At 41.8% G+C, this 72,089-nt stretch overlaps 2 protein-coding genes and 1 pseudogene across 2 annotated transcripts in view; 2 read left to right on the forward strand and 1 right to left on the reverse strand.

Moving 5' to 3' along the window:
- Positions 1–5,150: 5,150 nt before the first annotated feature.
- LOC118847479 lies at positions 5,151–5,566 on the reverse strand (annotated as a pseudogene).
- Positions 5,567–20,833: 15,267 nt separating this feature from the next.
- MYL4 (myosin light chain 4) lies at positions 20,834–38,537 on the forward strand. Its single transcript, XM_036755965.1, has 8 exons — positions 20,834–20,867; positions 20,999–21,191; positions 26,333–26,360; positions 35,098–35,247; positions 36,394–36,567; positions 37,321–37,398; positions 37,803–37,846; positions 38,371–38,537. Exons 2-7 carry the CDS (start codon positions 21,051–21,053, stop codon positions 37,829–37,831), a joined length of 600 nt encoding a protein of 199 aa, XP_036611860.1. The 5' UTR covers positions 20,834–20,867; positions 20,999–21,050; the 3' UTR covers positions 37,832–37,846; positions 38,371–38,537.
- Positions 38,538–58,786: 20,249 nt separating this feature from the next.
- The window catches only part of ITGB3 (integrin subunit beta 3), an 86,584-nt gene continuing 73,281 nt past the window's right edge, over positions 58,787–72,089 (forward strand). The window contains exons 1-2 of the mRNA XM_036755638.1: positions 58,787–58,818; positions 64,724–65,076. Of these exons, the coding sequence (XP_036611533.1) occupies positions 58,787–58,818; positions 64,724–65,076 (385 nt within the window). The remainder of the gene's footprint in view (positions 58,819–64,723; positions 65,077–72,089) is intronic.

A 72,089-nucleotide genomic window follows, 5' to 3' on the forward strand; every position in this document is an offset into this window, starting at 1 on the left:
ACAGAATCTGACAGTATGTGAAGTGTTCCATACCGATAGTTTATCTCTAATCCCTTAATTTTAGAGATGAGGAAACAGGCCCAGAAAAGTAAAATGATTTATCAAAAGTCACAGGTGGTGCAGTCAGGATCTGAACCGATTCCAGAGCAAGGGCACTTTCCATTGAACTGTGGTCTGGGATTAGTTTTTGCCGTGATGGGATCAAAATGGAAATACTGGTTTTGGGGAGACACCATAGATGTGAAGTTAGACGCCAGGGGAATGGATTAGATCATCACTGAAAGTGAGAGGAGACAGGAGCCAAGGAGAGAACATTGGTCAAGTATTATCAGATACTCCAGAGAGAAGTCAGGTAGCTTGAGAACTGAGAAAAACCCAATGGATTTGGTGAGAAGAAATTGGAGGCTTTGGCGAGAGTAGTCTTGGGGGAAAATAAAGATGACTCCACACACTGCAGGGAGCAAAAGAAGTTGATTGTAAAACAAAAATAATTTTTATAATAGAAAAGCATATATTAAGCCCTTGAGTGAGAGAAAAGGAGTTAATTCAGTTTTTCATGACCCGTTTCTATAGCTGGGGGTTAATGGATATGGTGAAGCTATGAGACCAGCCTCACATATGCAGTTGATGAAGTGAATGATTTGGGGTTTCTTATACAACCTACTTTGTAAGATTTGGATTAGGCCCAAAAGAAGCCGTATGTTGTAGTAGAAAGAGCCAGGTGGTCTGGGTTTGAAGCCTTGCTCTGGCATTTACTAGCAATGTGACTCTAGGCTAGTCACTTCCATTTCTGAGCCAGAGTTTCCTTGTCTATAAAGTGGGTATAGTACTTGTGTAGAGGAGCCTTCATTGGTTATTCCACCCCCTTAAAAGTAATCACCTAATAAAAGTAATAAAGGACCTAATAAGAGTGAACAATGACGCCCCATTGTAGCAGGATATTACACTTGAATTATCTCTGTCACATAGGTTTTGGTGAAGCAAGCACTTTTTAACCCTTAAAGTGACATGTAAAAGTGAAATATTAATGTATATAAAGAGCTTTGGAGACAACTTTATAAATATATACATGTATATATTTATGCACACATGTACAGTAGATGTATACACACAGGTGTGTAGATATACCACGTGCATTCACATGCATGTTTGCATATACGTACACGAACACGGCATGCCTGCCTATGTTTACTGTATTGTACACTATACACGTGCATATGCACACATGTATATACATACTATATTACGCATACATGTATATGCACATGTATCTGTTATGTATATATATCTGTATACTATATGTAGGGATACACACACATATATATGCAGATATGCCTTGCATACTATATGCATGCATATAAGTACCCCGTATGTGTGCATTTATGTAATATATGTATGCATATGTACACATGCATACTCTATGCACTTATATATGTATATGTACACTATCTGTATAAGTATGTACATACACACTATGGATATATGTTTACATGTATGCAAAACAAGTGCATATGTATATGCATGCAGCGTACGTATGTATACTATATGCATGTGCAACATGTATACACGTGTACATATGTGTACACTATGTGTATGCACAATGTAATGCACACTATAGGCATATATGTACATGTACATATATATTATGTGTAGAGGTACGCTAGTTGGGTGCATATGCATATGTATACTAAATGAGTGCATATATGTACATGCCCACATGCCCACGATATGTATGTGTGTGTGTACATTTTTGTATATATGTATTTCTCTAGGCAACTCACTAATGCTGTAAGTTGCAGAGAAGATGCCAACCTACCTTTTGCTCCTCTGGAAATTCCCTATATCATTGAAGTCCATAGCTTTAACACAACCCTGTTCTAGAGCTTTTAATCCTATGTTGTTATTGTTCAGTCATTTTGGGTGACCCCATTTGGGATTTTCTTGGCAGAGATACTGGAGTGGTTTGCCATTTCCTTCTCCAGCTCATTTTACAGATAAGGAAACTGAGGCAAACAAGGCTAAGACTTGTCCAGGGTCAGAAAGCTGTCTGAGGCTGGATTTCATATTGTAGAATCTATGGTATAGGTAGTATTAATCGCTGAGGTGGATGGTTCCTTAAAGATCAAAAAGTCCAGCCACCTCTTTTTCTAGATGAGACAATGGAGGCCTAGGGGGAGGGAAGAACCTTGCCGAGGTCAGGTAGCTAGTGAGAGCTCAAGCATAACCTAGAAACTTACTCCTGGGCTCTATCCACTGCACCACTTTGCTTTTTTCTTTTTTATTGAGGGCTTAGAGCTCTGCATGCTGTAGCTGTTATTATGTTGATGTCACCTTTCTTTCTTTGGAAAGCCCTAGCCCCTGGGAGGCAGCTGTGACCCTCTTCTGTGACAAGAAAGGGACACCTGCTCTTCCAGCTGTCTCTCTCATTGGCATCTTAGAGTGGAATCCCTGGGGGAATGCAGCTGGAGAATGGGAGAAGGAGGAGTCTCAACTAGTTACTTATTGCTTTTCCTCAGTGGATGTCCTAGCCAGACACTAGCTGTCATCACCTCTCCCCTCTCAGTAAAGGCAGTGGAACCCACCTGTCACTGGTTCCTCTATGGATATCCTGGTGCAGTTAAGATACAGGCCACCAGGTGGTGCTCTCTAGGCAATCTCTCCTATGCCCTAGCTCTCAGTGTTCTCATGTTGACCACTGCTTCTCCAAAAGCCCCCAACCATCCTGGAATTTATGTCTATTATAGCATTATATTAACCTCTTGGGATCCCTACATACCAAGACTTTGGGGACTTTTCCTCATACTTTGTAATATTTTGTTAGTTTTTAAAATGCTCCCTGCCCCCACTGTGGAATTATACTGTGAAACTTTTTAAAAAGTTACAACACTCTTTATAAATGGTAAACGGATTTCTTAGAGTCATGATTTATAGATTTATAGCTGTAATTGAGCTTTAAGGTTCATTTAGTGCAACCCACTTATTTTATAGTTGAGGAAACTGAGGCGTTTGCATTTGTTGGTTCTTGGAATGTTTAAGTACTGAAACTTACTATATTACTAAATCTTGTATTAATATTGGTATTGCAACTGATAAGAAAAGTATGGGCATTGTATCATTGAAATTCTGATGCCTAGTTGAGAAATGTACACATGCATATGTATGTATATGACTTAGAAACCCCAAGTAATTAACCCAGTAAGCTTAATTCCTTTATGGGGGGAACCTCATCCATCTTCTGGGCATCTTTGACTTTGTTTACTGAACCTACCTGTTCGGTTATTGGGTGAGTTTGGAATTCCAGTAGGATTATACTTTCAGTAGCAGAGATCTATTGGGGTTCGGGGGGGGGAAGCGTCAGATGCACTTTTGGAATAGGAATCCAGAAAAAATTTGCCTGGACCTTTAAAGGGAATGCCTGTGGGAGTGGGATGCTGAGAGGCAAATTTTAGTGAGTTTTATATAGAAAGGGACTCTTCAAAAACTTTGTCTAGACACCAGTTGCATGGTCTTATGTGCTATAGGAATACTGGTAGTTTTCATCCAGGATAATTGGTTTCTCACTACAGAGTAAAGGGATTACTTGCAGTGGATTCCAATCTCTGCATGGAGAACCTCATATTCTCTGGGATTCAGTGGAGACTCAGCTTCCCTTAGATAAAAAACTTTATTTTATTTTTCTTTGTAGTTACTCAGTGATTAAATCTATTCTGTAAATGTGGGCTCAGAACAGGTTTGGGGCCCTAGTGGAAAAGGGAAAGTGTTAAGTATCCCAGGCTTCTGGGACCCAAGGCACCAAGACAAGTCAGTTTGGATTCTCCTCTGAGAGTGAAGAGGAAACTTTCAGAAGTCCCCAGGTTCTAAATCCCTTTGGGGACAGTTACATATACAAATAATCTGGGAAGCTCTATAGGGAACAGGTTTCCTTCTAAGCAGGAAACTCGTTATCTTTGTTTTTTTTTTCTTCCTTTTCCTTATTGACTGTGGGCTGGGCACCAAGTCAGGCTCTTCTTGAATGCTAAGTAAATAGTAATCTTTGGTAAACTTTTCGAGATGTTTTTTGTTGAGTCTGCATAACTTTGTATTTCAGGACAATTACAGTTTTCTCTTGTACATGTTGGACTTTATAAGATTGTGTCATATTCACTGTTTTGAGACTTTTTTCCTGAGTCTAAAATATAAAAAATATAAAAATATATTCCTGGGAAAAGCAAATGAAAAGGCACTGCTGGTGCCTCCATGAGATCCCGGAGATCTGGTGTGCATTAGGGACATGGACAATGTATCCAAAACACCCTTGATGATTTGCTGAGGATGAAAGATTTTTCAAATAGGGGAAGGAGAGAGTGTGGCATTGGGGTGTGGCACTTTCACAGAGTATTTCTGATGCTACTTGCCATGTGGAAAAAGGTAGGGGGCCTACTTCTGGGACAGTCATGATGACAAATAATGAAAGTGCCTTGGAGAGACTTGAATATGTGTAGACATTCTGTGACTGGTTCTGATCTGGTTAGGAAGAGTCTTTTTCTTCTATGTGTTTTGTTTCTTACATTTACAAATATTTATATATCGCTCTCACTTCATGGGAAGTCTCTTGTAACAAAGTAAAAAAGTTAAGTAAAATTAATAATAGATTGCCCTAGTCTGAAAATTCATGAAAAATTTTACATCTGTAGTAGCCCTCTGATCTCCTTATTTTTTAATGAAGAGAAATTCATTTATTTTCTTTTCCTCCCACCCCCACTTCATTGAAAAAAAGAAAGGGGGAAAAAGCAAATGTCTTTTAACAAATATGCATAGTTAAGCAAAACAAATGCTTCCAATTGCTATATATGGAAAAAAATATATATGTGTGTATGTATGCACATATGTATGTGTATACACATGTATTATCTATATCTATATGTATATCTGTCTCATTCTATACTCTAAACCTCTGTAATAGATAGTATATTTTATCATTATTCCTCTGGAATCACAAATGGTCATTGTATTGATCATAGCTTATAGCTTTCAAAGTTACTGCCTTTACAGTGTTGAGTATTTATAATGAGGAGAATTCTTTTTGGTTGGCAGCGTATCCAGAACTTGGTGCCTTTTTTTTTGACAGGTGGGGCAGCCTGACTTTATTAGCCAAAGGCAGGCCTGGAACCTTAGGTGCTCTTGGATGGGAGGGTTCGCTTCTTCTTCACCACCACTGGCTTGTGGCTTCAAAGGATGATGCTGGCTCAGCTCAGAGTGACCATGTGGAGATCTTTCTGGTATTTATTCTTGCAGATGATGTGCCGGATGCTGTTGAGTGTGGCCCTGGGCATTTTTGTTAATGATGGTCCTCACATAGGGAGTGGCAGGCTTCTTCTGACCTGCCCTCTGCATCAGCACCACCATGACGCCCTTGCTGTTGGCAGCCAGCCCGATGCCCACCGTCTTGCAGTGGATAAGCCCATTGTAGCAGAACAAGTTTCAGGCCTTGATGTTGTTGGGCTTGGTACTATACGTTTGCTTGTGCCCTTGATGAGGAAGCTGGAGCAGTTCCAAAGGACCATCCACTGCAGGTGGGCCGACATGGCGGGGGCTACTCTCGCGGTGGCTCTCGGAGAGGGAAAGACAGTTGGTGCCTTTCAAAGGCCCTAGAGACCAGAACTTAGGCCACACATTAGCTACTCTCCTTTCATTTCAATTTTATGATAGAAATATAAAATAGCATATTAATAAAATTTCATTTTTAGTTTTGGATCACGAATAGAAAATATGTTATTAAAACATATTATAAAGATTATACTTCATGACCGGGTTGGAGTTATGCCAGGAATGCAGGGTAAGTTCAGTATAAGGAAAACTTATCCTACAGTATCCTGTTTCCTTACCTTTGTTCATACTGTTTCCCATACCTAAAATATTTGCTATTGTTCAGTTGTGTCCAACTCTTTGTGGACTTTTGGACTTTTCTTGGCATTTCCTTCTCCAGCTCATTTTACAGATGAGGAAACTGAAACAAACAGGGTTAAATGACTTGTCCAGGATCACACAGCTAGTAAGTATCAGAGGCCAGATTTGAACTCAGGTTTGACTCCAGGACCAGCACTCTGTCCATTGCGTCACCTAGGTGCCCCCTAAAATGTACTTCTCTCCATTTCTTTTTTTTTCATAATTGGAAAATTTTATTTACATGCACATATGCATATGCATACCCATACATACATAATACATTCATATATATATGTATATATATATATATATATACATATATATAGATAGATAGATAGATATAAACATCAACATCCTTAAACCAAGTAAAATAGCAATCCAGTAATTTGGATTATCCCTAGTATTGATTTCTTTTTTCATTTATGGAATGAAACAAACATTTCCATAACATAACATAATAAAAAAAGATGATTGCACATGAAACTGCAACTCTGTTATGTACAACTTGCTATTTTTAAAAAATATATAATAAAATTATCATGTAAATTTCTTTTTTTCCCCTTTTTTTCCTCCCCCTCCAAGATAGCTACCATTAGACACAAATAGGTATATATGCGTAAAATTATTCTATACATACTTCTATTTATCAGTTCTTTCTCTTGATGCAGATAACATCTCTCTTCATTTGTCTTTTATCTGTAATTTGTGTATTTATAATAGTCAAAATGACCTATTCACTCAAAGTTGTTCTGAAAACAATATTACTATTATCATATACGGTGTCCTCTTGGTTCTGCTCACTTCATTCTTAACAATTTCATGCAAGTCTTTCTATGCCTTTCTAAGATCTCCATTTCCACCTGCTAAAATTTTGTCTGTCCTTTCCGATCCAGTTCGAATGCTACCTTTTCTGATCTTCCAGTCAATGGTGTTTCCTGCACCCCTTTCCCCCTATCTCACATAGCATTTGGTTTATGGCCCTCATGCATTTGAATGTCATTTAAATTATTTGTTGGTTAGTGTGTCAGAATCTTCTTTTAGATTATCAGCTCCATGAAGGCAGAAATTGTCTTATAAACCTTTGTGTCTTCCACATATCCTAGCACAGCAAAGAAGGCAGAGGGAGGGAAGGAGGGAAGGAACAAATTATGCTGAACTCTATAAATAATCTCACTTGAGCACTCACTAAATACCAGTTAAGCTAAAATAAATATTTAATTGGTAGAATATGTGTGTGAGATATTTTTGAGCAGGGTTATTGTGGGCGGTAAGGAAATCTTTTCCTCTCATGTCTTGTTAATATCAAAATTTCTTGTAGCCTTTATGGTCTTTCCATGAACCCAGGAAAATCTGTTGTCTTCTACCAAGAGCATCCTCTGGCTTTACGTTTACAGTCAGCTTGCATTATAGAAATTTATAGCATGTTTGGTATGGATGATCCCTTAGGGATCATCAAATCTAACCTGCTCATTTTATACATGAGGAAACTGAGTCTCAGAGAGAGGGCAGTGACTTAGTGAAAGTTACAAAAAGCTAGCAAGTAGAAGAACAAAGATTTGAACCTGGGTCATCTGACTCAGGATGGATGATAGGATTCTACAATTGAATGGTACCTTTGTGGCCATGTAGTCCAAGCCTTTTAGTTTAGATGAGGAAACTGAAGTCTAGAGAGGTTGAGGGCTTGCCCGTGGTCACACAGCTAGTAAGGTTAGAGGCAGGATTTGAACTCAAGTGTTTCCTGACTCTAGGTCCAAGTCTGCTCTGCCAGGGTACAAAAGTAGATTGCCAAATCTAGACATTTCCCCCCTCTGCATGTCAATATTTCCCCCTCTTCCAACTTCGCTAGAAACAGAATCAGCTTGGGTCTTTCTAATTTACTACTGACTACAAGGATAGTGAGTATAGGGTAGGGAAATGATACAAAACCTCTAAAGAAAATTAAATAGTTTCCTTTCTGGTTACAATGGACTAGATTTCTGTTCTCCACCTCAAGGAGGACTCTGTTCAAACTTTCACTTACATAGAAAAAATCAGGACCCTGGAAATGGGAAAACTCTTTGCCTGGACACTGTCCCTTTCCTCCCTGTCTCAATTGCGGAGTTCTCTTGTCTTCCCAACCTGACTTTTCTGGCCAAGGAAGGCTTAAACAGCCAGGGATTTTATGTGACCAGGATTAGGAGGGAAAGAGATATTAATAATAATAGTTAACATTTACAAAGGGCTTACTATGTGCCAGGCACTGTATTAAGTGCTTTACAAATATTATCTCATTCAATTCTTGCAACAACCCTGGGGGTTGGGTAGGTGCTATTATTATCCCCATTTTACAGATCAGGAAACTGAGGCAAACAGAGGGTAAGTGACTTGCCTAGGTCACACAGCTAGAAAGAGGATTTGAACTCAGATCTTCCTGACTCCAGGTCTGTGCTCTATCCACTGCACCACCTGTCTGCCGCAGAGGGAAGTTTGCTAGTTAGAGGAGGGGAATATAAACTGGAACTCCTATACTTGACAGTCCTGGGATGGAGAGGGCACTGCCATTTGGGAAGGGGAGAAGAAAGGTTGTTTCAGATATCAGAGGTTCTATTCCTAGTGAGTTCTTGACAATAACAGGTTTGGTATTTGAGGCTCTGGTTCTTGGCATCATCTTGGAGGTGTCTAGCGTTTGAGGCTCTGGTGTTAGTAGCTAAGGGAAGATCTATGGAGTCAGCCTGACTGGACTTTGCAGATGTCATGCCTGTTTAAGGTTGGGCCTGACCCAGACTGGAACAAAACAAGATTCTCATAGATTATCTAATATTTAACAAAAATAAGTTTGCTTAAAAATGACCTAGAGATGATATTCAACAAGAACACAACACTGGTTCTGGTATACCTGGTAGGAAGAGGGTATTGTTTCACATAATAGAGGGAAGACTGTCAGGTTTAAGGGATATTGATTTCTGTGCTCTGGGCTTTTTTTTTGTTAATGTCTTATATGACTAGGAAGCTACTTCAATGGTTCAAGCTTTGGTCTTCTAGACCAGGGCTTCTTAAACTTTTTCCCCTTTTCACCTTTTGGCAGTGTTTGGTGTTGTGTGGCCTGAGGGCATGTGCATTGCAAAGTGCACCTGCTTTGTGTTCAGGACCAAGGCTGTGGTAAAGTTGTCCATAATGCAACGTGGAACATGGGCAAGTGCTGCTAGAAATACCTTGAATTCATTACGCATTTGATTTTGAATTAATTTTTGGTTGTTTGGTCATTTTCCATTCAGAAACCTTTTACTGTTGCCATATAGGGTCCCATATGGGGTCGAGACCCATAGTTTTAAGAATTGCTATGCTAGACCAATTAGTTCTCAATGGGTTCATTGTCTTTTCAGGGAAAAACTGGCCTTGCCTGTGTAGCAGATACTTTTCAGGCTTAGTAGATACTCCTACCACATTCCGCCCCTTGATGGCAATGTTCTATATAGGCCTTTTAGAGGATCTTCCTCCACTTGAATGGCTATAGGGCTGTAGGCTCCTTTCTGCCTGCTTTTATACTCCTTTGTATCCCAATTATGGAAAAAGTAAGTTCCTTCTCCTTCTTCCTCATTTCTTTCCTAATGCCTCCTCCCCATCTTGGGGATTCAAGATGAGTGGCACATACAGCCTTGGAGGAAGAATTTGGTGCAGGTAAAAGAGGAAAAAAAAACCAGGACAGCAGAAAAGATAGCAAGTAATGTAATGGCTCCTTGAAAGAATACTGTACTGAGGTGACTTAAAGACCCAAGCCTTCACTAACCCCTTTCAGAAGAACCACCAAAAATAAACCTTAAAAAACCCTCCTAAAATAAAAACCTCAATGTGAAAGCAGAATAAGCATCCTGAGAGAAAGAGACCAGCTGCCACTGAAGGATAGGGGCTTGGCTTGAGACCTCTGGCACCAAGAGAGGAGACCTTTGCCTCGATCTGCCCAATTGCCCCCTGTGAATGACCTCCTCATGTTTGTCTTCTGTCTGTCCACTCTTGGGTATCTTGTATCTGTCCCCAGACTCTGGCAATGTCATCCATCCTCTCCTGTTTGTGTCTGTGTCCATATTCAGCCTCCATGTGTCTGTCTGCCTGAGTTTTCTTCCTCTTGGTTCTGGCCAGCCACCGCGTGACTGGCCTGGCTTGAACTTGTTCATCCTCTTGCTCTCACTTGTCTTAAACTATCTGCCAGCCTCCTCTGGCCCCTTCCCTCCATGGGTGCACAGCTGCCTTCCTGCCTCCTTCTATCCCTCTGTTCCCCACATCTGGGGCAAATTCACATTGTTTTACATAAAGGTCTGCTGAAAGGTCCACTTACATAAATCAAGAACTGTCTTTTTTTCTTGTTCCTCACCCCACTTTAGATTGCAAGCTCCTCGAGGGCAGGGACAATCTTTTGCCTCTCTCCCTTAATACCTTAGCACAATACCTGGCACACAGCAAATGCTTAATAAGTGTTTATTCACTTACTAACTGAATGGGGTGACCCCACTCACCTTCTCAGTAACTTTCCAATGAAAGTGTTCCTACACTATATATGGTCTTTCCCATTAGAATGTAAGTCCCTTGAGGTCAAGGACTGTCTTTGTTCTTTGAATGTTGCCTAACACCTAGGAAGCACTTAACAAATGTGTGTATTCAACCTTCCTTTTCCTGGTTCAGATGAGGGAGGTTCATGAGATGGCCATTCCCCAAGCTCCTTTCTGCCTGTTTTAATACTCTTTCATATCCCAGTTGTGGAAAAAGTAAGTTCCCCCTCCTTCTTCCTCATTTCTTCCCTAATGCCACTTTTTCCTTTCTTAAAAACCAAGCAATAGAACAATGCCACACCCAGGCCTAGAGGTGTTTGTCTTTCTTTCCCCATTTGAGCTTAAGTACTTTATCATCATTTGTTATTGTTGTTGTTGAATTTACTGACTTTTACTGATCCCATTTGGGGTTTTCTTGGCAGAGATACTGGACTGGTTTGTCATTTCCTTCTCCAGCTCATTTTACAGATGAAGAAACTGAGGCAAACAGGGTGAAGTGACTTGCCCAGGGTCACACAGCTAGTAAATGTCTGAGTCCAGATTTGAACTCAGGAATGTAATGTCAAGTAAAGTGGGACTTTTTTTGTCTTTTGTTTTGGAGTGCTTCTTAGCACTAAGGCAGCCAAGTGCCTTTGAGTCTTGCCTTTGTTTCAATCGAAGGTCTTTGATTGAACTGGGAGTCTTTGAAGACCTGCTTAAGTCACGGGAACACATAGGTCACATGGATTTGAGTCCCATGGTTGTGACACCCTCTGACCCTGAAGAAGTGTATATATACTCTAAGGTTAGCATTTTGCTTTGGAGGTTTTCACTCATTGGAAGAGTGGTCACGTGGTTTGTCCAGATGAGACTCCAGGTAGCCGTTAAGAGCCACCCCCGGTTTTGAAAACCCAAATGTTGGTGCTTCTGTTTCTGGTAACTGTGTATTATGATTTGGTCAGACAGATAGAAGCCTGTCTGTTGGTTTCTGTTATTCCCTCTGCTTGTAATTCCTGTTTGTAATTTCTGTTTGTATTTTCTCTGAAAGTTCAGGATGCTGACTTTTTCCCCTGAACTAAGTGAATGATATATGTATGTTTAATTAAAATAAGAGTATTAGCCCCTTAAAGTTGCTTTCCTTAGAAAAGCGGATCAAAGAACCTGTGCTAGCAGCCCTCCTGTGTGCTGGTGCTGGTGGTCTTATGCCCCCACAACAACTGCTAGTCCCATTGTTGTTGCAAGGAAGCTGAGTCTTCTGACTCCAGTCTGGGCTCCACTGCATCACCTAGCTGCCATATCACCATTTAGCCTCTTCTAATTGTTTAACTGTATTTACCTTTCTAATTTCCCTTGACACCTTTGTTTGCATTTAAAAGTTTATTCCAGACTCAAGTTTTTTTTTTTTTTATCAAAAATGGTTGATTCCTCTATTCTAGTGAAGACCTAGTTTTCCCTTGTGGATAATATTCAGTTTTCTGGGATAAATTATTCTTGATTATAAGCCTTTTTCTTTTGGGTATATGATATTATAAGATTTTCCCTCCTTTATGGTAGTTGATGTCACATCTTGTGTAGTCCTGACTGTGTCTCTTTAGTACTTGAACTGTTTCTGGATATTTGCATTCTTTTTATTTTAATATTATTATTTTTAACTTGGAAGCTCTGGATTGTGGCTATGAAATACCTGGGTACTTTTAGTTTGGGGTTGGTTATTTTCTAGACTCCTGTATCTGGCCATCTGATCACTAAAGTCTCTTCTTCACAGTCACCCCTCACTTTAAACACAAGGAGAGCCACATTCCCTATCTAATTCTGGTTGTGCTCAATGTTCTGGGCCAGACATGACTTGGGTTTGTTGGGTGGTTCAGGCTTGGGATTAGAACAAAATGAGATGCAGGTAGAGCATTGTCATCAAATTTGTCCAATGATCTCTTGATAGGCACTGAAGTCAATCATACTTATTGATAATAACTTGTTTATTATATGCTTGGAGAATAGACCCAACCAGTGAGCCCCGAGAAGTAGCTTTGGCAAACCAGAACAGATGCAATGGAATTTTACAAAGGGCAGAAGGGGGAGGTAAAGATTTACACATGATAAAACAGCTAGGAGAAGGGGAAGATCACATCAGGGAAGATTATAAACAAGTCACTAAACACTAGGAATAAAGCTGGAATTTGCACACTAACCATTAACACTGGGACTCTATCTAGTTACTTGACATATTCATCTTAAGTAAATAGAGGTAGTAAAACTGAGCCAGAAATTCTCCCATCACTAATTACCCAGTTAATCACTGAAGGTAAAATATGATGTTAGCTAAATTCTGCAAGCTCTAGCTAGTTTTGTGACTTGCTGTTTTAAGGAAATGGCAGCCTAAAGTCAGTACAGAAAATTATTTTTTCATACCATCAACCAATTAACAAATATTTATTATGCTCCAACTATGTGCCAAGTGCTGCTAGATACCAAGAATAGAAAGGCAAAAAGAAGTAAGGAAAAGAAAAGAAAAGGAAAGGAAAAAAAGAAACAGGCTTTTCCCCTGAAGGAGGAATTATATTCTATGGGGGAAATGACATCTAATTTGTATGTATTTTGTGTTTACTTATCTGTATGTATGCTATCTCTTCCTACTAGAATGTAAGTTCTTTGAAGGCAGGGTCTTTTCCATTTTCATCTTTGCATTCTAGTCCTCAATGTTTAGTATTGCTTAATATATTCTTGTTGAATTGGATTGCGAGTTACAGATATCCTTAAAACATGCATTGTGGTTTGAGGTTAAGGATAGTCTGTGGTTATTGAAAAGACAAAAGACAAAATACCCTTATTTCTGGTGACATTAGCCTCATACCTTAACCCAGTGATCTGAAGAATTAATTGTAAAGGCAGAGCCAAGACTAGAATTCAGGTATTTGCAGTCTCAATCCAGGGATCTTCATATCTCGCATAGTCAGCATATCTATCTGAACTAAGTGCTCAGATACTTTTTTAGCTGGCCTCACTTAGGGAGAATCATGGACTGATTTGGGAGAGCCCTCACTACCTCAGCAAAAGCTCTAAGGTTTCAGCCTGGGCGGCTCCTGTCTAAGTGTATCTTGACAGGCAGGCAACCTGACCCCAGGGACCTGCCACATGCTTCCTAAGATGCAAGCTATTTCACACTTTGGGTTCCCAGCTGCTGTCCTTCCCCCTCCTCTGTCTGTCTCTGTCTTCTCTGGCTTCATTCCTGTCTCCCCTTCTGTCCCATCCCTATCCTTCCTCTAGCTCTGTTAACCAACCCTTCAGGTCCCTTGTACTTCAGCCCTCAGCTCCACTCCCAGCTCCATGCTTCCCTACAGTTATTTCCTCTCCCCTCTCCCCCTTCTCACCCCAGGCTTTTGTGGGAGAACCATGTTCTAGGGCTGTGTGGCATCTTGGGCACACCATACCCTTTGGATTCTTATCCATATGAACCCATATTTATAGAAATTGTTATTATATTTTACCTTAGAAATCAAATAGATGGCAAAAAGAAAACATCCTGCTTCTCTGCTTTGAGGGAGGAGGGAAATGAGGTGATGTTTTCCTTTACCAAAACCACAGAATGTTAGAGCTGGAAAGGACCTTACGGATCATCTGGCTTCATTTCATTTATTCATTCATCCATCTCTCTATCCACTCATTTATTTATTTGCTTATTGATTGATTTATTGGGAGATTTTTTTATTGCGAACTTGACAAGCAGAATCAATTCCACATGCAAAGAACAGAAAAATGATAATTTTATGTAAAATTATGAGTCTACAGGTTATTTTATTTTAAAAGCTCATATTATGTTTAACACAATAGTCCCAATACTGTCTGACTGTCTGATTGTCTGTTTCCCCTTATGAACTTCCTTCTGCTCTCTTCTATGTATTTTAAAAAATGTTTCCTAGACCACCTTCTTCTTCTTCTTCTTCTTCTTCTTCTTCTTCTTCTTCTTCTTCTTCTTCTTCTTCTTCTTCTTCTTCTTCTTCTTCTTCTTCTTCTTCTTTTTCTCTGCCTCCTCTTCCTCCTCCTCCTTCTCCTCCTTCTTTTTCTCCTCCTCCTCCTTCTCCTCCTCTTCTTCATCCTCTTCTCTTCTTCTTTTCTCTTTTCCTCCTCCTTTTTCCTACTTTCTCTTTCTTCAGCTTCTTTTCTTCTCTATCATTTCCCAAAACATCCTGCACTATTCTCTCTACTTGCCACTTAACTCTTCCTATGCCAAATAAGTATAGTCACACAAAACAAATTCACCTCTTGGTCTTGTCTAAAAATGAATATTTCATTCTACACCTATGGTTTATCATCTTTTAGCCAAGAGGTGGTTCTCCATTATTAGACTTCTAGAGTCATATTGGTAATTTATCAGTTGGTGTGTGTGTGTGTGTGTGTGTATGTTTCAAAGTTGTTTTCTTTTTTATTATTGTTGTTGAGGCAGCCAGGTTGCTTAGTGGACAGGACCTGAAGTCAGGAAGCCTGAATTCAAATCCTGTTTTAGATATTTGCTAGCAGTTTGACCCTGGGCAAGTCACTTAATCACTATCTGCCTCTCTTTCCTCAACTGTAAAATGCGGATAATAACTGCACCTACCTCACACCATTGTTGTGAGGATCAAATGAGCTATTTGTAAAGCTCTTAGTGCCTGGCACATAGTAGATGTTTAAATTCCCTCATCTCCCATCACTGTATATATTGCTCTCTGGGTTATGTTCATTTCACTCTGCATCAGTTCATACAAGGATTCGTAGGTTTCTCTGAGTCTATCCCTTTCATTATTTCTTATGGAAAGAATGTTCTATTACATTCATATACCATAATTTATTTGTTCAGCCATTCCTCAATTGATGGGTACCCACTTTGTTTCCAGTTCTTAGCTGTTACATAAAATCACAAAAAATTTTATAAGTGTGAGCTCTCTCCCACATGTAGTATGGTGTGGTGTGGTGTGATGTGGTATGATGTGTGTGTGTGTGTGTGTGTGTCTTACAGGAAGCCTGGAATAGATACATCTCTAGCTCATTTTCTCCTCGCCCTCCTCCAAGGGAGTCTTTAATTTCTGCCAAGAGGGGAAGCAGGAGGCTGGGGACTAGAAGATGGCCACCACCCTGTTCTCCTCAGAGAAGGGGGGTGGGTACTGGGCTAGAATCATATCTATCTGCTCCCTTAAATATTAATTTAAGGGATGTGATTTTTTAGGTTCCAGCTAAACTTCTGATCACTATTCCTTAATGGGGAGGGGGACCCTAAACTTTATATTTCCTTCCCACCAAATGCCAATTCCACAGTGAATGCACATAGCAGATAGCAGAGAAACCCATTTATCCAAGTTGGTAGCAAAGCAGAAATCAGAGAAAGTATACATATGATTATATATACACTAGACAATACAGAGTGAAAGAGCTCTCCCATTGGGGAATGAGCTAAGTCAGCTCAACCAAAAGCGAAAGTATCCCAGATCTGATCCATATGGAAGCTACTGAAATCTCTGTAAGTTAGTGATAGGGACATGGTGAAGATTGCATCTCCCCTCATCTTGGCTTCTCCTCAGAGTTTTTCTCACTTTAGCAACCTGAAGGAAAGAGTAGCATCATACATCCACTGTCTCATAGCTAGAAACCGGAACAGCTCAAAGAGATTGAAGAGACCTAATCTCTCTTTTCTTTCTCTCTCACCAACTCTACCTTGTCTCACTCAGTGATTAGGCTTGCTCTCCACCATTGAGAAGAGATTCTTACACCAATAGGCTTTGGGGCTTGGGTTACAGAAGTATTTTTGTATACATGAGTCCTTTCCCTCTTTCTTTGATTTCTTTGGGAGGTATATGCCTAGTACTGGTATCACTATGTCGTAGGGTATGCACAGTGCATAGTTCCAAATTGCTTTCCAAAATAGCTAGACCACGTCACGGTTGCATTAACAGTGCATCTGTCCTCCCACAGCCTAACACTGTCATTTTCCTTTTTTGACATCTTTACCGATCTGATGGATTTGAAGTGGAACCTCAGGGTTGAAACTGCCTAATCACATCCTTTTATTGTTTATCTATTTGTATCAATTCCTTCTATTTGTTAGATATTAGATCTTTATCGGAGAAATTTGATACCAAGATTTTTTTTAACTGGGTAACTATTTCTGTTCAATTTCTATTGATTTTATTTGTGCAAAACCTTTTCAGTTTGAAGTAATTTAAATTATCCTTTTGATCTTTTATGATTATCTATATCTTTTGTTTGGTCAAGAACACCATCCACAATTATAAAAGGAACCGTCTTCCCTGCTCCTCTAATTTGTTTATGATGTGATCTTTTATAACTATTTTACATATTCATTTGAAACTAATTCTAATATATGGTGTGAAACATTGTTCTAAACCTAATCTCTATGAATCTGCTTTTGGAATTTTCCCAGAAATTTTCGTATAATGATGAATCCTTACCCCACTAGTTGGTATCCTTGGGTTTATTGAACACTATGTCACTAAGTTCAATTGATTCTGAGTCTTTGTATCTATTCTGTTCCCTGGATCACCTTTTCTATTTTTTGACCTGCTACAGCTAGGCCCTCATTTTGTTCATTACTTCCCTTGAGATTCTTGACTTTTTTGTTCCTGTAGATAAAGTATTTTCTTTTGGTTCTATAAAATAATCCTTTGGTTGATTGGTATAGCCGTGAATCTATAAATTAATTTAGGTAGAACTGTCATTTTTATTACATTCACATGGTCCAACTATAAACAATCAATGTGTTTTTTCCAATTATTTTCTTCCATTATTTCTGTAAAGAGTATTTTGTGGTTGTAGTCGTATAATTTTTGTGTGTATCCTTTAGGTAGACTTCTAGATATTTTATTCATTTTGTAGTTGTTTTGAATGGAATTTCTTGTTTTTTTTATTGTGTTTCTGCTTAGTTTTTTTGGTAGCAGACATAAAGGCTGATGAGTTTTTGGGCTTACTTTATAAGCTGTTATTTATTGAAGTTATTGTTTCAATTAACTTTTTTATTGAGTCTCTAGAGTTCTCTGAATAGAAATGTCATCTACAAAAGCTATAATTTTGTTTCTTCTTTGTCTATGTTCTCTCAGTTTCCTTTACTTGTCTCATTGCTCTGCCTGCCATTTCCAGAATTATATCAAATAATATTTATGAAAATGGATATCCTTTCTTTGCTCCTGTCCTTTTTTCTTTTAAATTATTATTTTTTTTAGTTTACAAGATTCAGTTCCACAAGCTTTTGAGTTCCAAATTTTCTCCCCCTCCCTCTCCTTCCTCTTTTCCCCCTCCCCAAGATAGCATTCAGATATAGGCTCTCTATATACATTCACATTAAATATATTTTCATATTAGTCATGTTGCAAAGAAGAATTATAACCAATGGAATGAACCATGAGAAAGAAGAAACAAAACAAAAAGAGAGTTTACTCCTCTTCTTACTGGAAAGGTCTGTGGTGTTCCAACCCTTTCATTTTACAGATGAGTAAAACTGAGTCCTAGATCTACCCAAGGTCACAGTTAGTCATTGGGAGAACCAGGATTAGAATCTAGGTTTCCTGACTCCCAGGCCAGCATTCTTTCCAATATACCTCACTGGCTCTCAGATTTTGTATCAGTTTTCTTCCTTGGCCAGGCCCCAAACTCACTCCTGAGACCTAGGTGACTGAAATGGAATGGGGCATGGGGTTTGAGGAGATTCTAAATGTTATCTTCCTCTTTCCTTTCCCTCCTTCTATTCTAACCCCTCAACTATCTGGGGAATTACAGATGACATGAAGTGAACTAGGCTGGGAAGAAGATAGAGAAAGAAAAAGGAAATAAGTAGATTAAAAAGTGATAGGAGAAAGCAAGATAGGGAACAGATGAGAAAGATAAAGTAAAAGAAGTGAGAGAGGGAAAGTAAAGGAATGAGTATTTGTTGCAGAGAACTAGGTATGTCAAGTGCCTTTTTTCTTTAGTCACCCCTTTGAATCTGTTTCCTCACTGATTTCCTGTAGATGAAACTGATTATTGTCTCTCTGTCCTTGGGAATAATTCCTTTTTTTTTTAAATCAACCTATGCTCTGTACTTATTTTCCAATTTGTATTGCAATTATATGCATGGGTCTCCTCCTCTGTACTAAATTATAAGATATTTGAGGGCAGAGAAAATATCTGATTTTATATTTGTGTTTCCAGAACCTAGAACAGTTCTCAGCACATACAAACTTAGTTGATGTTTGTTGAAGGGAATTATTATGTATATAACATATACATGTACATATATTTATGTATGTTTATATATGTGCATACACACATATATGTATGTATATATACATATACATACACATACATATACATACAAACACACATATATATATATATACACATATGTATATATATAATATGAAAGTTTCCAAAATGCTTTGCTTGCAGCAGTGTTCCCAAGCAGCTGAAGAGTGAGTATGATTAGTTCCCATTTTACAGATGATGAAACTGAAACTTGTTCATGGTGACATAGCCAATATGTCTCCAAACCGGGAGTTAACCTCAGGTCTTTTGACTTTGGGTCTAGCCTTCTGCTCAATACATTGTGCTCTATAATGTGAAGTGGTTGGACTAAATCATTTCTGTTTGTTTTTATTTCTTTTTTTTTTCAGGGGGGAAGGCAAGGCAGTTGGGGCTAAGTGACTTGCCCAAGGTCACACAGCTAGTAAATGTCAAGTGTCTGAGGCTGAATTTGAACTCAGGTCCTCCTGACTCCAGGGCCGGTGCTCTACTCACTGCACCACCTAGCCGCCCCTGACTAAATCATTTCTAAGGTTCCTTCTAGCTCCAAGACTCTATAATACTCTATAATTCTGTTCTTTGAGGCAGCTAGTGTAGTGCAGTAGAGAGAGAGCACTGGACTTGGAGTCAGGAAGTTTTTTTTGTTCACTCACGTCTAACTCTTTGTGACCCCATTTGAGGTTTCTCAGCAAAGATACTGGAGTGGTTTGCCATTTCCTTCTCCAGCTTGTTTTACAAATGAGGAAACTGAGGCAAACAGTGTTAAGTGACTTGCCCAGGGTCACACACCAAGTAAGTGCCCAAGGTCAGATTTGAGCTCAGGAAGAGGAGTCTTCCTGACTCCAGGTGTGGCACTCTATCCACTGTGCCACCTAGCTGCCCTTTGGAGTCAGAAGGACCTGAGTTCAAATATTGTCTCAGACACTTATTAGCTGTGTGACCTTAGGTAAGTTGACTAATGTCTCTCTCAGTTTCTTCATCTACAGGTGGGGATAGGAATACTACTTACCACTCAGGGTTGGGAGGATCAAATGTGATGGTACATATAAAGTGCTTTGTAAACTATAATGTATTTATTCTTATTATTACTCTAGACTTAGTGCTTGTGGGCCAAGTTAAGTGCTTTTTGCTCTCCCCACCCATGGTTAGGATATACCAAGAGTACTCTTGAGATGTGAGAATAGTAGAATCAGTGCAAGCTCATTCTACTTTGCCAACTTGAAAAGGGGCACGGGCTTCAGGGAGGAATCTTTGCCAGCTATCATCTGGCTTCTGCCTCTTCAGGGACCAGGACCCAGTCCCCAACCCTTGCTCAGCCCTTCATGTTTAGCTTTGGTCACCCCTTTACAGCCCTAAAAATTCCATGGGTCTGTGATGATACTTGGAAGTATGGTGCCTTATTGACTATGTGTGTTTAGGCAATTTTCAGGTACAGTCTTAGTTAGGAATTTTTTATTGGGGGAAAAATTAGTTGTGGGTCAATAGGTCGATAGGCCACAGAGCAGTGGCCCTGGGTGGTGAGGGCCTGCAGAAGACCGCAATGTGAGGCACAGAGAGGAAGCGCTTCTCCCAGCCTGCTCCCTTCCCTGTACCAAAGTCCCTTTCCCCTAACACTAGTTATGGCTCTGGTCTCAGGGACCTGGGGACTTGCATAAAGAAGACATTTCACAAACATTTTTTTGAATGAATGGATGTGAGAGAAGTTCAATGACTTGAGTTTGTGGAAGCTCATGATTTGGGGAACTTGGAGGTCATGGAACTGGAGAGTAAAGGGACAGTCCCCAGAATGGATTCATTATCCTTCAATCCATCTTACTTTCACGAAAGCTGAGCCCCCTGGGTAGTGTTGAGAGTGGAGGGTACAGAACAGATCTCTGCCTAAAAGGAATGTGCATCAGGCAGCCCCCGCCCAGGAGGGGCTAAAAAAAGCCCCGCACTCCCCTGAGCTTTGTGTGTGGGGTTATCAGCTGCTAAGTGTTGGCTCATTACTGTGGTCAGACTCTGACATTTTTAAGGGGGCCCTGGTCCCCTATCCCCTCTGTGTTTCTTGTGTTTCTCCCAGGCAACAGGAAGAGGGCAGCCTTTTCTTGGCCTGGATGCCAGAGGTATGGTGGAAGGAGAAGGTGGGGGTTGGTGGCCCCAAATCTGGTGACAATGGACAATTGTCAGCTGGACCCTGTGGGTGTTTCTTCCTTTTATAGTCAGTGACAGTTGCTCTTGCTCTGGCCCAACCCCTGGCGGGGAGGGGGTTTCAGGTCAGTGATATAAGGGGCAGAGAAACTCAAGGCTCCTGTCTCTCTGTCTTCCAGGCTCTTCTTGCTTCCCCTTAGGGTTTCCAGTTCCACCAGAGATCCCAGCGTCATGCCTCCCAAGAAGCCTGAGCCCAAGAAGGAGGCAGCCAAGCCGGCCCCAGCCGCAGCCCCGGCCCCAGCCCCAGCCCCGGCCCCTGCTCCTGCTCCAGAAGCCCCCAAGGAACCTGCCTTTGACCCAAAGAGTGTGAAGGTGAGATGCATCTAGTTGGGAGGAGGGGGATCAAAGACCTTTTTCTACTCCGGGAGGTTAGAGTGGTTGTACATGTTGGGGAAGAACATTTCTGGGCTTAAATAACTCCTTACTGGGACAGAATACTACAGTGTACCTGCCCTGGGGAATAGGCACATTGTGTTTTTAGTCTTTTTTATGTCCTGGACCTCTCTGGCAGTCTGGCAAAGCCCAGGGACCCTTTCCTAGGAGAATATTTTTAAGTGCATAAAGTAAAATACATTAGATTATGAAGGAAATCAATGATATTAAAGTGCAGTTAGCCAAAAAATGTAAAACCCACGAGAAGTTGGCTAGACCCCAGATTAAGAACCATTGATATAGAGGAACTGGAAGCTAAGAAAGGGGAAGTCTCACTGTACAATGACCCCGGGCTTTAATCGGTTACTCAAGAAGCATTTATTGAGTGCCTGCTATGTTCAGAGCACCGTGGTAGGGACTTTGGGAGACACAAAGAAGTTTCTGTTTTTTTTTCATTTTTTTAAAGATAGTTCCTGCTTTTGCAAGCTACTGATTTAGTTGGGGAGAATAGACATACACAGACATAAAAAGATAACTTACCCTACAAACCAGTACATGATGAGTGCCAAGTTAATAGTTCATGGGATTTAGGGCTGGAAGGTCTTTATAGACCTGTTAATTTTATGGATGAAAAAAGTGAGCATCAGAGAGGGGAATTACTTACCTAAGATCCTATAGGATAGCAAGTCAAAGAGTCAGAATTTGAACCTAGGTCTTCAGACTCTTAGATGTGATGCTCTCTCAAGTATACCATGTTTCTTAGGTAATAAGAGCTAGAGGGGCTCAGAGGAGAGGAGAGATCCTTACAGGCTGGTCAGGGAACACTTAGTGGAGTAGGGAGGGTTGGGTCTTAAAGGGTGAGTAGCATGAAGATGATCTCTCCCCATTCTCTGTTAGCTTTTTACATTCCCAGTGCCTTCCAATGTCAATCCTAGGGCAGCTGTAGCTGACGCTAATATCAGTACTCTGGCTGTGTTCAGCATGTTGATGGTGTTGCCCCTATATCAAGTGAAGATTTTTTCTACCTTGTTTCTTCTCTTGTGCATTTGAGGAACCTCTACCCAGACCCCTTGAGAATGAGTGTGTGATAGGGTATGGCTGCTTTTGGGGTTGAACCTCGAAAAGGGGAATCTTTACCTTTTGTCTTGCTTGCCTTCAGCCCCCACAGGGGAAGATTCCTTTCCTCAATAGTTATGACCTCCACCAACCTAGCTGCTTAGCTGAGTTCTCCAAGCTCACAGGCCAGGCTGTGGAAGGAATTAGTTTGGGAGGGGAAGCTAGAGAAAGAAGTGGGGAGTGGGGGTAGAGGAGGCCAAGAGGCTCCTCAGGGGAATGGAACAATTTTAAGCCTCCACACCAAAATGAGGGAGGTCGAGCCGTCACTGGTAGGGAGAGCTATTTATAACTGGGCTGAGGCTGGAAGGGGTGGGGCAGGAGACAAGGGAACCCAGCTCTCAGGACAGAGCTGGGGATAGACAGGGATGGAGGGAAGGTGGGTAGGGCTAGGATTAGTCTGGGCTCAGTCCTAAAGGGGTCCAGAGCCTTTTGCATGCCATGTGTCTGTCTCCCTTTATGGGCAGAGCCTGGCAGGTACAAATCCACTCATCATGACAGCCCTTTGCTATTATCTTTATCATGTTGGGATTAAGCACCACTCCATTTGGACAGCCACTGCCAGGCTGGGCTCTCTAGCCATCCATCGGTGCCTCCTTTCACCCTGGCAACTGTTTCAGCATATGAGTCAGTGGAACCAGCAAACTGCCCACCACCTCTCTCTGGACCTTTCCTCTTCACCAGGTGCTCCTAACCTTTTATTTAGTTATTTTTTTGTATTATGTCAGACCTCGTGTCACTGAGGTTTGAAATCTCCCAACCAGCCTTGATTCTTCCCTCTCTCTTATACCTCCCCTCCCCACCTAATTCACTTCTCCTCTCCCCTTCTTTCTCCTCCCCTTTCTTCTTCCTTCCCTTTCCCTCTCCTCCCCCATCACATTCCACAAAATATTCTATTCTACAAAAACCTTTTGGCAGTCTGGTGAAGCCTATGGATGCCCTGCCAGAATAAAGTTTTTAAATGCGTAAAATATATAAGGGTTACAAAGGAAGCCAATTATATTAAAGTATAATGATCAAAAGATTTTAAAAACAAGTTCACGGACCCCAGGTTAAGAGATAGTTTTTCAATGCTTCACATACCCAATGCTCCCCACACTGTCCTGGCCCTCTGCACACTACTGTACCCTCTGCTGCTGCATTCCTTAAAAGTGTTGAGAAACTGGTTTGTTTTGGTGACTTTTTAAATGTGCCCACTGCAAACTTATTCACATCGTTTTTAGATATAGCAAACCTCTTCTTTTATATATTGTGAAACGGTAAAATGTCAGCCCAACAATCTGTCTGAATTCTGACAGATTTGAAGTTGGGGACTCTAAATGAGGCTGTCTGAGTTTGGGAGGGGGGAAGCAAAGGATCTATAATTATACCATCTTTCAGCACTTTTATCCTCCCCACCTCTAAGCCATCCTCTCTCTTCCTGTGGGGTTTAATGGAAAAAGATCTGGGCTTGGAGTCAGGTGACCAGGAAACCCAGCTCTGTCACTTACTATCTCTGTGACTTTGGACAAGTCACTTTACCTCTATATATTAAGTACCTTCATTTATAGAATGAGAGGGTTGGACTAAAAGATCTCTAAGGTCTCTTCCAGCTCAATATCTAATTCTGTGATCCTATGAACTTTTATGAGTATTATCTGAAAATAGGGATAATAATTAGTCAAGTCAATCAATAGAGGCTAGCATGGTGTAAATAGAGAACTGGCCTTAAAGCCAAGAAGATTTGGGTTCAAGTTGTACTTCTGACACACACTGGCTGTGTGTGACCTTAGACAAGTCATTAATCTCTTAGTGCTATCTATAGTCAACTCTCTGAGACTCATACATGGAGAGAAGATGGTGATTTTCATTGGTTGAGGGAATGTCCTCACATGGGAGTTTTCTTTATCAATAAAATCACAGGTCTAGGTTCAATCCAGTCCCTATCTCTATTCAGTCTTTAATTAATAAGTATTCATTAAGCATCTACTGTGTCAAGCCTTGTGCTAGGTACTGGGTATACAATAACAAAAATGAAACAGTCCCTGACCTCAAGGAGCTTAAATTACAGTAGGGAAGACAAATTGTACCTATATTTGTTGTTCAGTTGCGTCTGACTCTTTGTGACTCTGTTGACCATAGCATACCAATACTATACATGGGGTTTTCTTGGGAAAGATACTATAGTAATTTGCCATTTCCTTCTCTAGTGAATTAAAGCAAACAGAGGTTAAGTGACTTGCCCAGGGTCATAGAGCTAGTAAGTATCTAAGGCTGGATGTGAACTCGGGTCTTCCTGACTCCAGACCCAATGCTCTTTCCATTGAGCCATCTAGCTGCCTGTGTACCTATATAAGAATATGCAGAATAAACACAAAGTAATTTCTTCCTTCCTTCCTTCATTTCTTTCTTTCTTTCTTTCTTTCTTTCTTTCTTTCTTTCTTTCTTTCTTTCTTTCTTTCTTTCTTTCTTCCTTCTTCCCTCCTTAATTGCCTCCCCTCTCCCTTCCTTCCTTCCTTCCACTCTTTCTTTCTTCTTTCATTTCATTTCTTTCTTTCCTTTCATTTCATTTCTTTCTTCCTTCCCTCCCTCCCTCCTTCCTTCCTTCCTTCCTTCCTTTCTTTCTTTCTTTCTTTCTTCCTTCCTTCCTTCCTTCCTTCCTTCCTTCCTTCCTCCCTTCCTCCCTCCCTCCCTTTCTTTCTTTCTTTCTTCCTTTCTTTCTTCCTTTCTTCCTTCCTTCCTTCCTTCCTTCCTTCCTTCCTTCCTTCCTTCCTTCCTTCCTTTCTTTCTTTCTTTCTTCCTTCCTTCCTTCCTTCCTTCCTTCCTTCCTTCCTCCCTTCCTCCCTCCCTCCCTTTCTTTCTTTCTTTCTTTCTTTCTTTCTTTCTTCCTTTCTTCCTTTCTTCCTTTCTTCCTTTCTTCCTTTCTTCCTTTCTTCCTTTCTTCCTTTCTTCCTTCCTTCCTTCCTTCCTTCCTTCCTTCCTTCCTTCCTTCCTTTCTTTCTTCCTTCCTTCCTTCCTTCCTTCCTCCCTTCCTCCCTCCCTCCCTCCCTTTCTTTCTTTCTCTTTCTTTCACAGGGATGCAAGGAGATTGGGGGGAATGAGGAAAGACCTAATGTAGAAGGAGGGGCTTGAAGTGGGTCTTGAAGGAAACTAGAGATTCTAAGAGGTAGCGGTGATAAGACAGTATGTTCCAGACATGGCGGACAGCCTTTGCAAAGAAGGATGGGAGATGAAGTATGTTGTATGACAAACAGCAATGAGGCCAGTTTATCTGGACTATAGTGTATGTGAGTGGCAATAATGTATAATAAAGCCAAATACATAAGTTGGAGTCAGGTTATGAAGAGCTTTAAATGCCAAACAGAGGAGTTTATGTTTAATCCTAGAGCTGACCAAGAGCCATTAGAGTTTATTGAGTAGGAGAAGGACATGGTCACACTTCTGTTTTAGTAAAATCACATTGGCAGTAAATTATACATTGGAATAGGGAGAGCTTTGAGGCAGGGAAACCAGTTAGGTTATTGCAGAAGTCTAGGCAAGAGGTGATGAGAGCCTAAACTCAGGTGGTGGCTAAGTAGGTGGAGAGAAAGGGGATGAAAGTGAGAGCTATTCTCAAATTCAGAATGTCCAAAACAGAACTAATTTTCTTTACCCTCAAATCCACCCTTCTTATGAACTTACTAATTTGTGTAAGAATATTGCCATCCTTCCAGTCACTGAGGTTTGTAATCTCTCAGTCATTCTTGATTCCTCCTTCTTCCTTATTCTCTTCCCCTTCCCCTCCCATTCACCAGTCCCCTCCCTACCCCTCCCTTTTTCTTTTCTCTCCCATTCCATTCTATTATATGGAATATACTATAAGCTTACTCCTCTGATAGCCAGCATCTAGGGAGGTCCAGGCTCACACCCATCATACCCTTTATAATACAATAACTGGAGTTTTCTTCCTGTCAGTAGCCTTCACCACTCTGTTCTCTCCCTCCCCACAGATTGATTTCACCGCTGACCAGATAGAAGGTGAGTACTACCCCTCCTTTCATGCTGTTGCTATGGCCTCTGTCCTCTTTCTTGATGAGAACCAACACCTCCCTAGAGAAGACCTGTCCGAATTCTCCAAGAGTCTCCCAGAAGCTCTGACAGTTGCTCAGTCCTCTAGCCAAGTTATTTTGAAACCTTAAGAAGTGACCACGGCCAGTTGCTGTTATCCTCTTATATCCAAGCTAATGAACTGTATTTTGTCAGGGGTTCAGTGTCCTGGGAGAAAGTTTTACCCCATCTGGTTCTTGGAGTTGAGGAGCAGTGTTTGCCTTTACTCCCCACTCATCCAGCCCAAGGCAATTCTGATAGCATTACCACCTTCCCCAAGCTCCCACTACAAAGTCTTCCAGAATAGGCCTATACCAGGTTAGCAGGTTTAATGCTGAACTCTCCCTACCCCTCCCATTATCCCATGTAAATGACTCACTTGTCATTTATTCCCCTTCTTCCATTTATGGGCTTCAGTACATCCCAGCTACAGGGCTCCCCTTCATAGTGAAGTCCCTGGGAACCAGGAGACAATGCAATTTTAAAGCTACAGAGAATAACATCACCCATCACCTGGTGCCAACATACTGGTTCAAAAATATCATGGTTATCTCTGATTTCAAGGACCCCCTTCAGCTCCATAAATGCCTTAAAGGCAGAGGATCTTAGACACTTGTGGCTAGAAAGAACCTTGAGGGATCATCTGGTCCAGATAGTCAACAAATCAGTCAATGCACATCTATTAAGTGCTTCCTCTGTGACAGGCACTGGGCCAACTGCTGTGGATATAAAGAAGGACAAGAGACAATCTTTGCCCTCAAGGAGCTCACTTTCTAATGAGGGAGACAACATGCAAATGTGAACTATGTACAAACAAGACATAGGTACAGAATAAATTAGGAGGGAAGGCAGTAGCATTAAGGGGGATTGGAAAAGGCTTCTTGTAAATAGTAAGATTTCAGCTAGGCTTTGAAGGAAGCCAGGGAGGGAAGGTGAGGAAAATGAAGAGGGTACCTGGCTTTTCAGGTAGGTAAGAGAAGCATCAAGGTAAAAATGTAAAAACAAACAAATAGGGGCAGCTAGATAGTACAGCAGGTAGAGTACTGGCCCTGGAGTTAGGAGGATCTGAGTTTAAATCTGGCCTCCGACAGTTACTAGCTATGTGACCCCTGGGCAAGTCACTTAGTCCCGATTGCCTCAAAAAAGGAAGAAAAGCAAACAAACATTGGAGTCAAAGGACTGAGGTTTGATTCTTGACTTTTCAGCTTATCAACTCTATTACCTTGAGCAAACCAACTCTTCTCTGTAGGCCTTATTTTCCTCATCTGTAAAATGGAGTGATTGAACTAGACAACCTCTAACTATACAATAGAAGGCTCTCATGTCCATTTTTAAGGAGTGATTCTAGCTCTGATTTTGTGATATCCCAAAGTTTCTCCGTAAATTCTAAAAATTCTAAAAATGAAACTAATTAAAAAAAAATTCACCTGTATATGAGGGAAGGTTGCAGAATCAGACTGTGGTAGGATGCTACATCTTCAAAATGTTTGGGACTCTGAGCTAGCCACTGCAAAGGATTCAGACATAGAGGGGAACCTTAGAGATCAGACCCTAGGGCTGTGTTTCATTTTGCAGATGAGGGAACTGACTCCCAGAGAGGTTAAGTGATTTAACCAAGGCTACCTAGCTAGCAAGGGTAGCTGGATGGTGCAGTGGATAGAGCCCTGGGCTTGGAATCAGGAAGGCTTCTCTTCATGAGTAAATTCGGGCTTAGACACTAGCTGTGTGACCCTGGGCAAGTCATTTAACCCCGTTTGCCTCAGTTTCCTCATCTGTAAAATGAGCTGGAGAAGGAGAGGTCAAACCACTCCAGTATCTTTGCCAAGAAAACCTCAAATGGGGTCATAGAGAGTCGGACACGACTGAAATGACTCAAGAGCAGCTAACAAGTCCAGCTAACAAGTAGCAAACTGGAATTCAAATCCAGATCTTCTGTCTCTGGCTCTAGTGTTCTTTCTACTATAACACGCTACCCCTGTTTGATTATCTTATCTTCAGGGTTTATGACTCACTAGCCCATTACAGTGGATTATCACCGACCATGAAAATGTCTTTCTTGCATCCAACTGGAATCCCTTTGGACTTCATTTTGACCCATTGCCATTTATTTGATCTTCTTTGGACACAGAGAACTATCCTCATGTGGCTTTGTGGGGAGAACTATAGCCTGGGAGTCAGCAGATAGATCCTAATCCCAAGCTCTGCCACCAGTTTGGCTATATGACTGTGAGCCAGTCACTTAACCAGTCTGGGCCTCCATTTATTCACCTATAAATGAGAAGGAAGGGCTAGATGATCCCTGGGTTCCCTTTTAGCTCTGACATTCTATATTCAGTTCAGCATCCTCCTCTGAAAACCCTTCAAATGGAATAAGAGAGTAGTTAAATGACCTCTTAACCCCTTCTCTAAGCTTAATGATGCGATCCTTTTAATAGCCTTTCCTCATCTGAGACACCTTCCCTCTCTGGGCCTATCCCAGTTTTCTGAACCTTTTAAAGTGTGGTGACCACAGCTGGACCAAGCAGAGTGCTTGAATCAAAGTCTGACTAATGCAGAGTACCAAGGACAGATTAGTCCTTGGCTCACGGGTGTATGTCACGCTCCTTTAAATAAACCCCAGGATGAGGCTGAACTTTTCACAGCAGCCGCACCAGCCTGACTCACAATCAATTTGGGTACTTACCAGTCTGCCCATTAAGCCAGGAGGGAATATAGGGGAAAACGAGTTCATTAGTAGGACAGAGTCGATTTACCCCTCTCCTTTCTAAACCTCCTCAGCAGAATTTCATGAATAATTGTGTAGCGGGTCCAACAGAATTGGGGATGTCACATGTATGTAGGATCATGGGATTTTAGAATTAGAAGGATTTTTTAAGGGATCATTTAGGGCAGGGGTTCTTAACCTTAGGTCCATGAAAAAACACTTTGATAGCTATATATTTATATAATTGGTTTCCTTTGTGAACCTATATATCTTATTTTTGTTTAGTCATTTTTTTCAGTCATTTTTGAGTCTTTGTTTTCTTGGCAAAGATACTGAAGTAGTTTGCCATTTCCTTTTCCAGCTCACTTTACAGATGAGGAAGGTGAGGCAAATAGGGTTAAATGACTTGCCCAGGGTCACACAGCTAGTAAGTGTACTAGTAAGGCTGGATTTGAAGTCAGGTTTTCCTGATGCTCTATCCACTATGCCATCTAGCTGTCACCATGTATCTTATTTAATGCACATAAAAGCCCTTAAAATAAGGGGACCATAGGTTTCACCAGACTGCCAAAGGGATCTTTATGTCATAAAAAGGTTAAGAATCCCTTCTTTGGAGAAACAGCATAGTGGGCAAAGAACAGATTGTAGAGCCAGAAAGCCCTGAGTTCAAGCTTTGCCTCTGATACATATTAGCTGTGTAACCCTGGGCAAGTCACTTAACTTCTCGGTGTACTGGGCAGCTCTTTAAATAGAGTTTCCTCCTCCAGGTGTTCCCTATACCAATGAAATCACAAGTATTACCCTTAAGTCTCATCCCTCCTATTTTCCAAATGAATCACAGAATCTTAGAAATAGAATTCAACCACAAAATACTTTTATTAAGTTACAAAACCGCGTAAGCGGGTCAGGTACTGTTAGGTGCCAGACTACAAAGATAAAAATGACAGAGATTCTGCTCACTGAGACCTTATCGTCTACTTGACAAAAACAACATGTAAACATGAGTAAATGTGAAATCCATGCAAAATAAATCATTTCATGCATGGTAGGTGAAGTGCTAGTATCTGGAAGAATTAAGAAAAACCTCCAGACCTCAAGGAGCACTGGAATTACACTAAATTAAGGTGAGGAGGACTTAGACTTAGGCAGCTAGTGCCAGGAGCCACAACTAGGTGAACTTAAGTGTTAGTCTCTGGCAGCCTCTGCCTTTTTTATGTTTCCTTTCTGGTATCTTGGGTGTTCTAGATGTCTGAAAATCCTTGGAAGCCCTTGAGTTCAGTGGCTGAGGTATCCCCAGAGTGGCAGTGGTTGACAGAAAGGGAAATTTCTGCATGATGGAGTAATGGCCTGTGACAGGAGGATTGGCCTAAGCCTGGTCTATTTAACAAGCAGATAGCACCTGGGAGTGGTTGGACAGTGCAATGCTCAGGTGAAATATATATTGCCTGAGTAGTGACCTTGCAAAACTGTTCTATGTCCTTATGAGGCTTAAATATTAGCCTCCTAGCCAAGTGAAGCAAGAGTTGTAAGTTAGGTTACCAAATCCTGGCATTTCTGTTAATGGAAGCTACAATTCTTCCATGTTAAGTATTTCTTGCTGTATAGCAATTGAATATGCTGTTCCATACTTAATTCATGTTTATACAGAGTATCTTTTTCCCTCCCCCATTTGGGGAAACCCTAGACTTTTGAGCTATAACTTTCACTATAATTAACACTATCCTTGGGGATTTATTCAATGAGTGGAAAGAAAAGGGAACTCCTCACCAGAGGCAGGCTGCCCAGGACTGAACCTAATCCCACACTGAAAAGGTCTGAGTTCAGGACAGGAAGGGACAAATACCATGTAGCAAGTGCCCTACCCTGTAGGCTCAGCCAACCATCTGTCAATGCAAGCTGCACAAATTCAAGAAACAAAGGGCATTTTACAGAGCTTATCATAGGTTAGTGCTTATTTATTACTTATCAGGTCCCAATACAATATTTTTTAAATTGACAATTGAACAACTAACAAGAATGAGAAATGGAAAAAAGGAAATGGAAAAAGTAAGCTTCATTTAGGAGTTCTTCTAAAGAGGCTTAAGGGTTGGCTGGAAGTCACCCTCTTACCCTCAGGCAACAAACTAAACTGTCCTTGATGAAAGCTTTTTTTTGGTTGACCACTGCAAAACACAGGGTCATTAAACTGGAGGTCCAAACTCATCTAATTGTAGGACAAGCAAATTTAGGGAAAAAATTAGAAAACAGATGATCGCTGAAGATGTGTAGGGCTCCAAAAAAGGGATTGAGGAATTGGATTTTATTGGAGTTAGACCCTCAGAGCTCATATAATCCCTTAAAAGTAACAATAGCAATTGATACTGGGTCCATTGGGGCTGAGAGTGGTCACCCTTTCCCGCTCCCAGAAAGGGACTCCTTTCAGACTTGAATCTAAGCACACAGGATCCAGGTTCAATGTTGGGAGAGCCTGACCTCCCAAGAGAGGAGTCAAGCTCTTTTTCTCCTTCTCTTTTTCCCTTTACACTCTTCATTCCTGGGGAAAAAATTACTTAGATCTTAGGCTGGCTCATGACCAGCGTCTCCACCTAAAATGTGGAATTCAAAGTTACTCAATATATAATGTAAAATCAAGTATAGAACAAAGAAATGTCTAATACAAGAAACTCATGGGACAGCTAGGTGTCACAGTGAGTAGAGCACTGGCCCTGGAGTCAGGAGGATCTGAGTTCAAATCTGGCCTCAGACCCTTGACACACTAGCTGTGTGACCTTGGGCAAGTCACTTATCCCCAATTGCCCTGCCCCCCCCAAAGAAACTCACAAGTGCACATGAACAAAGGCTTAAACAAATGGAAATAATGACTTAAAACTACTATTATACTCTCCCAGAAGACTGATACTTAAAATACCAAAATATGTAGTATTTAGGGATTTGCTGAATTAGCATTCTCCCTTCATCTTGGCTTTGCCCTGTCCAAATAATCCCCTTTGGGTGTATGTCTTCTGAACATCCTGGCAAACATATATGCTTCTGTGGCCATGAGCTGACAGTTTTCAATTTTCGCCCAAGCTAGAGAAGAGCTTCATTTTCCCCACTCTTCATCAGAAGCCCAGGAATTGGGCTTCCCACATTGCCAGTTGAAAGAAGAGAAAAATGGAAGGCAGGGTCACTCTCTTTTTTTTTTTGAGAGGGGAAGGCAGGGCAATTGGGGTTAAGTGACTTGCCCAAGGTCACACAGCTAGTAAGTGTGTCAAGTGTCTGAGGCTGAATTGGAACTCAGGTCCTTCTGACTTCCAGAGTGCTGCTCTACTCACTGCGCCACCTAGCTACCCTGGTTATTCCTAGTCAGCAGTCATTCCTACTCAGTGGCCAATAAGGAGATTGCTTAGACATCTCAACATGCAGGTCCTTCAGCACACCTGTTTCCAGAAGCTACCAGGGGAACTCAACACAAGCTCCCGAGTAACACTTTTCCCCATATAAACCCAACAATAGGTAAAGAAATATAAGTAGATGCTCAGCAAGGATATACAGGTATAGTTCTATAGGTTCCAATGGGGTTACACCCAGGTCAGTAACAGCAGCTGGGAATAAACAGTTCATTATATCTGAAGAGCTGTCTTCCTCTCTTAAAAATGTTTTCTCTAAAATTCTACCCACAATCAGGCCTTTTTATATTTAGCTTATCCCTCTTCTGGGTCTTCTTCATTTCTTCAAAGTATTAACCAGTATAGTCTAATCAGTTCATTAGGTCCAAGACCATGGCAGAGCCAATAACACCTAAGACAGCCATTCTTATCCTGGACCCCGAACTTCTAACTAAGCTAAAGATTTCATTACCTTTTGGGGCTGCCATTTTGAACACTGTTGACTCATACTGACTTTGCAGGTGACTAAATACCTCTAGATCTTTTTTAGACAAACTGCTATCTAGCCATACCTCCCCCAGCTTATAGTTGTGAAGTTGGTTTTCTAAAACCAAGGAGGGAAACTGAGGCCCAGAGAAAAGTAGTCTGCCCATGATCATATGGGTAGTAAATTTGAACTCAGGTCTTCTAATACTTTTTCTACTATACCAGTACCCAAATAGACCCCTCACTCTCACCCTGCTCTCACTGATAAGATAGTCTGATAGGGTTCTGCCATCTGGGTCCAACTTTTTTTTGGCAATTGTCTCAATAAATATGGGTAAGTATACTAATGTGTGTTTATTTTTAAGACTAGAGATATGATTTCATCAATTGTAGGGCTGTAGGAAAGAAACTTCTTTTATAGGAAACTTTTCTGCAATTTAAGGTCACTGAGAGTTGCCTACTATTGAAACATTCGCCCAGGGTCACACATTTATTATGTGTCAAGGCAGGTCTTGAACCCACGTCTTGCTGACTCTGAGGCCACCATGTCATGCTACCTCTCCACATTGGTTTATCTATTAGTTTATTCAGTTACATCTCACTAACTGAACTAATGAGGGAAGAGTGGAGGACAACCAGACTGGACCAGAGAGTCCTTTCCAGCTCCAAGAGTCTACAAGATCCATGATCCTCTGAGATAGAGAATACTCTGAAAGAAAGGCAATGTCATTACTCCCAAAGGACAGCATGCACTTTCATTTTAAATAGTAATGCTTAGGAAGGGATGGTAAAATGTCAAGTAGGTGACTTTGAGGGACCTGCTTTAATACCTATAATAATTTATAATTTATCAATTCTTGTAAATCAGTGAGTGCTGATAGAATTTTAAAAAGCAATTGGTTCTCCAGTGGTTTTGTACATTCTCCCTGCATCCTGGGTGTTTTTTTTTTACAATATTAATAAATTTAGCAAGTCCTTTCTGCATGATGTATATTTTAGCTATTCAGTCCATGGGGGTTATCACAAATTCTAAATTAGAGTTTAAACTAATGAGGTAGATCAGCATATTGCAATGGACTCAGCATTGTCTTAATTTGATCCTACTCTTTCCCCTTAGACATCCAAGTACCTGCTTTGTGACCCTGAGGACTCTTTATTCTTAGATTGTACTACTGATCCTGGATACTCAAAGCCTTGTGAGCGGCCATGATTATTTAGACCTGTAACAAGGGCAGGGTGACTGGGGCTTTGTTCCAGAGTGATAAAATTTAAAGGATTCTGATGACAACTTTCTGGAGGATTCTTCCCCCTCCTAGTGGTTGTACCCTAAGTAAGCTCTTCCCTACCCAGCTCCACTCTTAGCAGCTTCAGCTCAGTCATTCTTCGAAGTGGCTACACCCCTTGCCCCTGCTCCACCTTCCCCAGGAGCAGCCAGTCCTTTAGTAGCATAGAAATATTGTAGTGTTCAAAGATGTCTTTTCACATTTTCTGTCCCTCAGTGTCTGTACCCCAGGTGAGTTCATTCACTGTCCTGCCCCTTTGCCTTGGGTGCAAAATTCCCTAATTTTGGCTCATACATAATCAATCTCAGGTGGGAGATGTATAGGAATTATAAGATTACCCATTGACTAGTTTCTTGTTGTTATTGTTCAGTTGTGTCTGACTCTTTGTGACCTCATTTGGAGTTTTCTTGCCTTCTCCAGCTCATTTTACAGATGAAGAAAATGAGGCAAACAGGGTATAATGACTTGTCAAGAGTCACACAGCTAGTAAGTGTCTGAAGCCAGGTTTGAACTTGGATCTTCCAGGCTCCAGGCCCAGCACTCTATCCATTGTATCACCTGTTTGCCCCTAGCTTGGTACCTTACCCCTGACCATTGTGGTATGGTGGAAAGAACACAGAAGTCCTGTGCTCAAATCCCAACTTTCACAATTCCCTAGGTGACCTAGGACAAATCAGTTACCTTACCTGGATCTCAGTTTCTTCATTTGTAAAATTAGGGGGTTGAATTAAGGGTCCTTTGAGGTCCTCTCTAGCTCCAGGAGTCTATGAGATTTATGATCCTCTTTTTGGCACAAGAGTGATTGTAGCCACAATCTTTCTCTGCAGAGTTCAAGGAGGCTTTCTCGCTGTTTGATCGGACACCAACTGGAGAGATGAAGATTACATATGCACAATGCGGGGATGTGCTACGTGCCCTGGGCCAGAACCCCACCAATGCTGAGGTCCTCCGGGTGCTGGGCAAGCCCAAGGCTGAAGGTGAGGGTCAGGGTCAGGGCCAAGGGTATCAAAACCCCAGGTCTCTTTCTGCCTTCCAATATCCAGGGCCACTCCAGGACTCAAGCTGCTACTTCCTTATACAAACCAGTCTTCCCAGCTGGACTGTCCTCTGTCTCTGCTGTCCTTCATCCCCCTTTCCTCCATCATCACTCATCTTCTTTAAGAAGCTTTCCCTGACCTATCTCATTTTTTTCCTTCTATTAGTCAATTAGTCAATAAACAATTATTGAGCACCTATTATGTGCCAGACACTGTGCTAAGTGTATTACTGGGTATTCCCTAAGTCTAAAGATCTGTGTGTCTCCTTAAGGCATAAATACTTCCGTAATATAGGCCCTATGACAATAATTTGCTTGAATTCTTCTCCAGTCATTTTTATGTGTTTGGCTCTCCAATTAAAAGTTTCTTGGAGGCAGAGTTTATTCTCTGTGACCTCTTTGACTTTGAGGCTTAGTATAGGACTGTGAACATAGTACATCTTCAGTGTATGTTTGTTAAATAATTAACCATTCCTGCATACCTTATTTTCTCTCCAAGACAATCTTGACTTTGTTCTCAGGTGCTAGAAGAAGGCAGACACTCATCTTGGAATGCCAGTATCCAACGACGTCAGGGTAAAGCTGACTTCATTGTCACCTTTACCTTGAGAGTCAGGAAGGTTTTTTCCAGACCCTCCTTCATTTCCTTCTCTTGCTCCCTCTCATTGCCTTCCTCCTTGGTTGTGGCTTTAGAAGCAATTGGCTCTTCATTCATGGGAGCTGAATAAAGACCAAGGGACCAACTATAGGGAGCTGGCGGACTGATAGTTTGTCCATGTATGATGTCACCTCTAGCAGCTATCTCTATTGAGCCTGGGAGTGGTCAGGGTTATGGGGATGGGAGCACAGGGCCCTATTGGAATTGAGATTGAATCCCTCTTCCACATTTCCATTTGTCAGTAGCTCCCATTCTCATTTTCCTAGGGTCACTGTGTCTATGCCCTGATCCTAGAAGTACGTGTATGTGTCCTGTCATTTGTCTAGGATTGGCTCTTGGATAGGCAGAACAAGGATAAGGTCTCCATCTGCAGCGGGCTACCCTGTATTAATATCCTCCTTCTCCCCTCCCCTAATCTCTCCCCTGAAGAGATGAATGCCAAAATGCTGGACTTTGAGACGTTCCTGCCCATGCTGCAGCATATCTCCCGCAACAAGGACCAGGGGACCTACGAGGACTTTGTGGAGGGGCTTCGAGTCTTTGACAAGGAGAGTAATGGCACCGTCATGGGTGCTGAGCTGCGCCATGTCCTTGCCACCCTGGGTATGGGCACTAGAAGAAGGGGATGACAATTGTGGTGGGATGGGAGGGGATGGGATGGGGAAACAGGGCAAGGGGAGAAGAGGACAAAGGATTGGGGCAAAGGAGGAAGGACTGAATTGAAGTTGGAGCTCGGCTCTCTGGCTACGAGTGGCCCTTTCCCGTAGTTTCTTTTCTTCAACATAAGGTCTTTAAGCATTGAGGGGAGATAAAGGAGGGCAGAAAGAGGAGGTATAGAAGAACGGTGGATTGGGAGTCAGGATACAGGGCTTCTAGTCTTCAGATCTGCTCCTAGTCCACTCTGTGAACATGGGCAGGTCACCAGCTAATGTTCCTACATCTATAAAATGAAAGGGTTGGGCTTTTATGGTCTATAACGTCCTCTGACCATCTTTAAGTCTATGAGTATGTAGGAATGAAAAGAAGGCGAGTTACTGGTGGAGGCTGAGAGAGAGGCTTTCTGATTTTTCTTCTGTCCTTGCCTCTCATTCTGTGGCTCCCACCCTTAAGTCCTATCCATCCCTTGGTTGTATCTGAGGCAAGGTGGGGCTGGAGTCCCAGGGTTGGGAAATGTCCAGTTTTTGACTCTGCTCTTGGTACTTTTCTTTCAAAATCCTTATGAGCTATTTGGGGAAGAGGTCTGCTCTCATGTCAGGATACAGATCTATGGACTAGAGAAGCTATGGAATAGTGGGGAGGAGAGGGAGGTGGGCTACTATCTACCCTTTGCCGTCAATGACTCTAAGCTTGTTCCAGGTGAGAAGATGACTGAATCAGAAGTGGAACAGCTGATGGCTGGACAGGAGGATGCCAATGGCTGCATTAACTATGAAGGTCAGAGGAGCAGGACAGGAGCACTTTAGCTCCTCTCAATCCCTTCCCCCCTCCCCAGTTCCATCATTCCTAGGCTCTTCTATCTATGCTACTGGAAAATTGAAACCTAGAACCCAATGGGGGCAGGGTGGCCCTTGTCTCTCCTCTTGGTATCATCTTGAGGAAGGGGATAGGTTTGGTGATGCAGTTCTGGTAGTTGGGTAGGAGGTTATCCAGCTCAGAGTCCATGAGGTGAGGAAGGAGTCCCTAGGTACATGAGACATTCCCTCTCAGGAGAAGAGCGTTAGGACTGAGAAAAGAGCAGACAGAGGAAAAGTTTAGAGTCAGGGAGGTGGGAGGGGCAAGAAAGGGGGCAGGGGGAAAAGGAACCAGGTCAGGATCCTGACTCCCACCTTCTCTTCCAGCCTTTGTCAAACACATCATGTCTGGATGAATTGGGGCCTTCAGGGTGAGTATGAGCTCCTCCACAATCCCTACAGCGGGGCAGGGCCATTCCTAAGGTTTAAAGAGCATTTGGGCCCAGGAAACCTCTTGTTCTAGCCATAATGCCCCACTGGCATGGTGCCCTTCTACTCTTACTGTGCATCCCCTCATTCCTTACTCCTCCTTCATGGCTCCCCTTTCTGGATGCCTTTCCTCTTTCCTTTGCCCCTGCACATCCTGCTGCTCACCATCTACTCATTGCTAACAATCTTAGTCCCTCTCAACTCATACACATTCCTCCAGGCTTGGACCTTTCTGGCTATGCGAATGGAAAAGAGAAAGCAGGGCCAATGGACTGGAGAAGCCCTTGTATCTACTCTTGGTCCCACCCTGATCTTCTTTCTCTTGCTATCTGCAGTCTTGGTGGTCCATAGGTTTTTTCTTACCCATGACCCTCTCTCTAGCCTCCTCCCTACCCTAAGGTGTAATGCTCAGGAACTTGATAGGGGAGTCACTGGCACTCACTTCCCTCTCTGATTGCCTTTTCAGGTACAAGGTGGCCTTTTATTGCTGACACTGCATCAGGAGTGAGTGAACCCTCAGAAGAGCTGTGGAACTGGAGTCAGAGGGACCCAGGCCTGTCACCCCACTACAGTTATGAGAAGCTCCTCAGCTTCACAGCCACCTCTGTAAATAAACAACCAGGCACGATCATACATAATGGCTTGGAGTCTGTTTTCTGCATTGTTCTTCCCATCCCTGAATCAAGTCTCTCACCTCAAGAATCCCCTTTGCATTTGTCAATTAGAACAATAGGGTTTGTAGCTGGGGACCTGACCAGGTGAGGGGAGAGGCCTGGCTGATAGCTCAACGGATAGTGCTCGGGTCAGAAATTTAGAAGGGAAGGGTTTTAGAGATCAGAAATATTTATGGGATCCAGAATTCTGTTCTTATTCACAGTAACATTCTATTGACTCTCATTCTCGCTTCTTCCCTCCTTAGGTCAGAGCTAATTGTCAGGAAGCAAATGATTGGGTGTGTGTGTGTGTGGGTGATGGTGGCAGGGACTGAGTCTAGACTCAGGACTCTCCCAAGTAGTCCCTGTTCCTGGTATAGGATGTTTGGGCTCCCATTCCCATGAGACAAAAGATCATAGATTTGAAGCTGTAAGAGACCTTAGAGGCCATCGAATCCAACTCTTTCATTTTTACAGAGATGGAAACTGAGGCTGGAGAAGTTAAGTAAGTTGCAAGAAGTCACACAGGTAAAAAGCATTAGGGATGCGATGTAAGCCAATGTCCTCTGACATGAAATTCACTGCTCTTACCACTGTTCTGTGCTTTCTCCCAGATGCTATGTCTAACTCTCTCTCCGTGGGCACCACAATGGCTCCTGACTATTTATGTAACATCAGCCCCAAAGCCCATATCCCTTAGGAGGGTGTAAAGTCCTTGAGGGCAAAGAGTGTTTTTTTTTTAAATCCTGTTTTGTTTTTGTTTATCTTTGTATTTCTAGTGAATCCTGATTAGATTGGATGCCAAGGGCCCCAGAGGCTATCACCCTAGAGGAGTGTGGCTCAAAGAGAATCCCCCTGCGTCCTCTTCCCCCAACCCATCCCTACTCAGTGACTTATCCAAAGCTTGGTCTGCATCAGCTGTGGTCAGGGAGAGACTCAGCTAGAGATGAGGAAAGTGAAGGAGAGACTGAAAAAGAGGCAAGGAGAAAGATGGAGAGAGGCAGAGACATTGAGATAGGGAGAAATACACTCCCAAGTTTCAGGAATGAGCCAGGCATCTCAAGTCCTAGGGACTTAATTGTCCCAATGTGGGAGTCCACCTATCCCTAGATGCACAAGTGGGGCAGGTAGGTGGTGCAGTGGATAGAGTGTTGGGCCTGGAGTCAGGAAGACTCATCTTCATGAGTTCAAATCTGGCCTCAGACACTAGCTGTGTGACCTTGGGCAAGTCATTTAACCCTGTCTGCCTCAGTTTCCTCATCCATAAAATGATCTGGAGAAGGAAAGGACAAACCACTCTAGTATGTTTGCCAAGAAAACCCCCACAATGGATTCATGAAGAGTCAGATACTACTGAAAAATGACTTGTCAACAAAGACGAATGGGTTGTACCAGGTGACCTCCACGGTCCCTTCAAGTTCTCCATAAGCATCTCCAAGCTGGTATTGATCTCTCTCTCTCTCTCTCTCTCACCCTTTCTCCCAGCTAACCCTTACTTGGAGCTGTCCTCCTGTCCCCATGACTCCACAGGAAACCCTTCTGTGGTCCCCACCCTCCCTATGCATCCTGCCTCTCCCAGAGGCTTCAGAGGAGATGGATAGATCTCATCCTTCTCATCCTTTTTGACCTCCCTGTTTTGTCTCATCTGCTGGTCAGTCAATAGAATGAGTCACCTTTCTGTAGCAGTTTAAGGTTTATAAAGGATTTTCTGCCAAATAACCCTGTGAAGTAAGTAGTACAAGCATGATTATCAATTAGTAAGTACTAACTGAGCAACTGCTGGCTGGTTGGCTCTGTACTAAGGGAAGTATAAGAGGTGGTCCTTGCTTTGAAGTTAAAATACAGCTAAAGGGGCAAGATGGACACACACACGCGCACACACACGCACACACATCCTTTGTTCTTAAAATCCTTCCCACTTGCACTTCTACCATTAACTTCGTGTGTTGGCTTGGCCAAGTCATTTCCCTTTTGGCTCTCAGTTTCCTCCTATGTAAAACGAGGGAGAGAGATTAGATGTTCTCAAAGATCCCTTCTGGCTCTAGCATTCTGTGGTCCTATGGTTCTATGACCCTCTTTTTTGATGTTCTCCTGCCCCTCTGACTATTCATTCTCTTCCATATTGCTGGCTTCTTTTCTTCCATCCTCTCACCCAGCATTTGCTATGGATGCTCCTCAGGGTTTGGAGCTGGGTCAGGTGCTTTTTGTTTAGTCAATATACGAGGGACCTCCATATTTCATGATATCCTTATCTAAATGTTATTGTAGAGGGGCTGGATTACAGATAAAATATAAAGGCTTTTGGCTTTGCCATCAAGGAGTTTATGACCCAGTTGGGGAGGACAAAGGTACATATAAGTAATAAACAGAAAATTATTATGAAGTTATATAAAAGGCAATAATAGTATGAACACTGGATCGCAAGCCAGGCCACCTGGATTCTGTTTCCCTTTCTACCTTTAGCTGGTTATATGACCTTGAAAAAATTACATTATAATTCTAGATCTCAGTCTTCAAATCTGCACAGTGAGGAGGTTGGACTAGTCAGTGATTGTAAGTGCAAGGTAATATAGTCCTCACTGTATATGCTGAAGAAATATGGAATCTAGAATTGATCAAACTGGGATGGGAGAAAGGAGAAGGTTGTGAGTTTTGAGCCAGGTCTTGAAGGAAGCAATGCCACCAAAATGAGGACGATGAATTGGAGTGGGAAAGGGGGAGAGGCAGCATTGTGCATTGAATCTGGAATGAGAGGCTCTGGGTTTGAATTCTAGCTGATCTGGTTCCTAACTATGTGATCTTGGATAATTCACTTCCCTTCCTCTTTGACTTGGTTTCCTCACCTGTAAAATGAAGGGGTCAGATACAATGACCTCTGAGATGTCTTTAAGTCCTTCCAAGAAGGATGATATAAGGTGAAGAGTTGGGAGAACAAGATGTTCAGGTACTGGCGAGAAGACTAAGGTACAGGGATACAGGTACAGGTACCTGGCTAAGGTACAGGGGCTTTTTTCTGCCTTCGAATGAGCTCCCAGTAACTGGTGCTGATCTTTAGAGAGAAGACTAACAAGGAAATGCCTCAACCACCCATAGCTACACACTGCCAGAATCCCACATCTGTTCCCCCTGAAAGGTACACAGTAGGTTGGGGAAAGTTTTCTGATTTGGGGTCGAGTCCACTGTGAATCTCTGTCATGTCCTGAGACAGGCAGTGTGGTTAGGTGTAAAGAATTCTGGCTTTGGCATCAGAAAGCCTGGCTTTCAAACACGACTTTATCACTTACTAGGCCTCAATTTTCTCATCCATAAAATGAAGGGGTTTGGATCATATGATGACTTATGATCCTCTTGGAGTGGAATGTTTAGCTCTTTGGGAGCTCTTTCTTTGGTTGGCTGACTCTGGGCTTGAGGGAGAGATGCCACTCCCAGAGGAAAGGGTGAGTGGGGTGGGAGGAGGAGGGAATCACTGTTCTGGGACAGAGATAAGCAAGTTTCCAGCCAGAAGCCAGCAGAGGCGCCTGGTGATAAGATGGTGTTGAAGCTTGATGGGACACAGAGCAGCAGGGGAAGATGGTGTCTCAAGATGGGAAACAGGGAGGGGGAAATTGCAGGTGGGGGAAGTTGAATGGAAGGGCAGCTAGGTGGCACAATGGATAGAGTGCTGGGCCTGGAGTCAGGAAGACTCATCTTCCTGAGTTCAAATCTAGCTTCAGATACTTATTAGCTGTGTGATCCTGGCCAAGTCACTTAACTCTGACTGCCTCAGTTTCTTTATCTGTAAAGTGAGCTGGAGAAGGACATAGTAAACCACTCCAATATCTTTGCCAAGAAAACCTCAAATGGGAGTCAGACATGACTGAAAATTACTGCATGAAAAGTCGAACAGATGCTATATGTGTAGCAGAGATGGACTAGAGTTCTTCCCACTGAATTGGGCATTCACACTGGCCCCTTTCTATGAGACATGAGCTCTGGCCCCTTTCAAAGTACCTACATGTACAAGCAACTCTTGATTTATCCCTTGGTTCTCGTGACAACGGTTACATTAAGGATAATTGTCTTGACTGAGCCAGGAAGAGCCACTCACTCAGTAGGATCTAGAAGCAGTAAAAAGGATGACATCCCCTATCCCCCCACATTTTTTGTTAAGTACATCACTTTGGGACTCTACCATTCTCCCTTTGACTTATAGCTCTGAGTGAAGAGGGCTTTCTCTCCTCTCCTCCAAGTGGCGGTGGCAGCTACAAGCCCATGGCAGTGTGTCCTGGCCTGTGTAAGCCTGAGTCCCTGGTGACCTTTCTCCTGCCTTTGTGCTTCTTCCCCAAACATAGGTCTGCAATGGGAAACCAGAAACCCTGAGGGATATGTTTGCAGCTTTGGTTGCTACCTTAGAAATTTGACAGTTCTTTGGTTGGGATGGCTGACCAGTCCATTCTCTACCCAGCTGTCAAATCGATCTTCCTAAAGCACAAGTCTGACCATGTTACCCCCTTACTCAATCAATTCCTATTACCTATGAGATCAATTATAAAATCCTGTGGCTTTTAAAGCCTTCCATAATTTGGTCCCTTCCTACCTTTTCAGTCTTCTTACTTCACCCCTCAGCGTCCCATACTCTGTGATCCAGTGACACTGGCCTCCCCACTGCTCTTCCCAACTATACATTCCATTTCTCAACTTGGCTTTTCCACATGCTGTCCCCCATACTTAGAACTTCCTCCCTCCTTTTCTCTGTCTCCTAGTTTCCATGACTCCCTTCAAGTCTCACTTAAAATTTCTCCTTCTGCTGTAAGCTTTCCCACGATCCACCTTAATACTAGTGCTTTCCCTCTGTTAAATATCTCTAATTTATCCTGTATGTATCTTGTTTATACATAATTGTTTGCATGTTGTCTCCACCATTAGGTTGTGAGCTCCTTGAGAGCATCCCTAACTCTTAGTACAGTGTCTCTTACCTTTCTTTGTATTCCTAGTGCTTAGCACAGTGTCTGGCACATAGTAGGTGCTTAATAAATGTTTACTGACCAACTGGCCAGAGAGTATGAGTAAGGATGCCTCTAGGATGAAGCCAGGAGCTGTGTGAGTCTGAAGCAATGAGCATCTTGTGGGAAGGGCCCTCATCCTTACTCAACTACACCCTCCGTCTCTGTCCCTGGGCACAGATCACAAAGGTATCCTGCATCTTGGGGATTATATCCATGGTCAGGGATGTTTTCTGGGTCAGAGCCACATGGAAGGGGTCAAATTTAGATTAGAGAAGGAAGTAGCTCTAGGATTTGTCCAGCTACAGAGGGAGCAGTAAAGCATTGTATACTTATGTAAAAGTGAGTAGTATGCCAGATATAAATATATACACATATACAAACACACACATATGCTAGGTGGTACAGTGGATAGAATTGGGGGCCTGACATGAAGACTCATCTTCCTGAATTCAAATCTGGCCTCAGACACTTCCTAGCTGTGTGACCCTGGGCAAGTCAGTTAACCTTGCTTGCCCCCTTTCCTCATCTGTAAAATGAGCAGGAGAAGGAAATGGCAAACCCCTCCAGTATCTTTGCTAAGAAAACCTCAAATAAGATCATGAAGAAGGCGCAATTTCCACCTTTCACCACTAGATGGGAGCACTGCAGCATCCTATTCCCCAGCTAGTTACGTGAAAATGCCTGTGTTCTTTGGAAAACTAACTATAGGGAAACAAAATCCCCAGGACTTGAAGAGATTTCAGAGGTCATCTAGGCCGCTGTGCACTTGGGGAAGACAAACAGAGATGTCTAGTTGGGAATTTCTCATTTCAAAGGGTGCAGAGGATGCTAGTCATCTCTTTCTACTATCACCATCAAGTGTTCTTTTATATTTGAACTCAATTTCTCTTGTTATAGCTTTAGCGTATTTGCTTCATTTTCATCCTTGTTCACACAGACGTGGACCTGAGATGTGGTGGGATAAAATTCATTCATTCACTCATCCATCCATCCATCCATCCATCCGTCTATCCATGAAACAGTAAAGCAATAATAACAATGTAGATGATAATTGTCAAAATGCCTATATAGTTCTGTATTGTAAAGTATGCGAGACTCTCCACATAGAAGGCAGAAGAAGTAAACCATTTATTCAGACACCAGAGAACCATATCACATAACCAAATGCTCAGCTCCCACAGCCAGTCAGCCTACTTCATCATAACAGCAAGGAACTCAAAATATTTGATACAGAATATCACAACATGGAGCCTCACCATCCCAAAACCTCTCTGACCCCTGCTGGGGTCTTCCCCAAAACAAACTCACAGTATAGCTAAGTCAGCCTGTTCAGTTCTAAACATCACGAGGGCGGCCATTATCAGTCATTAATAGCCATAACATTTTTCTTTCTCTCTCTCAACATTTCCTGTGACATAACTTCCTTTTCTTGTCAGGAAGCTCTTTCCACTACATGTGTCTTAGGCTTCCTTTAATGGAAGCAGGTCACATGGCGTATTAATGGGTGGGAAATATCTTCAAATCTAATTACTACTATAATCCATCCATCCATCCATCCATTCACTCATCACTCAATGAGTAGAGACCTAGATCAGAAATCAGAGGACAAGGGTTAGAAAGCTGAGTTTGTGTAACTTCTATGTAGTACCTGTATGACCTTGAGCAGATAGTTTTAATCTGCCTGGAAATCAATTTTCTCTTTTAAGAAACGAGGGTCTGGATGACACCTAAGGTTTCTTCAAGTTATAAATCTCTGATCCTATCTATATATTTATTGAGCGTCTATATCCTGATTATGCACTATGGAGAGATAATAAGAAGCACATACAACAAACAGTCCCTGCCCTCCAAGAGCTTAAAGTCTAGTTGAGGAGACAAGGCACATACATATGAATTATTTAATAACAATGTAACATAAGAGCAAAAGAAATGTCACAGAGCAGTACATAGATAAATGTTATAGGAATTCAGAGGAGGAAGAGGTCATTTCTTTTCTTGAGCCTCAGTGTTTTCCTCTGTAAAATGGGGGAGGAGTTGTTGTACTAGGTCCTCTAAGACCCCTTTTTTCTAGACCCTATGACTAATTGGAAATTGAGAGTATGGCAGCTCACTCGTCCCTGGACTCTTGGGTCCCAGGTGACTGCATGTGAGATTGTGAGCCTTTGAAGGGACCTTGGAGACCATTTAATTCAACTTCTTCATTTTACAGAAACTTGAGTCCCAAAGAGGGGAAGTGGTTTGTCCACCGTCACACAACAAGGCAACAGCAGAGACAGGTCTCCAACTCTGACCTTTTGACTTCTGGTCTAGTCTAGCTTCCCCTACCATGAAGGCTCCCCCAACTTTGTCCTCACCCAACTCATCTTCACTGAGTTGAGCACGGATCAAGGTGTTATGTAGAGAGACGGTGTATATTTTTGTACACAGTTTGCTTGTCTCACTGAATAGTTACATATAAGAGAGCTTTAGTGATTTGTATATATGTATGCATACCTATGTTTGTATACATATATACATATATGTACTTTTATATCTGTGTGTATATATGCATAGATATATACACACATATATTTTCCTAAGTCTTCATATAATTTTTTATTGATATTTTCTATTTCTTACATCATCATAGTATCCCATGTATCCCTCCCCCTCCCAGAGAACCATTCCATATGACAAAAAGTATTATTTAGAGAGGAAAACGGAAAAACCAAAAGGTCAGTACAATTGATCAGTACATTGAATAAGTGTCAAAATATGTGCAATCTGTGACACCTGTGGACCTTTCACCTCCACAAGGATAGGTTGGGCATATCGCCTCATAACTCTTCATTTGAGTCCCGCTTATTCTGGTGTGTAGTTCTTTCTATTTACCTTGTTATAGTTATTGTGTGTATTGTTCTCTTGACTTGCCTTACTTTACTCTGCATCAGTTCATATAGATTTTTCCATGTTACTCTATATTCAGCACACACACCATTTCTTATATATAATGAATGTAATATTTCATTACATTCATGCACCCCGATTTGCTTAGCCATTTCCCAATTGATGAGCATTTACTTTGTTTCCAATTGTTAGCTATCACAAAAAGTGTTGCTATAAATATTTTTAAGTATCTGGGGACTTTCTTTTTTCTTATCAATGGCTTCCTTGGGGCATAAGCTCAGTAATGGAATCTCTGGACATTTTAGTCACTTGCATAATTCCAAATTGCTTTCTGAAATGGTCGTACCATTTCACAGCTCCACCAACAATGTACTAGTGTGTCTAAATTTCCACAAACCCTCCAGTATTGACTATTGCTATTTTTTAATAATTTTTGCCAATTTACAAGGTATGAGTGGAAACTTCAGGGTTGTTTTGATTTACATTTTTCTTATTATTTGTGATTTGGAGCATTTTTTCATGTAATTGGGAATACTTCGCAGTTCTTTTGAAAACTGTTCGTATTCTTAAACCATTTATCTATTGGGGAATGGCTACTAATGATATATATGTGTATATGTGTGTATGTAATATAAACCCATGTATGTATGAATGTATGTATCTTGGATAATGAACCCTTGCCAGAGAAATTTGATACAGATTTTTTCCCCATTAGGCTACTTCCCTTCTTATCCTAGATGCATTAATGTCTGTGCAGAAACTTTTCAGTTTTAAGTTCCTTCTTCTACTGTAAACTCAATATATTATGTTCCTTCAGTTATTTTACTTTAATCTTTTTTTAAGGTAGTCCTGTCCCTCCTGGTCTCTTCCCTCACCCCAATCCCCTCTTCTCAATTAATATTTTTCTCTCCTTTCCTCTCTTTCAGCTAGTCCTGTTCTTTAATTTTTTAATTTCATTTTTTTTGCTCCACTTTCAAAAAAATTTCTCCTATTCTCTTCACCATCGATCTTCTTTTCCCATTTATTCTAGACCCTTGTTCTCTGGTTTGTGACCTCAATAATATTCTGGTATCTCTTTTCTCTGTATTCTTCATGCAATTAAAGCTTCTAATGTATCCATTCTAGGCTCTCTCCTTTAGGCACTTTATATCATCATCTTCTAGCCTCTTGGCTTCTCCTTTTCATTGTGCCTCACTTCCAGAACAATGCCAATTATTTCAGTTGTCAGAGAGGACACTGCCCCATGATTGGGCCCCTCTCCTACCAGTCCCTGATTATGTAGCCCACCACTGATCTATATCATCTATTGTTGACCTTTTTTCCCCCCTACATTTTCCTGGAAATCTCCTCCTTGTATCCATGTTGTTCCACTCTTTCAGGTGCCAGTTGCCCCCAAGGTTTTCAATTCTCCCCCAACTCCCACCCCTGGTTCCCCAGGACAAGAAGAGTTTCCAAGCTCCAAATGCTCCAGGTTTTATCCAATGTGAGGTCCTCTTCTCCCTTCACTACCATATCTCTTCACTCTGGAGTATTCATCAGTGTCCTGCCACCTCCAAAGGAAGGCATCCTTCCTTTCAGTCTTTTCCTCTCTCCTTCTCACTTAGTCCCCTCAAGGATCTTCTCTTTCTGAGACCATTACTTTCCCTCATTGCTAGCCCTTGATTTGACCCTGGAGCATCACTTACTCTTCTCTGTTCCCTTGCTGTCTTACTCCTTTTTATGTACCTTCCCATGCTGCAATATAATCGCACAAAAGAAACCTTCACTGTAGGCAAGGTGTTGCCAGGTTCTATGCATAATATTCCTGTCTACTTCTTCACTTTCACCTCTACCACATTTCCGTCTTCACCCTGTCTCCTTAGAACAAGGTCTCTTGCTGATCTCTCTGTTGTTAGTGCTGCTGTCACTGACCTTGTCTGCTGAACTTACTCCTCCTGCATTTCTGTTGTTTGGGGTGTCCAATAAGCAAACGATCTCTTTAGTTCCGGTTTTCTTTCTAAAAAACATTTCAAACTTCTTTATTATGGAATATGCATCTTTTGTCCTGTATGGTTAAACTCAGATTTGGGCTGCATCCTGACTTCAGTTGATCTTTGGAAGATATTATTCCATTCCTTCCTCCTTTTTCTAGTGCATGGAAAATAGTCTTCATTATTTGAATGTCCTTTACTCTGTATTTGAAAGCCTTTCTCCTGACTTGCAGAACTTGTTTCTGAATCAGATTGTTAAATTTAACTACCATGTATCTCGCAGTTTGTGGCCTTGAGTTTTTTCTGGAGATCTATGAATTCCTTAAATTGGAATTGCATTTTCTGTGTATTCTGAGCAGTTCTTTTCTATTATTTTCTTCCTTATAGTATTAAGGTTTTTTGTCCTATCATGTTCTGGGAAACCTATGAACCTCAAGTAGTCTCTGCACAATCTGGTTTCAAATTCAGTATGTTTTGCTTGCATAGTAAGCATATTTTCTTCTTAATGTTACTGTTTTTTGCTTCTCTTCTTATAGGTTATCCTTCACTTTTGTGTATTTGCATTCCCAATCTCTTGATCTCTCTTTTCTTTCTTTGATGAGGCTTCATTGTAGACCCAAGTTTTTCTATCATGTTCTATTCCCTATTTTTGCTGTGTAGGACATAAGTTCTGCTTTCATAGTTCTCATTTCTCTCTTAAACTATTCAGGAATAATGTGCTGTGTTTCCTTGTTCTCAAATTCCATAGGGTTCTTTGTCTTATCAAGTGTTGGATTATTTTCCTTTATTATGCAGTATTTTTTTTCATAGATGACTGGACTCATTTACAAGATCTAGAGGCCATATTTCCTTCTCTTGTTACTATTTTTATTGTTTATTTATGTTTATATTTAAGGTTTTTGATTTTTCTTCTTAAAATCTTTGGTACTTTCAGTCTTTCTCCCCCCACCCCCCATTTTCCTTATCACTCACTTTCTGACTCCCTATACTCTAATTGTGATTTCCTTGGGGGCTGGATCTCAAAGTATCTCAGCCTCTTCTTATACTGGGCAATTCACAACCTAGGTCCTGCCCCAACTGACTTTTGGGTGGTCAGAATTGGCCCCAGGTGGGTGTTGTGCTCCTTCCCTCAGGCACAGTGTCCTTGTACCCTGTTCCATTCTCTCTATTGCTCAGTTCTCTATCCTGGCGCCATCAGTTTTGACTCTGTTTTCCCCAACACTGGCAGTTCAGAGTCTGTTTTTCCCAGTACCAGCAGCTCAGAGCTTTACAGCATGGGTGCTACAGCACTGTAGCCCCTGGTAGGCTTTTGCTTCTGAAGGGCTATGTCCAAACTGGCTGTCAAGGCCCAGGCAAACTTCTGCAGCTTGGAATTGGAGTCTCCATGACACTGGAAAGAGGGAGGAGGGACCAGGATACCATGGAAGGTTTTAATGTAAGTCTATATTGTATCCTTGGGTCTACTAGTATGGTGTCACTGTGAGTAGAGGAGGAGTGCTGAGGGAGCTCAGAATCAGTGAACATCAGTTCCAGAGGTTTTTTTCAAACCTTTTTTTTGGATTCTGGATGTCCTAGATCATGGACATAGCTGAAGTTCTTTATCTTTGGTGCATAATTTCTTTTTTGGAGAAGTTTGAGAGGTTGTGGAGATTGGAGAAAATGTCTAGCCTGCCATCTTGTCAGCAAATGTGACTTGGAATTTCACAGTATAGTGTTAAGCTTTGATAACTAAGAATCTAGGACTTTTGGAACACACAAAGGAGTAGATCATTAGAATGATATTTTGGAGTCAGAATTCCAGTTCCAAATAGGTCACTTATGGAAAACTGACACCTGCTGTAACAACAATGTTGCTACTTGTCGCTACTGTGGCTGTGTAAGGCCAATAACAGCAGCCACAGGAGGACTACCAGCACAGGTTCTTTGATCTGCTCTTCTAAGGGAAGCAACTTTAAGGGGTTAACAATCTCACTTTAATTAAACATACATATATCATTCACTTAGTTTAGGGGAAAAAGTCATCACCCTGAACTTCAGAGCAAATACAAACAGAAATTACAAGCAGAGACAATATAAACACATCAACAGACAGGTTTCTGTCTGACCACAGCATACATAGTTACCAGAGAGAAAGAAGCACCAACATCAGGGTTTTCAAAGCTGGGGGGCTCCTTGATGGCTACCTGGAGTCTCGTCTGCCCAAATCACACGATGCTCTTCCAGTGAGTGAGAGCCCCAAACAAAATACTAACCTCAGAGTACATATACCCTTTTTTGAGGTCAGAGGGCATCACAACCATGCGACTCAAACCCATGTGACCTAGGCCTTCCTCTGACTTAAGCAGGTCATCAAAGACTCTCGATTCAATCAGACACTCTTGATTTAAACAAAAGCAAGTCTCAATCAAAGGCACTCCATTGCCTTAGTGCTGAGAAGCACTCAAACAAAAAACAGCAAAAAATCCCACTTTGCTTGCCATTACATTTGAAAGGCAAGACTCAAAGGTACTTGATTACGTCAGTGCTGAGAAGCACTCCAAAACAAAAGACAAAAGGTCCCACTTTACCTGCCCAATTCAAACAAAGGCAAGACTCATTAAAGGCACTTGATTGCCTTAGCATTCCAAAAGAGAAAACAGTAAAAAAGTTCCACCCTGCTTAACATTATACCTGCTTAATCAGTTGTTTTGATATGAGTATATCCCCTCTCCATTGAATAAATGAACATAAAAAGCATGATTTAAGTGCTTACTATATATGAGCAACTGTACTAAACACTTGGGATAGCATAGACAAGTAAGATGGTTCCTGCTCTCAAGGAGTTTGCCTTCTTTTGGAGAGGCAATCTACATAGGAAGGTACAGTTGCAGAACAGATGCAAAGACCCCATAGTCCACACAGTGGCAAAGCAGATGGTAATGCATCTTCTTTAATATTATTTCCACTAAGAAAAACCATATGCATTTCTGATGCTGAATCATTTGAGAGTGCCAAGGATTTTGATAATGGAGAATGTTCTTTTCCAGATCTTTAGTCATGGTAGCTGCTGAGAAATCTATAGTACCTATAGAGAGGCAATTGCCAGGTCTTCTCTCTACAGAGATTGATTCCATGGCTTGAAGCAGGCCCAGTGGTCTCGTGAGCATTGCTAAACCTGAGACTCTTGGGTTCAGGGTCCTGGGCTGTTTCTACTAGAGTCCAAGTGAACATTATGGTTGAGGTGGTAGCAGTGTTTTGACTGTGAATGCTTCCTTCTGTCTTTTACTTAGAGTGCTTTACTGTTTCAGCTAGGTTGGATTTTCTGCCATATAGGCAGGCACAGTTAGTGAGGATGGCTGACCTCTTGAACACAGGAATTGCATCCTTGGATAATGGCTTTGGGGAACTAGGGGAGAAGCAGGGCTGTTGATCTGGGGCAGGGAATTGTTATTCCCAGGGTTCCAGGGCTCAGGGTCCTGGGAGAGGAGGTGGTGTTGTTGTAGTAGTAGTGGTTTGAATCCTTTGGCACATGGACGCCATCCCCCCACCAATAAAGAGCACATGAATGCACCCACAAGGAAGATGTGAGTTGGAACATCAGACAGCTACAAAGAGGAAGTCAATCTTATTCAGGAGTTCCATGGAAAGTCACTCTGTCATGGCAGTCCAGTTTTCAATGAACTCAGGAGACTGGATACTGAAGGAATGATAGCTGGGGTGAATTGAGTGTAAATGAAAGCTATTATTATGATGCTGTGGGAGCATGAAATTGAATTGGGAAGACCCAACATATACACATGAGGAGAGAAGGCTTCCTAGAATGAGTGTTTTCTAGCTAGGTTTTGAAGAAAGGAGGGTTGGATAAATGTTTAATTGTTATGATTCAATTAAGAAAGTGAGAAGGGATGTTTCACATGGACTGTATTTTTCTGTGCCTCCTCACCCCTTTCACAGCTGATACTTATGTGTTACCAGATCTTAGGGTCATAGATTCAGAGCTAGACAGGACCTTAGATGACCTCAGAGGTCATCTTGTCCAATCCACTTATTTTATAGGGAAACCTGAGGGCTAGAGAGATGGAATGACTAGCAAACAGCTGAGTCAGGATTTGAACTCAAGTTCTGTGACTCCAGATCTATCACACCTTGCACTGTACCACAATTTGTGGGTTGTGGGGAGACGGAGGAAGCAAGGTGTCTCTGTGAATAAACAGAGTAGGCAGGTCCCTGAGGAACTCTGAAAGCCCTTCTTGCCTGGAAATTTACCCCTTCCCGCCCCTCCGAAATACTATTACTATTGATCCCTTTGAACTAAGACATTAGATCCCTATAGAGATCTAAGGGTATTAATTAGAAGGAATAATATAAATTAATTCATATCATCCTAATTCAACTTCCTAGCTTAAATACTTTTATCAGACTAGAATAAGAGAGGGAAGGGTTCTTAGCATCAAGCCTGTGCTCTGAATTCCCTTTACAGAATCTCTGAGAGATGGCCATCCAATCCAATTTAAACACTTGCCAGTGACAGGGAACTCATTACCCCAAAATGTAGCAGATTTTATTGTTGGACATGTTAAGACTGAGTCAAAATCTATCTCAGTGTAATTTCCAATCACTGGTCCAATTCTGTCCCCTGGAGCTACGTGGAATAAATAAACCAATTGATTGATGAAAATGAATGAATGAATAAAAGTACTTACTACATGCCAAGCACTCTGTGAAGCCCTGTGGATATAAATACAAAAATGAGACGGGGTTTCCTCAGAAGGAACTTAACATTCACACAGTGGCATATTGTTATCAATGGATGGAAATGGTAGCCAGGGAAGAGTGCTTTGTCTTAGGAAGCTGAGGTAGACCTATAGGGGAGTTAATTGACATCTTTTGCCAAAAGCAATGATAATATTGTTGGGGAGGGGGGTGGGGAGTTGGTAACATAGGATACATGGCAAAAAGATTGCCAGGACGAAGCATGGTTTGGGCTGGCTTGATATAATAGTAGGCTCACACCAATTAAGACAGTAGGGACCCAGGTGGGAGTTCCAAAGCTGAATGATTCAGCTCCCTTAGGACATGGTCTTTGGAGGTCTGATAGTTCAAAGAGTGCTGCAGCAGGGTAGATGGCAAGAAAACAGCAGAGGTGGCTAGATGGAGGGAAATAAAGCATCCATCCTATACTACAGTCTTTCAAATAATGGTCCCTTCCTAAGTCTGTTCTGTTCTAGACTAATGTAAGTGTTCCTTCAACTGTTCCTCATATAACATGGTTTTAGACTCCTCCCCATCTTAGTTATTCCCCTCTGCTCATCCTCTTAAAATATGGTGCCCAGAATTGGAAACATAATGTGTTCTGCAGCGGCACAGAATTAAGTAGGATTATCGATAGCTTCCTTTGATCTGAAAAACATGTTTCTATTAATGAAGCTCAAGAGTACCTTCATATTTGGGGGGGGGTGCTACAGGGATCTCAAACTGTTGACTTACTGAAATTGACTATTGAGGGAAAAGTCACCCAACTCAAGCCAATCCGAGGCAACCTTTGTACTGAGGGTTTTCCCATCTTTCGTCTCAGAGTCCTTCTCCTTGTTCCTTGTGCCCCTCTTCCCAGATATCTGTTGTCTTCCCATTCTCCATGATTTCTCAGAAGCCTCCCACAGGGATGCCCTACCCAAGCCTGCTCTTTCTGGCAGTGCCTCATGCTCTGGGCCATCCCTCTAGCTTCTTCTCTTATGGAAACTTACCTCATGGCTGTGACCTTAGCTAGCTGTCCAATGGATCAGTCAATTGGTCAACAGACTTTTGACAGCTAAGTGGCACAGTGGATAGAATGTTGGAGTTGGACTCAGGAAAATATGAGTTCAAATTCTGTCTCAGACACTATTTGTGTGACCATGGGGAAGTCACTTGACTTCTGTCTTCTCCTGATTTATATGATGTTGGGATAATAATAGCACCTACCCCATAGGATTGTTGTGAAAATCAAATGAAATAACATATGTAAAGTGTTCTGTGCGTATAAATATTAAATGGTAATGATAATAAATAATAATATAGTAAATATGATATAGTAAATATATAATATTATATAATATACAAGGTATAATATAATAATATATGGTAATAATAAAGTAATAAATATTAAGTGGTAATAAAAATTATATTTTATATAATTTTATATGATATAATAATTTGTATGACAATAATTATTATCACACAGATCAACTATGGAGAACAGTGCCTGGCACATAGTAAGTGTTTAACAAATGCTTACTATCTATCTACTCTGTGCTAGGCACTGTGCTTGGTATTGGGGATATAATTACAAAGAATGAAACAATCCCTACTTGCAATGAACTTACATCCTAATAGGGGAAACAAATACAAATAAAAATAGATAGCATTAATATAATACTGATAAATATGTACATCACACACAAAGTAGCTAAATAAAAAACAGTTTGGGTGGGAAGGCCTTGCAGTTGAGGGCAATCAGGGAAGATTTCATGCAGAAGATGGTGCTGAACTATGTCTTAAAGGAAAAGGGAGAATCTATGAGGTAAGGAAAGAGTGCGTTCTGGGCATGGGGAATGGCCAGTGCAGAGGGATGGAGATGAAAAATGGAATGTCATGGGAGAGGATCAGAGAGAAGCCTACTTTGATTGGATCAGAGAATAAAGGAGGGAAAATAATATCCAACGAGGCTGGAAAAATTGGCTGGGGTCAGATTGTGAAGGGCTTTAAAAACTAAATGAAAGGGTAGCTGGGTAACTCAGTGGATAGAGCACAGGCCCTAGAGTCAGGAAGATTCATCATGAATTCAGATTTGGCCTCAGACACTAGTTGTATGACCCTGGACAAGTCACTTAACCCAGTTTGCCTTAGTTCTTTCATCTGTAAAATGAATTGGAGAAGGAAATGGCAGACTGCTCCAGTATCTTTGCCAAGAACATCCCAAAGAGGATCATGAAGAGTCAGGCCCAATTGAATGACAACAATTGAAAATTAAAAAAAAATCAGAATGTTGGACTAAGGTTGCCTGTAGCTCAAAATCCTATGACTTTATCCAACCAGTAGAAGGAAATGGTACAGGTGAGCTTTTTTTGTGTGTGGTAGAGGGGAGGCTGGGAAAGGCTCAGAGAATGGAACAGTGGGTAAGAACAGGAACTCCAGGTGGAATAAAGTAGAGAGTAGCAGCCACAGAAAGGAAAGGAGGCTGAAAGGGGGATGAAAAGTGGCAAAGACAAACTCTGCCTGCTTCAGAATTTTGGCTAAGATTGAACCTTAAGCAAGGGGAGTGGGCAGGCAGTGAAAGGTTCCTAGGTTTAGGTTTGGGAGGGGCTAGGGGAAAGAAAGCACTAAAGTTGTTCTCTCTCCAAGGAAATGGGCTAGTCTGAAGGAGACATTGGTGTTCTTCCTTCAGCGCCCTTCCTCAGACATAAGGCAATAAGACCTAGCTAGCATCACAGCTAAGGTTATGACTAGAGAAAGAGACAGAGCAAGCACATGATAACTGTAGTTGGTTCTGTGGACGCTGACTCGCCCAGTCATCCCCAGTCCCTACCAGACCATACACTCAGCACCCAGTCAGCCTGTCCTGTGTTTTGTGGCTTCATCCTCTTTCCAGGGAAAATTTGAGTCATACCAAGAAAGATTCTTTTCTTGATAGGCAAGGAGTCTCCTACTAGATAGAGCTGGTGGAAGAAGTCAGAAGAATTTGGATTTTAGTCTTACTGCTAATGAGATATGTGATCTGGGGAAAGTCATCTAACTCTTTTGTGCCTTTGGTTCCCCATCTGTAAAATATATCTAATAATAATATTTTCCCTACTTACCTGAAAATCACATGTGGTTAAAATGATAAAAGATGTAGAATGACTTATTTAATCAGTAAGCTACTTATTATAATTTAAGATGTATTTATTTATCCCTCCCTATAGTTCTTCTCTGATGCCTCATTCTGGACTGGAGGTGACTCGTTGTTTATTTTTTTTTTTTGGAGTGGGGAAGGCAAGGCGATTGGGGTTAAGTGACTTGCCCAGTCACACAGCTAGTAAGTGTGTAAAATGTCCGAGGCTGGATTTGAACTCAGGTCCTCCTGACTCCAGGGCCACCTAGCTGCCCAGGCTCTTTGTTTTTGAAGGCAATATCAGGGGAGCAAAGCTCTGATAAGTGCTTTGTTTGTTGTTCATTCGTTTCAGTCCTGTACCATTCTTCATGACTCCATTTTAGGGTTTCCTTAGCAAATACACTGGAGTGGTTTCCCATTTCCTTCTCTGGCTCATTTTACAGATGAGGAAACTGAGGCAAACAGGGTTAAGTGATTTGCCCAGGGTCACACAGCTAGTAAGCATCTGAGGCCAGATTTGAACTCAGGAAGAGGAGCCCTCCTGACTCCAGGCCCCACACTTTATCCTCTGTACCCTGTATCTACTGCCCCTGAAAGGTTCTACTAAACTGGAAAAGCTTTGAGTATAGTCCTATGGACTGGGTCTTTTGACTGAGGACCAGCTTATGGAAAGCCAGAGAAGCATTTCATCAGTTTTCTCATGAGGTGATAAATTTTTTTCAGCTATAGAAGTCTCAGTGACTCCCCACTAAATTGCAGAGGGGTCATGATCTGCTTCTGCGGAGGGAGTTCCCACTTTGAGGATCATGGATGTTAGAGGCATTGAGGTTAGCAGGTGAAGACTTCAAAGCATTCTAAATATTATTATTGTCATTTTCATTTTATAGGAATGAGAACAAAAGGATTTATTAAGCACTTACTATCATTACTATTATTTGTATTTGCTATATTTATATTTTACCTAGAAACTGTCCTGGGGCAGGTAGAGATCCTATGATTGCTCTTTTGTGTTTAATGTTTAGCAGATTATTGAACAGGTGGATTAAATGACTTTAAAAAATTCAATAAAATATTAACTGTAATTCTTATTATATCTGGCCCTGGAATCTTGCTTATTATTTATCTGGGCACTCTAGATTCCACTTTCCTAAAGTCTAGAAGGGGACATGTGCTATACTCTATAGACAAGGATGATACCGGTAACCCATCATTAATAGGATATTCTAGTTTTTTCAGTAGTGGTGGTGGATTTGTCCCTGTCCCAGGTAATTCAGTTTATCTAACAAAATATAGGCCCATTCATATTCTCTTACCTAGTAGTTCCCATGACCAGTAATATATCACTTAAGAAGGAATGTGAGTCATTCCCCAATTGACAAATGGTCAAAGGATATGAACAGGCAGTTTTCAGAGGAAGAAATTAAAGCTATCTATAGTCATATGAAAAAATGCTCTAAATCATTACTGATTAGAGAGATGCAAATTGAAACAACTCTGAGGTACCACATCACACCTATCAGATTGGCTACCATGACAAAACAGGAAAATGATAAATGTTGGAGGAGATGTGAGAAAGTTGGAACACTAATTCATTGTTGGTGGAGTTGTGAACTGATCCAACCATTCCAGAGAGCAATTTGGAACTACGCTCAAAGGTCTATAAAAATATGCATACCCTTTGATCCAGCAATACCACTTCTAGGGCTATATCCCAAAGAGATCATAAAAATGGGAAAAGGACCCATATGTACAAAAATATTTATAGCAGCTCTCTTTGTGGCGGCCAAGAACTGGAAATTGAGGGGATGCCCGTTAATTGGGGAATGGCTGAACAAGTTGTGGTATATGAACATAATGGAATACTATTGTGCTATAAGAAATGATGAACAGGAAGACTTCAGAAAAACCTGGAAAGACTCACATTAACTGATGCTGAGTGAAGTGGACAGAACCAGAAGAACATTGGGGGCAGCTAGGTGGTGCAGTGAGTAGAGCACCAGCTCTGGAGTCAGGAGGACCTGAGTTCAAATGAGACCTCAGACACTTGACACACTTACTAGCTGTTTACCTTGGGCAAGTCACTTAACCCCAATTGCCCTGCCTTCCCTCCTAAAAAAAAATAAATGGAAGAACATTGTACACAGTAACAGCCACAGTGTGCGAGGACTGATTTTGATAGACTTAGCCCTTTTCAGCAATGCAAAGACCTAAAACATTTCCAAACAACTCATGATGGAAAATGCCATTCACATCCAGAGAAAGAACTATGCAGTCCAAATATACAGCGAAGCAGACTATTTTCTTTTTTGTTTTGTTTTTTCTTTCTCATGGTTTTTCCCATTCGTTATAATTCTTCTTTTTTTTCCTTTTTCTTTCTTTTTTTTTTTTTTGGAGAGGGGAAGGCAGGGCAATTAGGGTTAAGTGACTTGCCCAAGGTCACACAGCTAATAAGTGTGTCAAGTGTCTGAGGCTGGATTTGAACTCAGGTGCTCCTGACTCCAGGGCTGTTGCTCTACTCACTGCTCCACCTAGCTGCCCCATTATAATTCTTGTACGCAACATGACTAATGTGAAAACGTGTATAATAGGAAGGTATGTGTAGAGCCCATATCAGATTGCATGCTGTCTTGGGGATGGAGGGGGGAGGGAGGGGGAGAAAATTTAAAACTTATGGAAGTGAATGTTGAAAACTAAAAAATAAACAAATTAATAAATTGGAACAACGAAGACAAAAAAAAGGGATATGACTTATCCCCAAAGTCACCAGAGTTAGTCAGATCTCAAAACCTGGGTTCTGAGAACCAGGCTGCTGACTCATAGCTTTCCGAGTTTGCTTCTGGGGCATGGAAAATCGATGGTTTCATAACCACCCTCCGCAGAAGAGACTTGGAAGGCTATGAGTTAGAGGGGAAATCAATGGTTGAGTGATCTATTTCATTGAAATTAACTAACAGGGACAAATCTTTTGGCACAATGGTTGTGGCTGCATTAAATATAAGAATATTTGTACAGGGATCAGAGTAGGGGGGCAGGACTATAATCCCCAACTCCCCAGTTCTATTCGTGGACATAATTTAACCTATCTTAATTCAGGTTTAGGGGGATAGCTCTTAAGCACCCCCCAACACAGTAATTTCTAATTACAATTTTGCTGTCATATCTAGGTTTACAGATCCTTCCTACAGCTTTTCAGAGAGCATACCTTTCCTCCTTCCTTCAAGAAGTCCCCAAAGGACATCCTAGGCCAGTGGTTCTCAAAATGTTTGACCTTGGGATATTTTACATTCTTAAAAATTGTTGAGGATCTCTCCAAAGAATTTTTGGTTTTGTGGCTTGTATCTATCAGTATTTATCACGTCAGAAATTAAAATGTCTTGGTATTACTATGAAGATAGTTTTATCCTTCCATACTCCCTGAAAGGGTTCTCTGGACCACACTTTGAGAGCTGCTGTCCTAGCCCTTTAAATGGGGAGAAAGATCATGTCCCTTCCCCTGCCCCCTATCCCAGGGTGGGGAGATAAGGGTTCAGAGCTCAAGACTTTTATTAGTTTGGGTTTAGGAAGGTAGTAGAGGAAGCAATATGGTCTGATAGGGGAGGATAATGGAAATAGTGCCAGGGGTCCCCATCCTGTCTCTCAAAAGGACTTTGGGCAAGCTCTTCCTTCCCCTTTGGACTTCTATGCCTCCTGTTGATGAAAGTCTTGCTATTCATTCACTCATTCATTCATTCAACAAGCATTTATTAGATGCTTACTATGTACAAGGTACCACATTAGGGAATAAGGATACAAAACCAAAGTGAAAGTGTCCCTGCCTACAATGAGCTTATATTCTAAGTACGTAATCCATAGCCCAGGGTACCCTCTTCATCTAGTTTTACATGCGCAGGGTCTGATGTCAGGAGCAAACACAAAAAGATCGTCTCTCTGGTTTGTTATGTTTCTACACAGTTTAACCTGAGAAATCTCCAAATATGCCCCAGTGTGGCAGCTACGACTCCTCACGGGTTGTTATTTGTCCTTCATTCTTGGAGACAACCAATGACATCAGGAAGATGATGTCTTGACTTGCAAGTGAATTGGATTTAAGTAAGGCAGAACTGTGCAAAGTCACCAGCCTCACTCTTCCCTCCAGAGCCAGCAATATTGTAAGATGATCACCTGTAAATGACTTAGCTGTTCTCTGCAGTACTATGATCAAAGACATCTCTGAAGGACAAATGATGAAAAATGCTATCCATCCCCTGAGAAAGAACTGATGGAATCTGAATACAGATTGAAGCATACTTTTTTTTTACTTTATTTTTCTTGGGTTTTTATTTTGGTCTATGTTTTCTTTTACAACAGGACTAATATGGAAACGTGTTTTGCATGACTACACATGTATAACCTATATCAGATTCCTTGCTTTCTCAATGGGGATGGAGCGGGGAGACAGGGAAAGAATTTAGAACTCAATTTTAAAAACAAATGTTGAAAATTCTTTTTACATGTAATATGGGGAAAAATAGAATACTAAATAAAAAATAAAGTTTCTCCCTGTTCTTGAATCCCAGGACCTGTGTTTTGCATATCTGACATTTATGTCTTTCATTTAGTGTAGTTCCTGGCACATAACAGATGATTGATAAACATTTATTGACAGCAGATAGACTGACTCAGAGGAGGAAAGGGGCCAGGCAGACAACAGACAACACAATCCAAGCTAATTCTAGGGATTTAGGATTTAGATTTGTTTTTGTAAGGCAGGCAGTTAGGCAAGAAGCATTTATTAAGGGGTTACTATGTGTCAGGCTCTGGTTTGAGGATAAAATATAAGGATAAAGAAAGACAGTTCTTGTCCCCAAGGACCTTGCCTTCTAACGGGGAAAGACAGTCTATAACAGGGAGCTGAAAAATAAGGTGGAGCGCGGGAGCTACAGGAACATAGTGGGGAAGTCCAGAGAGTTTGAAGCAGAGTAGGGAGGGGAGTGTGAAAGCTAGCTATCTTGGGCCTGTTCTCCCAAAATGGAGATGTCAGGAGGAACTTATTAATAGAGGCCATAGAGTTAGAGGGAGCAGGTAGGGGGTGAAGTGGATAGGCCTCAGATTAGCTGTATGACCCTGGGCAAGTCACTAATCGCTACCTGCCTCAGTTTCCTCATCTGTAAAATGAGCTAGAGAAGGAGAGGTCAAACCACTCCAGTATCTTTGCCAAGAAAATCCCAAATGGGGTCACGAAGAGTTGGGCACAACCTAACTCAGGGCTGTCCATAGGTTTTTATTGAAACAATACACAATATATTTTGATTTTGCCATTTTAGTGAGAGCTCTGTGGTAGCTTGGCTTTGTTGACTAAAGCATTTATGTAAATTTCTATGCTTGTAGGCTGGCCATAAATCACACTGCTGGCTGCCCGTAGGCTTGCATTTTGGACAGCCCTGACCTAAATGACTGATCAACAGTAACAAAAATGCAGTTAGAGGGATATTCCAGGGTGAGAAGGCCCCAGGTGCTGAAGGAAAATTCTGGGTGAGTTGCTGCCAGATTTAGGAGCTATAAAGCAGAAGAAGAATCTTCTTCACCAGGATGAAAACTGCCCTAGACCCCAGGCCTTAGGGCCTGAGCTCCTTCTCAACTAATTCCGGAGAATTCTAACTTTCCCCCCCATTGCTGTCCCTAGAACTTTATGTTCACTAATTTTTAAGCCTTATTCATCTCTTAAAATGTTTTTTAAAATTAAAATTTATTTTTTAATTAATAAGCATTTATTTTCTCTCCCTCTTCCCATCCCCTCATTAAGGAAAAAAAAGAACAAGTCTTTTGTAACAAATATACATAATGAAGCAAAACATATTTCCTTGTTGGTCACCTCCAAAAAAAATCCATATTTCTATATCTCTATCTATCTATCTATCTATCCATCTATTTCTCTGCTTATCTAACTATTTCACTGCTCATCTTGAGTCCGCCATTTCTTTGTCAGATACTGGGAAGTATTCTTCATTTTTTGGTCCTCTGGCTCTAATTATGGTTGTTTATTTTGTCGATTAGGGTTCTTAAGCTCTTCAAAGTTATTCATTTATACAAGGTCATTATTATTACAGAAATTGTTCGTCTGGCACTTCACTGTGACCTAGCTCATACAAGTCTTCCCAGGCTTCTCTGAAGCCATCCCTTTCATCATTTCTTCTAGCACATTTTTTTCCTCATTACAATTATAATAATTTGTTTATTCCCCAATTGATGGGAAATTAAAATATTAGTTTCCAGTTCATTGCCACCACAAAAAGCTGCTATAAATATTTTTGTACATATGAGTCCTTTCCCTTTTTCTTTGATCTCTTTGGAGTAGTAGAGGTAATTTATTCATCCCTAACTTTGACATGGGATAATAGTCCCTAAACTTCTAGGTCATTCAATTTTCTTGGTTCCTTAGACTCAGAGATCTGTCTCAAACTCTGGTGACCTGTCTTTCCTCTACAACCATTGCTGGTATCTCTGGAATACTGAGTCTAGCACCTGTCCCCCCACCTTTTTTCCCTTGCAGCCACCACACACTACAGACCATAAGTGGGTTGTCTTTTTTTTTTAATTTTACAGGAAGAAAAGGAGTATGCTGAAATAAACTACCCTCCTCTGAAAGAATAGCTCCCACTTTGACTAAATTACTATATAGTTCAAATTCTCTGGGTTTAAGGTAACTTTTTATTCTCAAGTCTAAAGGTTCACATGATGAACTAGCAAGCTCCAACTTTTTATCTTCAAAATGAAAATAGCAACTTTTTGCTCAGAATCTCCCTTCACCACCATTTGGGATTAGCCCACCTGGTTCCTCTGTATTGAAATTATCATTCCATTTACAATCCTAATTTCACTTTCAACTGATCAAGGAGTGTATTTGCAGACTTTCAATGTTCTACTCCCATTTTAGCCACCAAGTAACCAATTCTTCCTCTTCTTGAGGAAGAGGTTTCATAAAACATATTACACCTGTCACTCAGCAAAGAATTGCACGACACCCATTTTGCCACCAATATTCACAAGAAACATCCTCCTTCCCCTTTTCCAACAGTTACCAGATAGGCCACCTTAGGCCGGGAGTCAGGAAGGCTCATATCCAGCTTCAGACACTTACTCTTAGCTGTGTTATCCTGGGCAAAGGGTTGCTGTCAGGATCAAGTGGTATAACATTTGTCAAGGGCATAGCACATAGCAGGTGCTTAATAAATGCTTATTTCCTTTCCTCCTCCCTTCTCTCCTTTGTAAGGCACTTAGCTCCCTGAACCATTCTGTTGTAGGACTCAGAGCGATCACCTTGATGTGCTTAGAGATAGCTCTACCTCTCACTGCCTTTGGTAGGGCCCTCTGTTCTCCCTTCTGCCCCCAAGGCTTTGTGGTGCTGAGACTGGTAGTATCTGGAGAGCCTAGATCTGATTCTGCAACTAACTTTGGCTTTTCAAACTTAAGGAAATGACTTATTTCTTGATTAAAAAGATAATAAGTTCTTCTCTCTGGCCTTCAGTTTTCCAAAATATAAAATGAGATGATTGGACTAGAGGAACTTTGAGGTCCCTTTCAGCTCTGATATCGTTCCAGGAAAAAAAGAGAATAAACCCAGTTAGAGGTAGTGAACACTTACTGTGGCCCAATCAGTCAATCAGCAAGGATTTATATATGGTTTGCTGAACAGCACTTTGGCATTTTGGCACAATGTTCAATAAGGTAATTGCCCTCCAGCAGTTTATAGTCTAGCTGGGGAGACAAACCTAATTGGCATGTGTCAAGCACGGAACAATTCAGTACCAAGCTATCTGGTCCTAAGTACAAATACAAGAGAAGGAAGGGAACAATGAGGTCTCTATTAGTCCCTGAAGGCTTCCGTGGCTGACAATGCAAAGGAACAAAATATAAGGAACCTAAACAGCTTGTGAACCAGAAAGGGTTTTATAAATGCCGATTATTGTTATTATTATAAGCTCCTTGGGTGTGTGTGTGTTGGGGGAGGGGAGCGGAGAGGGCAGGAGTTGCGTCATATTTTATCTTGTAATCTTCTCCCCAGCCTTTTAGTAAACATTTCTTAAATCGAAGTGACTAATGTTCTCAATTCTCTGCTCCCCTTTGGCTAGGGGAGTTCCAGCTCGGCCTCCTACCCCTTCCCGCTCCACTCTTCATCCTCTTTCCCACTGGTGCGCTGAGCTGGTACTCCTTCGGGGACCAGGAGATGGGGAAAAGGGATGGGGTGGGGTGGGGTGTGCGTGAAAGGGGACCGCAAGAAAGTTATTTCCCCTCTCTGGGCTTCGGTTTCCTTCTGTCTAAAATGAAGTTGGATTAGATGGGCTAAGGAGAGCTGGCAGCAGGTCCAAGGTGATAAGAAACAGGCCCCTCCATTCCGGCCCCCGCCCCCGCAAAAAAAAAAAAAACCAAACAAAAAAAACCCAAACCCTCCTCTTTTCCAGTTGGCGTCTAAAGTAGAAGGGAGGGTCTGCGGCTTACTCCTCCCTCCGCCCGCCCGCAGTCCCACCCCCTCCATCCGTTCCCACCCTCCTGGAAGCCGTGGGGGGCGGGAAAAAGACTGCGGGGCGTCCTGCGCTTTGCACCCAACGGTAGGAGATCGCGGAGCAGAGACCGGGGAGGAGAGGCGAGAATGGGACCGCGGGAGCTCTGCTTGGCTCTGCTGGCGCTGGGGGCGCTGGCGGGCAGAGTCCGGGGTAAGTGACACCAAACGTGCGGCGGAATCCGAGGCTATCCCGGGTTTGGGCTACCCCAGCTCCCTGGCCAGAAAGTTTGTGCAGTCCGCGGGAGCTGAAGGAGTCCTGGCGGGACTTGTGCAGATCCAGGCTTCGGAACTGAGTGATCCTGAGATGTCCGGTCTTTTCTCCTGGGTGAAGCTCCTGCCTCGCACCCCTGCTCCAATAAGCGGGTCCGTTGGGTGCTCATCCTCGGTGCAGGGATTTCTTTCTGACTCTGCAGCGCAATGGGGTTGTGTGGTTCTTTGCGTGTTGTCTTTTTATTTCGGGTTTGCACTAGGAGCAGGTCGCCTCGCGTGTGGTTCTCTGTGTCTCTCTCTGTCTCTGTCTCTCTCTCTTCATACGATATCGGTGCTTTTTGCCTTCCCGGGTGTCAGTGAATGCTGTGGGCTTGCTGGACTGATGCGCAGACAGAAGGCTAGTTAGAGTTACAAAACAGGGCTGGGGTTCCGTTTTCTTTAAGCGAAGTCTCAGTTGGGAGCAGTGACCCTGATACAGACACGAGACCAGGAAGGGTGCTGCAGTCGGGAATAGGACTTCTAAGAGCCACTAGGACTCTTCTTAGCACAGGCATTCCATCCCCAAATCTTGCTGCTGTAGATCTCAAGCGGTTCCATTTATGTCCCTATCTGGGAGGTGATCAGGGGCCACTCTTGGGGCTTCTTACTTTCCTCCTGCTGATCCACCCTGGCGATCCACAGAAATACACACATCTGAGTTCCTGAGGGATCATAGACATCTTTTGAGGGAAGTGGGAAGTTGGGGAGTGGGAAGCTGGGGTGTTGGAGAAGGCTTCGGGCTCTACTTTCTGGGACTTTCCTTGTTCGGAAGGCTGAAAATACTGGTGCGGGTCAAAATAACCCAGAGCTATGTCAATATTGTTCTCTGGGGGTTTTATTATTATTTACTATGGGACTTACATGCCCAGGGGACGGCAAAGTTGAATAATTTAATCAGCCAACAAGGATCTACTACGTGCGAAGTGTAGCACATCACTAGACACTGTGGGGACTCAGATAAGGGGTCTAACAGTCTAGTAGGGGATAAGACAGGCAGATAACTGGAACGCACAATATTAGACCTCATATTTATTAGGGAGTTAAAGCACAAAGTGCTGTGTGAGGACAGAGTGGGTATTATTACCCAGGAAGGAATCGTTGCCCAAGAGGAAGATTCTCCTGTTCGGAGGAGGCATTTGAGTTGTGTAGCTGAGGCTATTAGTAATTATAGCTGACATTTATATTGATGTTTTAAGGTTTGCAAAGCACTTTATTATTTATAATTATTTATAAATGTAAAATAGAATATATAATTATTGCATACATTAATAATTTATAAATTATTTATAAATGCCATTCACTATCCTACCTTTACTGCCCAACATATTACTGTCCCATAAAAATCACGTGAGCAAATGGCCAAATAGAGAATCTCAAAATTAATATGTCCAAAACAACTCATTTTCTTTCTTTTCAAACTCAATCCTTTCCAAACTTTTCGGTTTCTGTTGAAGATACCACCAGCCTTCTTGGTCATTCAGGTTTACCAAATATCTTGAATAGGTCCCCTTCTCTGTGCTTATACTGCTACCAGCCTAGTTTATTATCTCTCCCCTGTACAACTGCAATAGCCATTTAATTGGTCAGCCTGTCTCATGTACTTTCTCACTCCAGTTCATTGTCCCTACAGCTGCTAGGGTGATTTTCCTAAGGTTTGGGCATTACAATGTCACTCCATTACTCAGTAAACTCCCCTGGCTTCCTATTAGCTCCAGATCAACTCCATAGTCCTTTGGCATTTAAAGTTCTTCACAACCTGACCCCTCCCCACCTTTCTATTCTACAAGCTTCACACTCTACACCTTTTACAATCCAACTATACTGTCCTATTTACTCTTTCTCACACCTAATATTTCATGTTCAGTTTCTGTACCTTTGAACTGATTGTTCTCCAAGCCTTGAACCCTCTCCCTTCTCAGACTGGCCCCTCAGAATCCCTTGGATTCCTTCAAGACGCAATTCAAGCACCACATCAATAGGTGTTCTTTCCTGGTCCCCAAGATGCTGGAAACTTTGCTTCTGAAGTTCCCTTTTCCACTCACTCTGTGTGTTTCTTGCATTTACCTATGTATGTACCTGGTGTCTTTCTCATTAGAATGCAAGTTTCTTTTTTTTTAAATTTATTTTTTATTTTTAGTTTACAACACTCAGTTCCACTAGTTTTTGAGTTACAAATTTTCTCCCCTTCCCTCTCCTCCCCCACAACCCCCAGACAGCGTGTAATCCGATATAGGTTCTACATATACCTTCATATTAAACTTATTTTCACAATAGTCAGGTTGTAAAGAAGAATTATAACCAATGGAATGAGCCATGAAAAAAAGAAACAAAACCAAAAAAGAAAAGAAAAAAAAAGAGAGCAAGTAGTTCGCTTCAGTCTGCGTGCAGACTCTGTAGTTCTTTCTCTGGATGTGGATAGCTTTTTCCATCATGAGTCTTTTTTGAGCAGTCTTAGAACCTTGCATAGAATACGTTTCTTGAGCAGAAGCTGTTTTTGTCTTTCCTCGTATCTGTATTCCTTCATTCAGTGTCTAGCACTGTGAGTGTTTAATAAATGCTTGACTAACTGACTTTACTGCCTTGGCATTATCTTGCCACCTCATTTTCCCTCACTCTACACTTCTAATCAGTCATCAAATCTTGTTATTTCTACCTTCACAATATCTCTCACTTCTGTTCATTTTTCTCTACTCCCAGGGGCATGATCCTAGGTCCCCATCACCTCTTGCTTGGATTATTGCAATAACCTCCTAATTATTGCTCCTGCCTCCTCTCTTCCCTCTTCATTCTATCTGCTACACGACTGCCACAGTGATATTCCCCAAATGTAAGTCTGGCCATGTCTCTATCCTGCTCAGTAAATTTTAATGGCTTCCTATTGCCTCTAAGATCAAATATAAACTCCTTTGTTTAGTTTGGAAGCCCATAGAAACCTGTCCCCAATTTACCTTTCCAGCCTTAGTATTCAATCCCACGTGCTACAGTCCAGCCAAATTTTCTGTTTCCCACATTTGACACACTTTCCATCTCCTGACCTCTTCCTCATGCCTGAAACGCATGCCCACATCACCACTACCTTTTAGAATCTCTTGCTTCCCTCAAAAGTCTGTATAAATAACATTGCCACTTAAAGCCTTTCCTGATACCCACCCTCCTCCTAGTGCCTTAACGCTGCAAATTTTACCTTTTTTATTATACATACACACATATCATGCATATATACATATATGCATATATATGTGTATATACATGTAATATGACTAAGTCTTCCTATCTCATCCAGACTGGAAGTGTAGGGGCCATTCACATGCCTGGTCTCATTCCAATCAACATGAGAATTCTGACTAAAATTATCCCTTCCACATTGTGACTTTCCCCATTGAGGTTTCAATATATGTGTCAGCATAAGAAATTAAATGGGAATTTTCTGGGAATTTTTTTGGAAACTGCAGATTGCACCCAAAGGCTAGCAGATGACACAGAAAAAGTTTTAGAAACTCAGAAATTCTTAAAATGTATGTATAATATCAACATATTTTATCTTTTAATACCAAAATAATTCAGACTTCTCTGGTATGAAGGGAGGGCCAAAAATTTTTACACAGACTTTCCAGATCATGGGGCACTGCACCCCTGACCCTTGAGATGTGGAAGGGATGACTGTAACTCCATTTCAGATCAGGGCCAGTGGGCAGTTTAATGCCTCAGTCCCCTCGGTAGGAGCTCACTATATTACGCTGAGACCTTAGTGTAGACACCTAATGGCTCAGCCTACTACAGCTTAGAAATGCCAGGCTCAAGAGATCCATCAGCTTCAGTCTCTCCAGTAATACAGATTAGAGAAGTCTGCTACCACATATATATGTACATTTCATCTCCCTCAGGAGACTATAAGATCCTTGAGGCAAGGGCTGTTTTATTTTTGTCTTTGTATCTCCATGGCCTGGAACCTAGCTGGCACCTATTAATGATTTTTGATTCCTTGATTTCCAGGTAAGCCTAAATCTTGGGCATGTGGAGCTGTTAGGAGCCCTGTTTGAGTTACAATCAGCTGTTGAAGGATCCCTTTCTCATGAGCAGTGAGTTGAAAAGTTCAGGGAGGCTTCTTTGGTGACCCTTTTTTATGAATTTTTGGAGAATCCCAGTGGAATACATACAGGCCTTATGGAAGGAGTTGCAAAGAGTGTACTAGGCTATTTGCATCCTGTTCCTGGATCCTTAGCCTGGCTAAGGCTTAGCTAAGTCTGATACTGCCGTAACATTGATTGGAAGGCATTGGGGTAGAGTGTCTCCAAATAAAGAATGGATTCTCTATGTGCTCAGTGTTGGGACCAATGGGCTGAATTGATCCTAGATTGAGGAGTAGCCATTTCCCTGCCTCCAGGGTAGATCTGGGCTGAGAGCCAGAAGTTCCTTAGAATATCTCTGGTAGGCATAGGCTTAGGTCCAGCCATGTGCTGGTGTTTACAACCAACTCTGAAAAACAATGTACATTGCACTTTTAAGTATAACCTACATTATTAATATTATCTCCATCACTTTCTTAAGTCTAGACAATCAACAAACCAATAAATCAAGCCCCAGTTTATAGCGTTTGCTAATTTTCAAGGTATAAATGTTCATGCTGAAAATGCAGCAATGACTCCCACGTACCACTGGTTAGGTAGGCTCTGGTAAGCCACTCTAGGCCTGAGAGATCCTTGGTCTTGGGATTTGTTATGGTCCCTACTCACGTCAACCAAACAGCAACTCAACCTGTAGTAGCAAAACCCAGAACTGTTCTGATCTCTCCGGAATCCTGGGTACCAGAGGGGATTTAGGTCTGGCTTTGGCCTGCTAGAGATTCTGTCACCTTGGAGATCAAAGAGATCTGGCCATATCTGGGGGATGGGGAGGAAAAAGGGATGGGAAAGGGATGAGATACTTTACTTGCATAGAGAAGGAAGGATGAGGGTCTGATAGAATCTACTAAAATGAGAGAGGTCTGGTATAGGAGTGGGGAGGCAAGGAGAGGTGGGAAGCAAAGTTTCACAAGTTTTATACCACATACATAAAATGGAATAGTTTTTCCTAATTCAACAATTTTTTTTATAATCAAAAATTATTAGTGTTGTGGTTATAATCAGGGGGCAGCTAGGTGACCCAGTTGATAGAGCACCTGACCTGGAGTCAGGAAGACTCATCTTCTTGAGTTCAGCTCTGGCCTCAGATACTTACATTGTCCGTGTGACCCTGGGCAAGTCACTTAACCCTGTTTGCCACAGTTTCCTCATCTACAAGATGAGCCAGAGAAGGAAATGGCAAACCACTCCTGCATCTTTGCCAAGAAAATCTCAAATGGAGTCAGAAGAGTCAGCCACAACTGAAATGACTGAACCACAACAACAATGAAGAGAGCTTACATTTCTGAAGAGAGTGTCAAGTCTCTTGGGAATCATAAAGAGACTGAGAGATGGAAAAGCACTTAGGAGCCATCAAGGCAAATTCTGTCTGCTTTGCAGTTGAGAAAATGGAGCCAATATCAGGTAAAGCAATAAATGGCAGACCTAGGACTCATACCCAGCTCCCCTGGTTTCAAATCCATCATTCTTTCCATGATACCACATGGATTTGGAGTCTAAGGATCCAGGTTCAAATCCCATCTCTGCCATTTGTTGTTCGTGTGATCTTGGACAAGTCATTTAACTGCCCTGGGCCTCAAATGACTCATCTATAAAACAAGGCGATGGACTAAATGGCCTCTAAGCTCCTTATTCAAAGAGAGAGGCAGGGCAAATATTGTACTGTTCTTCTTGATTGTTATTCAGTTGTTTCAGTTATGTTTGTTGTTTCTTATAGCAGTGATAGAGGATTCTGTTACATTCACGTGCCACCATTTGTTTATCCATTCCCCACTTGACAGACATCTACTTTGCTTCCAGTTTTTTTGCTGCCACAAAAGGTGCTGATATAAATATTTTGGCATATATGGAGCCTTTCTTTTTGGGGTACATGCCAGCAATGGAATCTCTGGGTCAAAGGGTACTTCCATAACTCCAAATTGCTTTTCAGAGTGGTTGTATTAGTCTGCAGCTCTACCGATGATGATAATGAAGCATCGTGTCTGTCTTTCCATTCCCATCTTTGGTTATCTTTGCCAGTGGGCTGGATGTGAGGCAAAAAACTCAGGGTTAGACAACATGCTTCTTAAAGGAGCTTGCAAATCAATGGGAAAATAAGTTTATATTTGCTGTTACCTGATTTACACGGAATTTTTCATGAACCTCGCTTATTCTTGTGAAACAGGAGAGCATCTCTGTTTGGTTATTCAACTCTAGACATGCTAGGGAGAGACAGTGCATCCTAAATATGTCAGAGAGTATTTCCCCAATGAAGATGGCATCTAGGTTAGAATTGTGGACTTTCCAGGCACCAAGCATTGGTATAATTCCCAAGGTCACCATGAAGGTCATCACCTCTCCCCCCCCGGGGGTGTGACAGGCAAGGGTGGTAGTCTTTCTCTTCTCCAGCCTGTGAGAAGGGAAGGTCCCTGGGGACAGATGTCAAGGAAAAGTGTGAGGGAATGAGTAGAAGAGGACGTCTGACCATGCCTTTGGACTTTTCCAATTGAAATCCCCTCCTTTCTAACCCCTTACACCATCCAGGGCCTCCAGTTATCACCCACCCCCAGCTGTGCTTATCCTCTTCCCCTTGTTTTCAGGAAAAGCCAGGAAGAGCACCCACAAGAACCACAGCTTGTGAATCAGCAGACAGATAATTAGCAAGGGGAAAGAGAGTGGACAGTTTCTGGGATAAGCCATTCAAACCTCCCCTCTGCCCACAGAGCTGGTGTGGGTTTTCATTCCATCTTCCTTCTTTTGAGACTTAGCCAGCTCCCTCACTGAGCAGATGGCTGCAGCAGAGGTCAAGACACCAGGGAAAAGGGAGGTGGACTGGGAATGATACAGTTGGACTCTCCTAACTTTGCCGTGCCAGCCAAGTTTATGTTTCAGATTCCCAAGTGAAATTTTGTAAAAACTACCTCTTCTCTCCATCGCACTCCTAGAAGTGTCCTCATCCTACTCCCCACCCCCAA

The sequence above is a fragment of the Trichosurus vulpecula genome, chromosome 4 (assembly GCF_011100635.1).
Source record: "Trichosurus vulpecula isolate mTriVul1 chromosome 4, mTriVul1.pri, whole genome shotgun sequence".
In the NCBI taxonomy this organism is placed as follows: Eukaryota; Metazoa; Chordata; class Mammalia; order Diprotodontia; family Phalangeridae; genus Trichosurus; species Trichosurus vulpecula.

Bases quoted from the DNA above. Each gene is read 5' to 3' on its own strand.
- MYL4 (XM_036755965.1), top strand. From the start codon at position 21,051: ATGCCTCCCAAGAAGCCTGAGCCCAAGAAGGAGGCAGCCAAGCCGGCC. The intron at 35,248-36,393 runs GTGAGGGTCAGG...TCTCCCCTGAAG, and splicing joins GGGCAAGCCCAAGGCTGAAG to AGATGAATGCCAAAATGCTG. The intron at 36,568-37,320 runs GTATGGGCACTA...AGCTTGTTCCAG, and splicing joins CCATGTCCTTGCCACCCTGG to GTGAGAAGATGACTGAATCA.